Genomic DNA, 72,089 nt, shown 5'->3' with positions numbered 1-72,089 from the left:
AAAGCTGAAAGAACCAAAATACGAAAATTACGGAATTACGAATAAGCAAAATAACGATCAAGCGAAAATACGAACGTATGATTGGACAATCTTACTAAAATACGAAACATAGAAAAAGCAAACGAAAGAAAATGACATCTATAACGAACGGTTTGCCTTCCGTATTTTAAATCCTTTGTCTGTTCGTATTTTCATTTGTGTGTTTTGTAAATCTGTTTCTTTGTCTGTTCGTAAATTTGTGTACTTGTATCGTTCTTTCGAATGGGCATTGGGCAGTGTAGTTAGTGAGTGATGTATCTTACTTAATATCTTAGCCAATCAGCTTATCTATTTTGTGCTGAGTCACATTGTAAAGTGTAAAGCCTCGTACACACGATCGGACTTCAAACAAACTTTTCCGGGGATTTTTGTCTGAAGGGAGTTGGCCAGACTTTTGAAACTAAAAAAGTTTGTCCAATACAGTGTACACACGGTCAGATTTTTTTAGAAAATGCTCCTTTTGACATTTGTTGGCAAAAAGTCTGACTGTGTGTACGGGGCTTAAGAGAAAGTATATCTTAACCATTTAACCCCCGGACCATATTGCTGGTCAAAGACCAGAGCACTTTTTGCGATTCGGCACTGCATCGCTTTAACTGACAATTGCGTGGTCGTGCGATGTGGCTTCCAAACAAAATTGGTGTCCTTTTTTCCCCACAAATAGAGCTTTCTTTTGGTGGTATTTGATCACCTCTGCGGTTTTTAGTTTTTGCGCTATAAACAAAAATAGAGCGACAATTTTGAAAAAAAATAAAAGAATATTTTTTACTTTTTGCTATAATAAATATCCCCCAACAATATACCAAAAAAAAAATTTCCTCAGTTTAGGCCGATACGTATTCTTCTACATTTTTTTCGTAAAAAAAACACAATAAACGTTTATTGATTGGTTTGCGCAAAATGTATAGCATTTACAAAATTGGTGGGTAGTTTTATGGCATTTTTATTAATATTTTTTTTTATTAGTAATGGCGGCGATCAGCGATTGTTTTTCAGTACTGCGACATTATGGCGGACACTTCGGACATTTTTTGGACCATTGGCATTTTTATAGAGATCAGTGCTATAAAAATGCATTGGATTACTATAAAAATGCCCCTGGCAGGGAAGGGGTTAAAACTATGGGGCAGGGAAGGGGTTAAGTATGTTCCCTGGGTGTGTTCTAACTGTAGGGGGGGTGGACTCACTAGGGGAAATGACTGATCGCTGTTCATACATTGTATGAACTTAAGATCAGCATTTCTCCCCCTCACAGGACCGGGAGCTGTGTGTTTACACAGCTCCCGGGCCCTCGCTCTGTAACGAGCGATCGCGGGTTTCCGGCGGTGATTGCACCCGCTTTGCGAGGTGACGTATAGCTACGGGCTCTCACGCAGGGGAGCCGACCTGCCGCCGTATAACTGCGGCGGCTGGACGGCAAGTAGTTAATATGGATTAGCCGCGTATTGCTATGTATTTACGAAAGTACAAAATTACAAATCCATTAAACGGAAATTATTATCTAACAAAATTACGAATTTCGAATCAATGAAAATAAATTAGACAGAATTACGAATCATTCAGTATAAACGAAAATAAAACTGTTACGAAATACGAACGGGTCCGAATAGGAAAACTTGCGTCTTACGAAATACGAACGGGTCCGAATAGGAAAACTTGCGTCTTACGAAATACGAACGGGTCCGAATAGGAAAACTTGCATCTTACGAAATACGAACGGGTCCGAATAGGAAAACTTGCGTCTTACGAAATTACGAATCTTGAAAAAAATATGAAAATTTTTGTTGTGCACATGTCTACTATTCCTAGATAGGTACCCTGACTTATAGGATCTTTTGGAGCAGAATAGAAGAGTTCATAGCCAACTGATGCCATCCTGCATCCTTTGTGTCTGCCAGCAGAGTTACCCAGTGGGTAATGAATGAAATATAACATCTCTGCCATGACTTGCTGGACTATGTGTCTGTGGTCAGGTGGACCCTTCTGCTGACCCCATGGTGGAGTGACTTATTAATATTACTTCCACATGATGGTGGGGGCAGAGATGGTCTTACGGGAGAAGAATAGGGATGAGCCAACATTTTGGTCTGAACTTAGATTTGGACTGACCTGTGGCTGGTTGGGCAATTGTCCAAATATCTGAACCTTTTCCCATTCAGCCTCCTGTATGGTGAGAGCCGAGCATCACATATAGAAGTGGTACTTCTACCGCTGCTATACATTAATCCCGGAGTACGGCTTTAAGTTTGGCTACTTTTCTATCTACGGCTTGCCTACCAAATATAAACATTTTTGTAAGGCAATATCAGCAATAAAAGTATTTTTTTGCTCTAAAAGAAATTATATATGTATTACTTCGTTATATATTTTATTACTGCATCATTGAGTTGATAGAGAAATGTAAACTTTTCTCTGGTCCATATGTGGGGTACAGGTGTGAGAGAGGAAGTGGTTAAAAAAATCAAGAGGGGTGGTCATCAATCCATCCATATAAATTATATATATTTATTCATAAATAATAATAATAATAATAATAATAATAATAATAATAATAATAATAATAATAATAATAATAATAATAATAATAATAATAAGTGTTCTTGTTATTGCTATTATTATTATTATTATTATTATTATTATTATTATTATTATTATTATTATTATTGTTACTATTGTTATTATTATTATTATTATTATTATTATTATTATTATTATTATTATTATTATTATTATTTTTATTATTATTATTATTATTATTATTATTATTATTATTATTATTACTAGTAGTATTTATATTTTATTGAACAGTACATTTATCATTTAATTATAATATACATTTTCTTAATATTTTACATGCTAATAACAATTACATTATTTTGTAATCTTGCATCTATATTTTACATTTAATATATACTGAATATCCAGCAAAAGAAACAACTAAACTTTATAGCTTTTATTTCTGGGCATTGCTGATACTGGAAAGCAGTTCTTCAGTAAAGTATTATTAGAGATCTTCTTCAGGGAAGAGTCGGAGTTTCTTCTATTGGGTGAAAGTTTAGAGTCACATTTAGAATGATGTGACAATATCTCACACATGGCAGCAGATTGTAGAGAATAGTAAAGCCGGTGACTTCATTCTTCATTATTAGAGTGATTGTAAACCTTCTGTGTGCCGTTCTCCCGGGACTCCTGACACCTGAGCTGAGCGCCCCCTAGAGGCACCACAAGACCGGCACATGATTACAGTGGTGGGGCCGCTCCATTCACAATAGAACAAAAGTCACCAAAGAACAAACAAACCTGAGATTTTATTGGATGAAAGTTTCTGCCGCATTCCCCCAGGAAACAGACGCTGAAATTACTGATCACCATCTGCTTTCCAACACAAACTGTCATCATACAAGTCTTACTATGTCTCCTTCACTTTAACTATTCATTCACCCATTTAGATTAGGTGAATAGCAAATAAAATACAAATAAAATGTTAAATAATAATAATATTAAATAAATAATACATTACATAAATTACATTTAAATTAAAATAAATGTAATTAATTAAAGTTTAGTTAAATTCGTATAAATGACATTAAAAAAAAAAAATTAAGTACCAACATTATTATTACTATTATATGTATTTATTTTTTGTAACTATGCAAATAATTAATAAATTCTACAGGGGTGTTTAATGTGTACATTGCAGCTCTAGTTTGTTATTAATGTGGAAATTCCATTGATGGTTTTGGACATTTTCCCCCTATAAGATGCAGTACATAATACAGATCAATATATTACTTACAATTAATTCATCAATACATAAATGAATGAATGAATAAAATAATGTGAGTGGCTTCTTGTGTAGTTTATAGTGCCTGCAGTAAGCTAAATGATATATCAGAAACAATCCTGTACACTATGATGTCATAGAAACAAACCAAATGCATGCATGTTTATCACACATCATCTAGTATACAGCACACAGATACATGTATGAGAAGTACAACACACTTCATGTATGGGTTACTAGAGGCGTTTTCTGTTACATTTGTTTCCATTCTCCTTCAGTAATAGACAGGCTTCCATCTGAAAAACTTGTCTGGCAGAAATGACTTATTCTGAATGCACTTAAACCCGATATATAATATTTAATGGAAATTATAAATGATAAAGGACGGGGTCACATCGAGTAAACAGATACCAAACACGCCACGCCATAAAACTGACCACATCTGTGAAAATATGAAGGGCCGTGGTACCCCAAATTGTCCATGGGGGGCACTATAAAAGTGTTTACAGTTGTTTGTACTCTCATGTGTGCACAGAGAGACAGGGTCACTTTAATTATTTTACATTTATTTTATTATCTTTTACATTATTTAACATTGTTTTTTTATTTACCTTTATTGCTGCCACAAGGAGACTAACAATTCCAAGTGTGATAGTGTGAAGAGATGACGGGTTCTCTTTATGGAGACATCAGGGGACTATTAGACCTCTAATCTCTCCCCTCCCCCCACTGCAGCTAATAAAGCACAGAGCATGCTTGAGTAGCCACTTTACCAGCTATAGAATCCGGGGAATGACAGCTCCGCCCCCTGTGGTGATGAAATCCTCGTCTTTTCTGGGCTCACAAAGGAGATTTGGTACAACCTTCAGGAGATTTACCCCCCTTCATGACCAGGACATTTTTTGCGATACGGCACTGCGATACTTTAACTGACAATTGCGCGGTCGTGCGACACTGTACACAAATAAAATATTTGTCCTTTTTTTATTACAAATAGAGATTTATTTTGGTGGTATTTGATCACTTTTGTGAAATTTATTGTTTGTGCTATAAACGAAAAAAGTCGAAAATGTTTGAGAAAAGTTTACATTCTCCTATAAAACATCCAATAATTTTTTTAATCTAATTTATTCATGAATTTAGGCCAATTCTGCTACATTTCTTGGTAATAATACGTATTTATTGATTGGTTTGTGCAAAAGTTATAGTGAATACAAACTATGGGATTTGTACTGGAATTTTTATTAAATTTTTATCTTTTTACTAGTAATGGCGGCGATCAGAGACTTATAGCGGGACTGCGATATTACCTATTCTGGAAATCACCATCTCCATCTTATGAGAATTCATTCACTCAAGGTTCACCTCTAATGATTAGGACATCAAAAGAGATTTCATTCCATAAAATAGTACAGAATGAGATTCCTTGTGACGTCATCACCGCACACCACCTGACCATTTCCTGACCAATCACATCACACCTCCATAATATAGAAATACAACATTCATCCTACAAATGTGCGCCATTTCTTCTACAATATCACCTTCATCACTCTTACTGAAGATTAGTTACCCCCCTAAACATCCTATATTATGTGATAGCAGAGACCCTGGAGAATAAAATGTTGGTAGTTGTATGTCACTTTATGTTTTTAATAAAACGGTTTATCCAATACATATTATAAAAACACAGTTAATTCGATCTTAGTGCACACAGATGAAATACATTCCCCAATTGTTAATAAAATATAAAATATGAGATTGTGTTCAGTAAATACCCAACATGTCACTATATAACATTTTCTGTGTCTCTGAAATTAGACATGTGCACTGCTGAAAAAAATTGTAGTTTTCATTTCATTTGTTTTTCCGGAGATTCTAAAATTCCAAAAATTCCTAAATTAGAAAATTCGGAAATCAAGAAACATGGAAAATTTGAAAATTCATAAATTTGAAAATTTGGATATCGTAAATCCGTACATTTGGAAATTAGAAAATCCAGAATTAATGAAAAATGCGCTTTGAAAAAAAATTGAAAATTCATAAATTCAGAATTCGGAAATCCATAAATTTGAAAATTTGGAAATTTTAAATTTGTAAATTTGAAAATTTGGGGTTCGGACAATTGGTAAATTTTGTAAAACTTGAACATTCAGAATCCATAAATTGGTAAATGCAAAAATTTGTAGAAAATTTGTAAATTCGTAAATTCTAAAATTCGGAATTAGAAAATTAAAAAATTAGGAAAATTTAAAATCCGAAAATTTAAAAATAAGAATGAAAAATTAGAAAATTAGGAAGAACGAAAATCCAAAAACCTATAAATTTGAAATAATTAACTAACTAATAATAACTATTAAATTATAGGTATTGGAATTTCCTTTCAAATTTGGCTGTTAGCGAATATAACAAATACAAATTTATCCAAAGTTATTAATTAGCCGAGATAAAGAATGCTGTATCTAAACAAAATAATAAATAACAATAATAATAATACATTTATATTATTATTTATTATTATTAATTTGTTACTTTCCATTTGTTTAGATACGGCACTCATTATTACGGATAATTCGTAACTTCAGATACATTTGTATTTGTTAGATTCACTAACAACCACATTTTAAAAGAACATTTTGATACCTATAACTTAATAGTTAGTAATAGTTAAGTTATTATTACTAGGTTAGTTCTTTATATAATTATTTCAGATTTTCAAATTGTCAGGTTTTTGAATTTTCAGATTATCATTCTTATTTTTAAATTTCCGAATTTCTGAATTCCAGATTTTTTGATTTACGAATTTTTAATTCCCGAATTTTCGAATTTCAGAAATTAATATTACATCAATTTAAATCTGAATTTGACCTGTAAACATATTTGTGAAATAAAGACATAGGGGCAGATTCACGTAGAGCCACGTAAAATTGTGCGGGCGTAACGTATCTGATTTACGTTCCCCTCCACAACTTACATGGGCAAGTGCTGTATTCTCAAAGCACTTGCTCCGTAAGTTGCGGCGGCGTAGCGTAAATCGGCCGGCGTAAGCCCGCCTAATTCAAATTTGGATCAGGGGGGCGTGTTTTATGCAAAACTATTGTGACCCGACGTGATTGACATTTTTTCGGAACGGCGCATGTGCCGTCCGTGGAATTTCCCAGTGTGCGCCTGATTCTTTGAATCAGTTACGCATAGATTTCCCTTACATCCAACAGGCGTAAGTCTCTTACGCATTCGGATCCTAATTGCATTTTTCCGCTGACCGCTAGGGGCGTGTAAGCTGATTTATGCGTTGAAATATGTAAATCAGCTATATACGCCAATTTTCCGAACGTACGCCCGGCCGACGCAGTAAAGTTACGCCTTTTACGTTAGGCTTTTCCCGGCGTATAGTTGCCCCTGCTATATGGTGGCATAAGTGCGGCGTAACAATGTTAAGTATGGCCGTCGTTCCCGCGTCGAAATTTGAAAATTTTGCGTCGTTTGCGTAACTCGTCCGTGAATGGGGCTGGACGTAATTTATGTCCACGTCAAAACCAATACGTCCTTGCGGCGTATTAGGAGCAATGCACACTGGGAGATGTCCACGGACGGCGCATGCGCCGTTCGTGAAAAACGTCAATCACGTCGGGTCACAGTACATTTACATAAAACACACCCCCCTGATCCAAATTTGAATTAGGCGGGCTTACGCCGGCCGATTTACGCTACGCCGCCCCAACTTACCGAGCAAGTGCTTTGAGAATACAGCTCTTGCCCGTCTAAGTTGCGGCGGCGTAACGTAAATCGGATATGTTACGCCGCCGCAGAACTACGAGAATCTGACCCCTAGGAGCTACAATACATTGTATTTATGGATTATTTATAGAATTACAATTTAAAAAATAAAAAATGATAACAATGAAAAGAAATAAGATAAATATAAATAAATAACTAAAAATTAATTAATTGAAAGTAAATATATAATAAATATAAATGAAATGTGTATGATGTTACCCCTTGGTGGACTAATAATTACCTTGCCAATCAGTAATCATATCTAATTGATATATGTGTATTGTATTCACTGATCATCTCAGTGGGTGAATACACGGACCCCCCTGTTTTATTTTGGGTGGAAACTTCACAAATTTGTATGAAACTATGACCTTATCCAATAATAAAAATCATTTGTAAACCCCAAAAAATCTAAATACAATATTAGAAATTACACTTTAAAAATTAGATATAAAACAAGTATTGTCAGTGTTCAGGCCTGAAGTGTAATACAGAGTGCTGGGTTCAGGAGAGTGTAATACAGAGTGTTGGGTTCAGGAGAGTGTAATACAGAGTGCTGGGTTCAGGAGAGTGTAATACAGAGTGCTGGGTTCAGGAGAGTGTAATACAGAGTGCTGGGTTCAGGAGAGCGTAATACAGAGTGCTGGGTTCAAGAGAGTGTAATACAGAGTGCTGGGTTCAGGAGAGCATAATACATAGTGCTGTGTTCAGGAGAGCATAATACACAGGGTGCTGGGTTCAGGAGAGTGTTATACAGAGTACTGGGTTCAGGAGAGCATAATACAGAGTGCTGGGTTCAGGAAAGTGTAATACAGAGTGCTGGGTTCAAGAGTGCATAATACAGAGTGCTGGGTTCAGGAGAGTGTAATACAGAGTGCTGGGTTAAGGAGAGCATAATACAGAGTGCTGGGTTCAGGAGAGTGTAATACAAAGTGTTGGGTTCAGGAAACCGTAATACACAGAGTGCTGGGTTCAGGAGAGTGTAATACAGAGTGCTGGGTTCAGGAGAGTGTAATACAGAGTGCTGGGTTCAGGAGAGCCTAATACAGAGTGCTGGGTTCAGGAGAGTGTAATACATAGTGCTGTGTTCAGGAGAGCATAATACACAGGGTGCTGGGTTCAGGAGAGTGTAATACAGAGTGCTGGGTTCAGGAGACCGTAATACAGAGTGCTTGGTTCAGGAGAGCATAATACAGAGTGCTGGGTTCAGGAGAGTGTAATACAGAGTGCTGGGTTAAGGAGAGCATAATACAGAGTGCTGGGTTCAGGAGAGTGTAATACAGAGTGCTGGGTTCAGGAGAGTGTAATACAGAGTACTGGGTTCAGGAGAGCATAATACAGAGTGCTGGGTTCAGGAAAGTGTAATACAGAGTGCTGGGTTCAAGAGTGCATAATACAGAGTGCTGGGTTCAGGAGAGTGTACTACAGAGTGCTGGGTTCAGGAAACCGTAATACACAGAGTGCTGGGTTCAGGAGAGTGTAATACAGAGTGCTGGATTCAGGAGACCATAATATAGAGTGCTGGGTTCAGGAGAGTGTAATACAGAGTGCTGGGTTCAAGAGTGCATAATACAGAGTGCTGGGTTCAGGAGAGTGTACTACAGAGTGCTGGGTTCAGGAAACCATAATACACAGAGTGCTGGGTTCAGGAGAGTGTAATACAGAGTGCTGGATTCAGGAGACCATAATATAGAGTGCTGGGTTCAGGAGAGTGTAATACAGAGTGCTGGGTTCAGGAGAGTGTAATATACAGAGTGCTGGGTTCAGGAGAGTGTAATACACAGAGCGTATTGATGCGGCCCTGTCTCTGTGCTATCTGTACATTGGAGAGGGTGGGAGACATTAAATTGACTGAGGAGCCGAGTCTAAGTACCCCCCAGATCTTCACCAGAGACCCGTAAAAGGGAGAAACTTCACCTTTTATAGTAGTGAGAGACAAAACATCAGTCCAGACCCAGTCATTTCCCACCCGCCATCACTGTTTTGTGATGTATTTTTTTTTTTTTTTCCTTTCTTCAAGGCATACCATTGGATGGAGGTGACCAGTATGTGGTTGAGGTTCTAGACTGCCCCCTGCTGTACATGTCATGTGAGGGAAAATACCTCAATTTATAGAAGAACAGCAGATAATGTGATGACCATTGAGGAGTTCTCTATCAGTCGGTAGTTGAAGACAGATATTGGTCCTTACAATGATTATTGGGTGTAAAGATCTGAGCACACCGGCAGGACACATAAGAAAATGTTCCCCAGCACTGCAATCCAAAGATCTCAGTCATGTTGATGGAACCCGACCACTTCCATCCCATATAAACTTTACCATCATAACATTACCTGCAAAGGTTATTTTTATGTAATCACAAGTCTCCATGGAAATAGTATCTGGTGACACTGATATAAAGTCCTTGTTTGGACACTTTGAATTATGGGGGTGACAATGTTCTGCCCACAATTCCTGCCTGTGAATCCCCCGGTTACATGATTCCCCAAAGAGTCTTCACTGATGTACATTGTCCAGGAATCTTCCATTGTTGTCATTTCATGTGAATCTTCACCCCAAAGACAAATCACCTGAAAAGGAGGATTCAAAATAAATCATTTGCTGAAAAAAAGACAAATACTTACCTGAGCCCCGACTTCCAATGTTTCCAAGAGGAGGGGGGTGACATTACCGGGCCTCACTGCTGCCCCCTGGGGTATCTGGACCCCTGAAATCCGGTGAGAATATCCCCTACAAGGGTCCTCTTGTCCCCCCCATAATCCCCTATGATGTAATCTTGTACAGACAGAGCTCTCTCTATATTACATGTATATACTGTACAGGGGCGGAGCTACAGCTGTGCTCATAAGTCTACACACCCCCGGCAGAATTTGTAAGATGTGGAGGATTTTTTTAGGAAAACACATTTATTTTATTTGTAATGTGATTAGAATGAAACAATCAGACATCCCAGAATAGCACAACCCTCATCAGTACCGGGAATTGTCAGACAAAAGTCTTTATTATCATAATGCACTTCCTGACCTTTGAACTTACAAGGCCAATAAGGAAGGTTTTGGATGGCCCCTCCCCCTCTATAATAGGATGAGGTCACAGTGGCCATAGTGACATGTGATTTATCTGTGATAGGGAAGATATAAAGTGCACAGGGAGAGATTAGTGGAGGGATTGTAGGGATCGGCGGCTCTGATAAAGTAGATGGAATCCCTTCCTGAATGTCATAGAGGTAATGAGGAAGAATTTATGAAATGATAAGATAATTATTAATTGTATCTTTTCTTATTATAATATGTCTATGTAATGTAAGGCTGACGTGTCATTAGGAAAACCTTTTACCCAACTCCATGTCATTTCATGTCTTGTCTGATAAAGTTGTAATGGGATTGAACTTTGTAATATCAGGTGATGTTTGTCAGTGGAAAGTGTTATCCTTTGTCATGTGACCTTTGTCATGTGACCGTGTATTACCTATTCTGGAAATCACCATCTCCATCTTATGAGAATTCATTCACTCAAGGTTCACCTCTAATGATTAGGACATCAAAAGAGATTTCATTCCATAAAATAGTACAGAATGAGATTCCTTGTGACGTCATCACCGCACACCACCTGACCATTTCCTGACCAATCACATCACACCTCCATAATATAGAAATACAACATTCATCCTACAAATGTGCGCCATTTCTTCTACAATATCACCTTCATCACTTTTACTGAAGATTAGTTACCCCCCTAAACATTCTATATTATGTGATAGCAGAGACCCCGGAGAATAAAATGTTGGTAGTTGTATGTCACTTTATGTTTTTAATAAAACGGTTTATCCAATACATATTATAAAAACACAGTTAATTCGATCTTAGTGCACACAGATGAAATACATTCCCCAATTGTTAATAAAATATAAAATATGAGATTGTGTTCAGTAAATACCCAACATGTCACTATATAACATTTTCTGTGTCTCTGAAATTAGACATGTGCACTGCTGAAAAAAATTGTAGTTTTCATTTCATTTTTTTTTCCGGAGATTCTAAAATTCCAAAAATTCCTAAATTAGAAAATTCGGAAATCAAGAAACATGGAAAATTTGAAAATTCATAAATTTGAAAATTTGGATATCGTAAATCCGTACATTTGGAAATTAGAAAATCCAGAATTAATGAAAAAATGCGCTTTGAAAAAAAATTGAAAATTCATAAATTCAGAATTCGGAAATCCATAAATTTGAAAATTTGGAAATTTTAAATTTGTAAATTTGAAAATTTGGGGTTCGGACAATTGGTAAATTTTGTAAAACTTGAACATTCAGAATCCATAAATTGGTAAATGCAAAAATTTGTAGAAAATTTGTAAATTCGTAAATTCTAAAATTCGGAATTAGAAAATTAAAAAATTAGGAAAATTTAAAATCCGAAAATTTAAAAATAAGAATGAAAAATTAGAAAATTAGGAAGAACGAAAATCCAAAAACCTATAAATTTGAAATAATTAACTAACTAATAATAACTATTAAATTATAGGTATTGGAATTTCCTTTCAAATTTGGCTGTTAGCGAATGTAACAAATACAAATTTATCCAAAGTTATTAATTAGCCGAGATAAAGAATGCTGTATCTAAACAAAATAATAAATAACAATAATAATAATACATTTATATTATTATAAAAAGGATGATTGCTGCGCTGCTAATATGGTAGACATGTGTACATCATTACTGACATGATAAAGTGAACAATTATACACATCACAAGAAAAGTGCTTATGTGCTAATAAATACAAAAATAAATAGTGCACAGAAAAAAAGTCCATATAGCTATGGTTAGCTAGAGGTTGATTAGACGTGACAAATCTTCATATAAGCACCGAGTAGTGTTGGAAAGCAAATCCACAATAAGTGAAAAACAGCTGATTGGAGCACCTCCACCTTAGGTAAAATTTCCTGCTTACCGAACACCAATTAATAAATCGCATGTAGTACTGACAGGTAACCTCCGTTCCCCAACTAGGTTCTTCCACACCAGATGAAAACAATTGGTAGTCCTTAGCCAGAACGCACTCATGCGTTAAACCCAGGAGTAAAGACAAGAAGGGCAAACATAGAGTAGTACTGCTAACACAGCGATTTATTGATAAAAATAAAATTTATGCACTCACATATCCAAAATAGTAAGTTGGCGTGTATTTAAAATGTAAAGCCGGCCGGCTTGTATAATCCGCTCGTTCCTTCCGGATAGTCGCGGGCAAACAATGATGACGTCAGCACGCCGTTCCTCCCTACGTCGTTTCGTCAATAGAATGACATCCTCCAGGGGCACGAGCGGCGTGCTGACTCGCCACTATTTATGTGCATTCAATGTCGATCGGACCGCCCAGACTTGACTTCCGGGGATCGTGGACATAGATCCGCCATTTTTGATGAGGGATCCTATACTTGATAGTATATATCCCAACTACAAATGAGTGATGGTGCTGGCAATAGTTCCCAAAAACGAATTATATCAAACTATGTGGCAGCTAATCACTATGGCTAAAAATATACAAAGATGTATAATGTCTTACGGTCATTCACATTAATCAGATTGATCCGACATAAATTATGTGCCGCAAACATTTCAACATTAAAAAATACCTAAATTGAAAGGTATGACTTAATATGAGGACACATTCAATTTGAACTTGATACAGGTGCACGCACTTATTATGGTGCAGATCCCATATCTGTTGTTGGTTGACAATGTGACATCATGAATATAAAATATAAAATCGAAACATGAATCGAATCACGGGTATCTATATATAAAATAAAAAATCGAATCAGAGGAGGATCCATATTAGTGTATCCACCTATAGTCCGATTATGTACCCTTCAAAATTGTCCGGTCATATATGGCAGAAAAACGATCGGAACTGTGAAGGAAATTATCCAAAATTTAAAAAATTATTAAAAAAGTTGGCAAGTTAGCAGTATATCAAAATCGAGCCGTGCGGCACACATGTGGTGTACTGCTAGGAACAGAAAAAATAGAAAAAGAGAAAACAAAAAAAATTTATTTAAATGATATATTATAAAGGGAAAAAAGACTACAAATAGAGATGTATCCATAGGGGAGTCCTGATACCCCGGATGTCAAGTCAGGTTCACAGCATATATTTCAAAGATGGTATTATGCATTCCTATTCTGAAAATGGCCTAACTATTGTCAATAAAAGCGTTGACATCAACGTCTATATTTAATCCATATGGGGTATATGTGCGGACACGGTGTATCCAGGCCATTTCTAGCCTGGACAGTTCTCTTACTAGAGAACCACCTCTCCAATGGGCATCATATTTATCTATGCCCAGGAATAACGTTCCCTCAGGATTCCTATTGTGACACAAATCATAATGATGTGATACTGAGTGATTTGGGAACCCTGATCTTATATTGGTTACATGTTCTCCCAATCTAACCTGCATGGACCTCTTGGTTCGGCCTATATACTGCAGCCCACAAGGGCACTGCAGCAAATAGACCACACCCGTTGAGCTGCAGGTGATGAATGGTTCGATGGTATGCTCTCTCAACGTGCTAGTTGACACAAACTTTAAAGTTTTTTTAGATGCAACTTTGTTTAATGTGCAGATTTGACATCTGCGACATTGATGGTATCCAGAGAGACCCCTCTGAAAAAAAGAGACCTTTTTCGTAGGTGGATCAACAACATTTGGTGATATTTTGTCCCTTAATGAGGGGACACCTCTGAATACAATCTGGGGGTTAGCAGGGAGAAAAGTGCTGATTAACCTGTCATTATCCAGCAAGTGCCAGTGCTTTTTAATGATCTTCTTGATAAGATAATGCTGGGTAGAATAACTGGTAACAAATGGTATAGTGGGGCCCTCCCTGCGTGACCTAATAGAGGAATCTAAAAGTTTAGAGCGGTCAATGTCAGCAACCTCTTTCCTTACAGTATCTAAGTCACTAGATTCATAACCCTTCTCAACTAGTCTGGTTTTAAGGACTTCAGATTGGGTTTGGTAATCTTCAAGAGACGTGCAGTTCCTCCTCATTCTGATGAATTGGCTCTTGGGTACAGAGTTGAGCCAATTTCTATGGTGGCAACTCCCCACCGGAATGAAGGAGTTCCTGTCAGTCTTCTTGAAGTATGTTTGTGTTTGAAAGCTACCTCCCTTCTTATTGATGGTAAGGTCAAGAAAGTTGATTGTTTCTTTATCCATCTCGTGAACGAGATGGATCCCCCTATTGTTGTTATTTAAGGAACCTATAAACTCATCAAGTTGGGGCCCAGTGCCATTCCATAGGAGGAGGATGTCGTCGATATACCTTGCCCACAACAAAATGTGTGGGTTCCGGTCCTTATAGACGACATCCTCCTCCCATTTGGCCATGAATAAGTTGGCAAGACTCGGCGCATATTTTGCGCCCATGGCGACACCTCTAATTTGCTGATAGTAATTTTGATTGAACCAGAAATAATTGTGTCCGGCAGCGTATTCCAAAAGTTCAATCAAATAATCTCTCTGTACTAGAGGTACATCAGAGAGAGCATCTAGATAGTATTTGACAGCTGATATACCCAACTTGTGTGGAATAATGGTATATAATGAACTTACATCAGCCGTCACCAGCCAGGTATCATCACTAGGCTGAATCTGAGACAGCATATTGATAACCTGCTTGGTGTCTTTCAAATATGATGGCATCTGTTGGACCAAGGGTTGTAAGAAATGGTCGATATACTTGCCCACCCTGGACGTAACCGAGTCTATGCCACTGACTATCGGGCGTCCAGGGGGGCAAGTAAGACTTTTATGAATCTTTGGCAAGCAGTAGAGAATTGGGGTTCTAGGTGCCCTGGGAATAAGAAATTCACGTTCTTTCTCACTTAGTATACCTAGATCAAAGCCTTTCTTAATTAACACCTCCAATTCATTTTGGTATAGATTCACTGGGTTACCCCTAAGAAGTGAATAGGTATTTCGATCATCAACCAATTTCATGGTACCTTCGATATAGTTCGAACGGTCCATGACAACAATTCCTCCTCCCTTGTCCGCTGGGCGGATGACCAATTGGCTATTATTACATAGGGAGTCAAGACCCTTAATTAATTCCTGGTCCATTTTGTGATTGGTTACCTTGATGGTTTCCAAATCCCTGAGTGCAACATCCCTAAAGACCCTGAGGGATGGTGCCAACGTCCCTGGAGGGTTCCATGTGGATGCATTAGCCAACCCTGAATTTATTATTATTAATTTGTTACTTTCCATTTGTTTAGATACGGCACTCATTATTACGGATAATTCGTAACTTCAGATAAATTTGTTTTTGTTAGATTCACTAACAACCACATTTTAAAAGAACATTTTGATACCTATAACTTAATAGTTAGTAATAGTTAAGTTATTATTACTAGGTTAGTTCTTTATATAATTATTTCAGATTTTCAAATTGTCAGGTTTTTGAATTTTCAGATTATCATTCTTATTTTTAAATTTCCGAATTTCTGAATTCCAGATTTTTTGATTTACGAATTTTTAATTCCCGAATTTTCGAATTTCAGAAATTAATATTACATCAATTTAAATCTGAATTTGACCTGTAAACATATTTGTGAAATAAAGACATAGGGGCAGATTCACGTAGAGCCACGTAAAATTGTGCGGGCGTAACGTATCTGATTTACGTTCCCCTCCACAACTTACATGGGCAAGTGCTGTATTCTCAAAGCACTTGCTCCGTAAATTGCGGCGGCGTAGCGTAAATCGGCCGGCGTAAGCCCGCCTAATTCAAATTTGGATCAGGGGGGCGTGTTTTATGCAAAACTATTGTGACCCGACGTGATTGACATTTTTTCGGAACGGCGCATGTGCCGTCCGTGGAATTTCCCAGTGTGCATTGCTCCAAAGTACGCCGCAAGGACGTCATTGGTTTAGACGTGAACGTAAATGACGTCCAGCCCCATTCACGGACGACTTACGCAAACGACGTAACTTTTTCAAATTTCGACACGGGAACGACGGCCATACTTAACATTGGCTGCGCCTCATATAGCAGGGGCAACTTTACACCGGGACAAGCCTAACGTAAACGTCGTAACTTTACTGCGTCGGCCTCACGTCTGTTTGTGAATTTGCGTATCTAGCTAATTTGCATACTTGACGCAGAATTCAACGGAAGCGCCACCTAGCGGTCAAAAAAAAATGCAGTTAAGATCCGACGGCGTAAGAGACTTACGCCGGTCAGATACAATGGATATCTATGCGTAACTGATTCAAAGAATCAGGCGCATAGATACGACGGCCCAACTCAGAGATACGACGGCGTATCTGGGGATACGTCGTCGTATCTCGGTTGTGAATCTAGCCCTGTGTGTGTTATTACATTATTGATTTGACCAACTTAAAATTTGGCGTTTCAAATTGAAAACAAATCTGTAAATTTGAAGAAATTTGATAAAACACATAAAACAAATTCTGAATATGAATCCCAAATATGAATTTAACAAAACAAAATAACTAGATTAACAAATTGAAACAAAAGGAAATTAAACACAATTGTTATCATCTCTACCTGAAACAAGCACAAGATTTATTACTCATTGTCCATAATTTACACTTTACAAGTCTTTATTTCTCATCAGTTTAGTTACTTTTTTCTCTTTATTATTTGTTACTTTTTTTATTTATTTTATCACATGTATCTCTTGAATTCCACAGAAGAAAGCAATCAGCCCTGCAGAGTTTAACAGTTTAGCAATTTTAACGCTTTGTTTGGAGGGACGCTTGGGTATCGGTTTCTTATCCCTTGATTCGTCAAGCGAGAAATCGAAGGCGGTGTTAGAGCCTCCTTGAGATGCGCTAGCAATTTGTGTAGTTTATTGGGGGTGTAGTATGAGACAAAGGTGTACAGCTCTCCGTCAATGTGACCAGAAACCAGGATGTAGCGCCCTTGTGGGTCAACAACAGTCTCCGGTTGAGAGAGATTAATGTGTTTAGCAAAGCAGGTGGCCACCCCTTTTGTCTTGTTATCTACTGAAGCTAAGAAAAATTGAGGGTAACGCTGATGGAGAAATGCGGGTTTAAACATGGCTGGGAAGTGGGTTTCCTGTAACAGGAGAATGTCTGCATGCATGAAGTGGTATTGCTGGAAAAGTTTCCTGCGGGAGAGTTCCTGCGGGAGAGTTAAGACCCTGAGCATTATGGGAGATAATCTTGAGGGAGGGTGTAGAAGGATGTGCATTAGACATGGATCAGAGTGGGTAGGACTAGAACAAAAAATTGAGGCTCACCTTGATCTAGAGATCGGTACTCACCAGGATGCCTGAAGTGCGAAGATGGCGGATACCCAGGCCCTGGGATGTGAGGCCGGTGACAGCTGCGGAATCCGTGGAGACTCAGACAAACAGTCACAAGAAGAGGAAGGAGAAAAGGTGTGAAAAAAGAGAGGAAGAAAGAGAAGCTGGTTACATAATTGCAAACCAAAAATAATAACTTGACTATCAAAGTGAATACATAAGAACAATGAACCTGGGGGTCCCCTGACCCCCTCCCGGCCAGGGATCAGGATGGACTAGCCATCTCCTACCCTCCAACCTGAGAGGCCCGGAATTCCCTGGTTATAGGGAATCCGTGAAAGAACCTAGGAGCACAATAGGCGCTCTCCCGGTCCTAAAATGAGGTGCACTGGGTCCACCACAGCCCAACCACCCAAAAAAATTATTGAACTGAAGGCTCGAACTTGAGCCTACGATGAGCAAAAGAACAGAGCGCCCCAACAATTAACACAAAGTATTAAACTAAAGACACCAGACACACCCTCCGAATCCCACCCCCCGACCAGCCCCCACTCAAAGCGCCATGGACCGCGTGGGGAGAGCAGGAAACGAATGGAGAGCAAACCCTTACAGTCAGCCCAGTATGGGGGACACCACCGGGGCATCTTATAAACCATCCTCTGACAAACGGGAGGTGTCACCTCAGTCGGTTGTTCAGAGGATCCTGTCAGTAAAACACTTTCAACATCAGAACAGTTACCTTAATACGAGAGAAAAAATTGTCAATGCAAAACAATTGAGAACAGAGAGATTCCACACAGGGAACCTACAGAACGCCAAAGGGGAAAGACCACAATAGGCGGTCCGGCACACGTGCAAGTTCCCTGAGCATAGAATGGGCAAAAACCACCCACCTCTACCCCAGTCCAGGAGAGAAGGCACGGCAGAGCAACCTGCAAAATGAAAGTGGTTAAATAAAACATTAGTCGAGTCACTGTAGGCAGGATTTCAGCTCCAACGGGGACCCTCAAAAGGGGAAGGAGCGGAGAAGTCACACCAAAATGTAGACAGAGTGGAAACGTCACAGATCAGATCCCTGATCTGATAAAGGGGAAAAGACCATCAAGGCGGGAGATTTTCCTTGGAGTGTTTGGAGCCTTGTTTCAGTCAGGTGTGCTGGCGGGGGTCTCTTTGTAGAGGCTGGATTGCTTCTGCCGGTCTGCATGGGTGGGGGGTCCTGGGATAGAATCCCTAGATGTATCAGAAGGCGCTCACCCTCAGCCAGAGAAGAGAAGCCAAAGCTTTTGTTCTTGTAGGAAATGTTCAGGCGGAGGGGGAAAGACCATCTATAAGTGATTTCCTTCTCCATCAGAAGCTGCAGTAACGGTTTAAGTGATCACCTTTTCTGCACCGTGTATAGGGAAATATCGGCAAAAATCTGAATTTTGTGTCCATGCAGAGTTAGGTTATCCGACTTCCTAGATTTCCTCATCACTTCCTCATTTACTGAATAATAGTGAAGTTTCACTATGATGTCTCTGGGGAGGCCATCTGAGCGGGGGGGTTGCAGGGCTCTGTGAGCTATGTCTAGCTCCAGACAGTGTTCAGCAATATCTGGGATAAGGCTTTTTTTTAAAGATTTCACAGCTGCCTGCACCTCCTTCTCCGATTCGGGGAGCCCCCTGATCCTAAAGTTATAGCATCTTGATCGGTTCTCGAGGTCATCGATCTTTGCAAAGGCAGTTTCTAATTTATCCTGAACAACTTGCAGCCTGGCTGTGTTTTGATTAATTTGAGCCACTGATTGATCAGCCTTTTTCTCATCTCAATTTGCCGCAGATTCAGATGGATGGATGAAGTAATCTGGGCGGCATTAAGGGCTAGGGCTTTGGAGAGCATTTGCGCAAAAGCTTCCATCATGGATGGAAAGTCAGTGGGGATAGGAGTAGATTCAGCAGCATCACTGACCTCCAGCAGTAGGCCTGTATGTGGATCCAGCATGGGGGTAGAGGGGGGGCCAGAGCCCAGTCTTCACAGCAGGGATTCCGTGGACGCTGATGATGTGGCCTGGGGCAGGGAGGGTAATCAGTACCTGGGGATGGCGGAGGAACCAGGTCCTGGTCAGCGATGGAATCCTCTGTGTCTTCTGCCGAATGCAGGCCTTGCTGCACCGCCGTCATTCTGGCATAGCTGAGGGGGCTGGGAGATGCCGCCATCTGACGCGACAAGTCCCTCCGGGCCGGCGGCGTTGACATCCGCACATTCCCGGGGGCTTCCCCCACTGAATTATCCCGGTGAGGGTGCTGGGGCACCCTGAGAGCTCCGGTGGATGTTACAGGGCCGTGGTGGAGTGGAGCTCTAGAAGCCGTTGGCCATCTTGGGAGCTGCCGTGCATGCGCCTCCCGGATGCCTCTAATTTTGAGGTTGTTACTGCAAGAGCGATCATCTAAATCTGCCTTTTTTGTAGTTATGTGTTGTAGCTCTTCAGCTTGATGTTGGTGAGTATCAACCAATTCATTGTATGCGGTGGCATATTTACTCAATTGGTGTTCGAGGGTATCTGTGCATTCCCCTAGTCCATCAATTTGAGAGATGGATTTATTGATATATTTTCTAAGATCTTTTCTGAGATCTTTTTGTATGGAGAGGAGCATATGTTTTAGCATGTTTTCAGAAACAGGGTTATTAGTGGTTGGCAAGGCAGAAAGGGTGGCTGTTTGATCTTGGCCACAGTCAGGGTCCTCATCATCATCTGATGCCTGCTGAAAAGTGAGGTCTTTTTTGATTATTGGGCCCTGGTGAGATGGTGAGGAGTGTGGAGAAGATGCTACACTCTTGGTTCTTTCTCTGGGTCTGTTTTTCTTTGGAGTGGAGCAGTCCATATCCTCTGTTGCTGCTCTATGAGAGATGCACTGTTAGGCTCCAGGCGCCGCTCTGTGAGGTGAGCCTGGCACTATTTTGCCTGTCTGTGCACCCGGAGCTGTTAGAGAATTCAGTGAGCTTGCAAGGCTTTGGCTGGTGAATTTTCTTCCCTGTCATGTCCTGCATTGTCTCCGGGAGCTTGGCTGCCATTCTTTGTCCGTAAATTGCGGCCATGGTGGGTGTACTGGGTGAATTATTCCCCATGCTGGCAGAGAGGAAGATCTATGCAGCCATTGCAGTGTGCCTCTGTAGGGAGAGCTTTTTTATTTTGTGATTGGTACATCCTTTGACCTCTGCCACAGAAAATTTCAGCTTGTAGACCTTGCCTCTTCCCACTACACAATGTGATATCAAATAAAAAAAAAACAGGTCTACAATACCATGTGCTGGATCACAGATGTGTTGTCAAAGTAGAAGGCACACAAGTCAGACATCAATATAGAGACCTTGGCTCGCCTTACATGGAAAGTTTTCTATACTGATTTCAAATTCTCATTAGGAATTAGGATACTAAGCAGCACACAGCAATGTAGAATTGTTCAGCAGGAGGATCATATTAATCGGGGATAATAACGGATGTATGCCTAACTTTTATCTTATCAGTTGGGATAGGGGGTTTGGTGAATGATGGGCGGTGGTTTAGGTGCACACTGTTCTTGCTCTTAGTCATTCAAATGATCCAGTGGCAGTCTTCAAACAAAAAGCAGCTTAAAGAGCAGGTTGGCAGTAACACCCTAATGTTCTGAAATATTCACTGCCATCGGGAACATGTACAGATGAAAAATAAAAAATAATAATAATAATAATCTCTCTCTACAAAGAAGTGTCAGCTGTCCCTAACAACACTGATAATAAAGCTGCTGTGACCCCACCCACCCATCGATAGGTCATCCATTCCTTGTGCACCGCATTAGAGGTTGTTCTGTATTTTGGTGGTGAACCTGCAAACTTTTCAGCCAAAAGTCACAAACTTTACAAATCCCAGAGATTCACCCCAAATCTATGGTAACTGCTGAACCTTTTCCCTGCACCTGTATTTATACCGTGTGATGATAATAATAATAATAATAATAATAATAATAATAATAATAATAATAATAATAATAATAATAAACATGACAGTCTTGGCCATCAAACTTCAAATTTTTACTGTTTTATGTACAATATGTGATAATGGTATTTTTATAACCTTCACTTTCTACAGTGCTGACAAAGATGGATTCTGTGTATTTTATGTTTGGCCTTTTTTTTCCTACTCTATAAGCAGATTCATATTCCAGTCTATCAGTAATAAATAACAGAAATTTTCTTTATAAACCTGACACTCTCACAGCCTTCAGCTGAGCCATGAAGTCAGTGTCAGGATCCTGGGCTGCTGTCAGTGATGATGAGGTCGGGAGAAGAGGAAGAACTCATTGGAGTCTATCAGAGACTCGGCCATGTTGTCTTCAGATATCCACTTAGAATATTGTGCTTGTTGTCTTTGTGTGTGACCCCCTGCACATCTGACACCCAGAACTCTGCTCACCGCTGTGATATGACTATGAGGAATTATACATTTGAGTACAAGTATTCTCAGGATGGAGACATCATTATAGGAGGGATATTCTCTGTACATTCTGCAGTGTCAGAGTGGAGTGAGGAAGGAAGTCTTATTGAAAATCTCATGTGTTCAGCGTAAGTGAAATATGAAGTGTAAATCTTCCAATCTGATCTACAGAGCTGTGTCTTTAGGGGAGATGTGTGATAATGTGCAGGACTCATTCAATCTGTTACACGGCATTTATATAAAATCAATGTATATCCTTCAATGTGTTAGCTTCACATTTAGGTGTTCCATTGTCGGGTGTTAATAGTCACATTCATTCATTATGAATAGCTGCCAATGTACCACAATGGATGAAAAAACACACAATACCTTTTTTTTAAATAAGGAAGCACATCGCAGAGCATTGTATGTGTATTATGGAGCCTAGAGGTGTGTTGTGTGTTGGGATCTACTGTACAATGCATTGGGGGGCAATTCACAATGAATGACACCGCATTGCACTGCCCATAGAGAAGGGGCTTTGCCATGCATTGTTATGTGTTACCACAATACACAAGTGTGAATGGGACCTTCAATGAGTTTGGCCCTTAATGACTCCATATCTTTAGTCAGGTTTTTACTGGTATCTGGGGCTCCAAAAACAGATTTCCCCTCACTTCCTGTCCTGCAGATAACATTCAACCATAGAAAGTGAGGGAATCTCTCCAATAGCAGCACAGAAATAAACACAATTTTTAGTAAAGTCCTTGAAGTCTGGAATCCCTGTCAGTCTTGTATTTCTGTCCCTATTGCAGATTTTTCCTCTCTTCCTGTCCGGTAGAATGTTATCTGCAGGACAGGAAGTGAGGGGAAATCTCTCTAATGAGCCCTGGACAGTGTCTGTCCAAAGAAAAATAAAAGGTTTTGGTAGGACATGAATTTTAAGGCACCACAATAACATTATATAGTATTTCTGTTTCCGGAATTGCATTTCCCTTTTCACCGGCATGAACAATTTTAAGGCTTTACATGTTGGGTTTCTATTTACTCGGAACAACTTCATATTTTATATTTTACCAAAAAGTTGGGTAATGCATTTTATTTGTGTGCAGTAACATTACTTTTATTGTATTTTTTTTCAGAAAATATGTATTTGATAAACAGCTCCTCTCATATCATAACAATTGTAAACTACCACCATTGTATTCTGCAGGGTCTTTGCTTTCAGAAAATATATAATGTTTGGGGGATTTAACTAATCATCAGACATTTTAATATTTCACACAAAAGCTGCTCTGGCAGTGAAAGGGTTAAAGACAACGCAGTCACAGAACAATTCCCATCGATCTGTTCTTGTTGTGGACTGACAATACCGTTCTATTTGTTAAATGAAATAACAAGGAATGGTGTCAGCCCTGCCAAGTTTCTTTCGTTAAACTAAAGAATAACAGTATGTGTTATCCCGCGCGGTCTCCTTCAATGTCAAAATATATTTGTGTGACAGCCAAACAACCAAAATATTGTGTCCCCACCACTGAAAAGTGTTGGCTGCGCTTATCAAAATAGAAACCCAATCCTGCATTAGTAAAATATAAGAAAAAAGTGATAAGCACAATAAATACAACAAGTGCTAAATATGATGCGGATCATATAGTGCGGATAATATATACTATATGGCTATAAAAACTAAAGTAATCTAAAGTCCCATAAATCAAGTGATAAAGGCAATCTTCATGAATACAGACAGGTTCTTCCAAAAATCTTCTGAACAGTTCTTCAAGGAATGATCTCACAGAGCGCTTACCTTCTTGTAAAGAAAATGACTCCTTGAATGTGCAGCTCTCTGTTTACAATGACGGGGGATGGATGGATGTCTCCCACATGCCAAACCGAGTCTCCTCCTGATGTCCAGTTATAAAGGCCAAATCTTCAGTGTGTTCCTCGATCATTAGTAGAATAAATGAAAGAAGCTTCTCATGGTGAAGTACGTTTTTTTTTTTTTTAATAAAGAATAAAAAATCTGCTTACAAGCGGTGAAATGAATATGTACGGTTCTCACAATACTTCCGGGTGCTGTTCCTGATACTTCCCTCCCTTACATGTTACGCCCATCACGTGGTTTCATCAGAGGTGATGGATTTGTTCATTTATACATACAAAACGGAAGTGTGTCAGCGGCCATCTTGCCGGAGTATATGTCTCCATGCAGGCTGCGCCCCATATGTATTATTTAATTTGTTTTATTAACTTTTGAGGTTATTTATGTATTTAATTATAGACAGTTATCGAGCGCCCATCATATGTTATTATCACCAGCAGCACTACTAGGGTTAACTAGAAACTAGTGGTACATATGGGCGCAGCCTGTCTATTCACTAAATAGGATTTATATCAGTGCTACCCACCCACAATATGGCAGCACCCTGGACGGAGACATTTACTCCAGCAAGATGGCCGCCGGGAGCCTGTGATATTATAACAGAGTAGTCCACACCAATATCATGAGAAATAGGATATTGTCACCAACCTACAAAATGGCCGCCGCCTGCACGGAGACATATACAGGCTTTCAACCAATCCTTCACCTCTGATGAAGCCACGTGATTGGCGTAACATGTAAGGGACGGAAGTATCAGGAACAGCACCCGGAAGTATTGTGAGAACCGTACATATTCATTTCACCGTTTGTAAGCAGATTTTTTATTTTTATTAAAAAATTTAGAAACGTACTTCACCATGAGAAGCTTCTTTCATTTATTCTACTAATGATCGAGGAACACACTGAAGATTTGGCCTTTATAACTGGACATCAGGAGGAGACTCGGTTTGGCATGTGGGAGACATCCATCCATCCCCCGTCATTGTAAACAGAGAGCTGCACATTCAAGGAGCCATTTTCTTTACAAGAAGGTAGGCGCTCTGTGAGCTCGGTGTATCTAGCTCATTTACATATTATACGCGTAAATCTACGGAAGCACTCCTAGCGGCCAGTGTAATATGCACCCTAGATACGACGGCGTACTAAGACTTACGTCGGTTGGATGAAGCAGAAATTCAGGCGTATCTAGTTCCCTGAATTGCGCGCATAGATACGACGGCGCATTTTTCAACTTACGCGGCGTATCAATAGATACGCCAATGTAAAGTGTTTGTGAATCTAGCTCAATGTTTGTAACACATTTTCTTGCACACGGTGCTCCTTAAATATGATCCTCTGTAACCTTCACCCTACGTGGGTTCAATACGGCATACATGTGCATCAATCCCCGGCACCGATTCACCACTGCGATCACCTCAATAATAGATCTGTGTAGGTCCGATCTCATCTTCCCCAACTTGGGTATGTGTGTCCTTCTCCTCCTTTCCCCTCTCCAAGTTATGCTAGAGGCTTTATGTGAGCCGTGTGGAGTAACTTATTTTTTTATCCGTTTCCCCTCAATCAAAGCAAACAAGCCCCCAATGTGAAGTGTTTAAAAACACACGGAATTTATTGAACATATACACTCACATCTAAGATAAAAACTGTGCATTCCATCTCTATCTCCAGCGGGGTCGTGGCTCCCGTGTGCTGCCTGTGCTATGTCACCCGACTCTGCCCAACGCATATCGCCATTACCATGTGATTTCTTCTGGGGTCAAAGATCAGGTGACCACGCATATGGGTTTTAAAAAGCTGACACTCAACATCTGACCTTTGACCCCTGAGGAAGTCACCTATTGGGTCTTTACATGGGATCATGTTGGTAATTTTTGCTTTTTCATAGAACATGTTATGTATCCGCTCCTGAAGAAGTGGAGTTGATCCACAAAACACACCAACCTTATGGGATGCGGTCATGTCCCTAACATCCAGTTTAATTTTCACCTTCATACAGCAATTTTGTTTTTCCAATTGATCGTATGATATCCGGTACTTATGGTTTACACTAGCTGAATACCCGGCGTTGCCCGGTCTTCCTATCTTAACCTTTTGGGGAGGAAAATCATAGTAATATAAATATACCCATCTTTTATATAAGGGTGTAGGTAAGGGTTAATGTAACTGTCATATATTTGTATTTGGCATATAAGTAATATGTGTAGCAGGTATTATTGAAATATCTCCAGGCGTACAGAAGTTATGTGGGAACATACATTTCCCATTGATTTGCATGGGACTTTAAACAAAAACCCCGACCCTCACAAATGGGGGTAGTTAAGGGATAAATTAACTATCCAATAGTTTAAGTGGACATATAAGTAAGATGTGACCAAGTGTTATCGAAATATGTACAGCCGTTTGGAAGTTATGAAGTAACATGTATTTCCCATAGAGTTGAATGGGACTTTAAAGGAAAACCCCGACCATGGCAAATGGGGGTGGGTAAGGGTTAAACCACCTATACTATGTTTGTTGCTGACATATAAGTAACATGTGTGCCAAGTTTCATGTTAATATCTTTAGCCGTTTGGACGTGATGCTGGAACATACATACATACATACACACACACACACGTTGAGTTTTATATATATAGATTACCGGTACTGCAATATGTCACCACATGATCTATGCCCATATATGATTACACTAGAACTACATTTATGTGCCACTATATGACCCGTGTGTACATATATGAATTGTTATGTCATTGTGTGATGTGTATATATATATATATGAATGTTTTACTATCTAGTTATGTATCAATTGCTACGTGCCATGTCATGTTCTGATGATAATAATCATGTTTACATTTTTTCAAGTTGCTGGTCCTATGGAGCAATACACACGGCCACCAATCCCACCATAGATCTGCAGTTGAAATGTGTTCTACATTTTGTCATAAATAGTTTCTGCTTGAACCCTTGTCCTGTAGACCAATGAAAAACTCTCCATTTTCTGCAGGGTTTACCGGAGAGAATACAGACATCTCCTGGCTTTTATATTTGCTATTGATGAGATAAATCGCAGTCCAGATATTCTTCCCAACATAACTCTGGGATATCATGTGTATGATTCTTGTGGACATGTGAATAAAGCTATAAAAGACGTTCTACAGATATTGTCTGGACATACAAAGGAAGCTCCAAATTATTCCTGTATGGAGCGGGGTGCCCTGGCTGGTTTCATTGGAGATCTCCATTCTGACACCACTCTCCAAATGGCCCAGCTGCTGAGTCTATATGGTTACACCCAGGTAAGAAAAGAAGAATTTCCTATATTATGTAACGTCAGGACAGCGAGTCGTCTTTTGGTGAGGTGGGTCAAAAGGGTACAAATAATCCTTGTGGCAAAGCATCGCAAAGTATAACATTGTTCTAAAAAAAGAAGGCAGTGTTGTGTAGGGATGGGCCAATGGTTCAGTCCAATATTTGGCTGTTATGGCATTTGGACAAATGCCTGAACTTTTGCCCATTCAGTCCTCTGATGATTATACCCTATGGGCCAGATCCACAAAAGGGATACGCAGGCGTATCTACTGATACGCAGTCGTATCCCTGTTTCTATCTATGCGGCTGGTTCATAGAATTAGTTATGCATAGATATTCCTAAGATCCGGCAGGTGTAATAGTTTTACACTGTCGGATCTTAGGATGCAGTACCGCGGCCGCCGGCTGGGGGCATTTGTCGTCGAAATTCCGCGTCGGGTATGCAAATTAGCACTTACGGAGATCCACAAAGCCTTTTCCCTTCGTTTTTTTCCGTAAGTGTTAGTTTGCCGTCGCAAAATTAGGGCTACTTTTACAAAGTGTAAACTTAGTACACCATGTAAAAGTAGACCCTTCTTTCCCGCGTCGCTGTCAAATTTTTTTAAAAAAAAATTTTTTCCCGCCTCAACTCTTTTTTTTTCTTTTACGCCCGTCGCGATTCTCAAAACTCGGCGCAATGTAACTTCGCGCAAAGCAAAATTGGGAAAATCGCATCAGGAGCATGCGCAGTACGTCCGGCACGGGAGCGCGCCTAATTTAAATGGGACTCGCCCCATTAGATTGGGCACGCCTTGCGCCGGATGGATTTAAGTTACACCGCTGCAAATTTCTAGGTAAGTGCTTTGTGGATCGAGCACTTAGGTAGAGATTTTGCGGCGGTGTAACTTAAATCCCAATATTTAAGTTGCGCCCGCTGTACGTGGATCTGGCCCTATATTACCAAAAGTATTGGGACACCTGCCTTTACACACGCATCAAGTTTCATGTCATCCCAGTCTTAGTCCGTAGGGTTCAATATTGAGTTGGCCCACCCTTTGCAGCTATTACAGCTTGAACTCTTCTGGGAAGGCTGTCCACAAGGTTTAGGAGGGTGTCTATGGGAATGTTTGACCATTCTTTAGGAAGCACATTTGTGAGGTCAGGCACAGATGTTGGACTAGAAGTCCTGGCTCACAGTCTGCACTCTAATTCTTCCCAAAGGTGTTCTATCGGGTTTAGGTCAAGACTTTGTGCAGGTTAGCCAAGTTTCCCCACCCCAAATTTGCATATCCATGTATTTATGAACCTTGCTTTGCACACTGGTGCACAGTCGTGTTGAAACAGGAATGGGCCGTCCCCAAACTGTTCCCACAAAGTTGGGAGAATTGAATTGTCCAAAATGTCTTGGTATGCTGACATCTTAAGAGTTCCCTTCACTGAAACTAAGGCCCAACCCCTGAAACACCACCCTGCACCATAATCGTCCTCCACCAAATGATTTTGACCAGTGCACAAAGCAAGGTCCATAAAGACATGGATGAGGGTGTTTGGGGTGGAGGAACTTGACTGACCTCAACCCGAAAGAACACCTTTTGGATAAATTAGAGCTGAGACTGTGAGCCAGGCCTTTTCATCCAAAACCGGTGCCTGACGTCTCAAATGGGCTTCCGGAAGAATTGTCAAACATTCTCCTTGGACACACTCCTAAATCTTGATGACAGCCTTCCCAGAAGAGTTGAAGCTGTTAAGTTTTTCTTCTTTCCATTTGGATATTAAGAGTTCCACATTATTTATATAGACTGTTTTCTTTCTTTCTAGATTAGTTATGGAGCCAGAGATACTTTGCTGAGTGATAGAAAGATGTATCCAAACTTTTTCCGGACAGTTCCGGATGATGAGATGCAATATGTGGCCATAGCAAAGTTACTGGAAAGGTTGAAGTGGAACTGGGTCGGGATCCTTACATCTGATGATGAATACGGAGAGAGGGAGATCCGACATCTCAGCAAACATTTATCTGATCATGGAATTTGTATTGAATTCAAGATTCTGGTGTCTGTAAAGAATTATAATAAAATTCCTCCAGAGCTGCGGAGCTCAACCACGGAAGTTCTTATTATCTGTGGCTCAGTTAGTCTGACTTATTACAAGTTTTTGTATTATAATGTCCCTTATTACACGGAGAAAACTTTTATTATACCAGATTCTTGGTCAATGGGTGAAGTGTTTTTTGGTCTCAGTAACTGCAGCTTGGCGTTTACATTCCCCCATCTCTACATAAAGGAAATGCTGGAATATTTTTATAATATTTATTCATCCAGCCGCCCAAATGACCCCCTGATGGAGGATATTCTCATAACTGAATATAAATGCTTTTCAAAAAACCAAATGAAAAATTTCCTCATTCCACTCACATTTAGACGTCCTCTTAGGGACTGCGGTGTGATGACACTTCCACTTGGTTTATCTTTTCCTGATGAGAAAACATCCTATAGAGTGTATATCTCAGTCTACATTTTGGCTCAAGCATTACATGACATGGATTTCTCTTTAAAAATAAATAACAAACAATCTGAAATAAATCCACACACACTAAAGTATAAGGTGAGAGCGTCCAATGAAAGTTTACTCGTATCTTTTTATACTCGGTCAGTTCAGTACTGGAACACAATGCGCCCAGACAAAGATTACACCCAGCTTAGGTTCATGTTCGGTGCTGGTGCAAGGATTTTTGACACCCTAGGCAAATCTTCATTTTGCTACCCCCCCACCTTGGCCCCACCCCTGACTCCACCCCCTTTGGCCTGCCCATGTATACAGTGACATCACGCAGCACATGTTAACGCGCAAAATAAAGCCTATCAACGCGGATAGGTTACAGCAGTTCACAGCGTGAAGAGAAGAGCTCCCAGGACTACAAATCCCAGCATGCCTGGGCTGCTATGACATTGTCAGTCATGGTCACCCCAGGATGGTGCTGGAAATGAATAGAAGGAAAGTTGTAATATATTACCCACTTATTTGGTAAAATATAAAAGATGAGGTGGCACTGAATAAATAGATAGCCGGTATGTCAAGCCAAACAATGACCGGGACCTCTGAAATGGTGACAAACTTTAGTACCTTCACTTTTCCATAGGTAATGCTTTTAAAGCTAAGTTCACTTTTTGGAACAGGTTACATGGCACATCAGTATTTAGGGTGTAACATGTACCAGCACATGTTCCCTTACCCCCCAAACCCCACATGCCAGTGGGTAGGGGTTCCTCTCCCCCAAAACCGCAGCCACATTTAAAACCAGCATGGCTCCGCCCACATGACTTTGTTACAAGAATCTGTGAATGAATAAACTACAAGTCATGTCTGCCATTGTGGCAGACAGAATTGTAGTATCAATGGACAATGGTTGTGCCGACCAGTGCACTCATAGTTACATTAAAGGGTCACTAAAGGATTTTTTTTTTAGCTAAATAGCTTCCTTTCCCTTACTCATTTACATATACTTTTTTGAATTGTTATTATCATTTTTTTTTTTGGTTCACGACAGTCTGAGATATATCCCGGCGGATGCTACAGCTAGGAGGACATAGCGCAACTCACTCCTCGACCCCGCTGAACTTGTGAGGGGTTGAGAGCGGCTCTTGCACAGGACCCCCCTTTGCAGCCGGCGAGCTGTTTTTTGGTTTTGGGATGGAAACCTGCCTCAGTTTTAAGGGGTTGGGTGGGGTGGGGGAGGGGAGGGTTCCCGTGTTGGGGATGGTTTATGGTTTGTGTTTTATTTTAGTTTTTTCCACAAAAGTGTCTTGCAAGTAGGTTCTGAATATGCATTACGTAAGTCAGTGTCAGGTATAGGTTTTGGCTGACCCTTCCGAGTCAAGAGAGCGGTCTCAGGGGCTGGGCACCCTTTTCATCCTGAGATAATTCCCCCCAGTTGCAGGTATGTCAGCTCTTAACATACTGTCATGGAACACTAGGGGTCTAAATTCTCCAATGAAGAGGTCGCTGGTATTTCAATTCATTAGGGCCCACAGCCCACATATTTGTATCCTCCAGGAGACCCACTTGGTGGGTAGTAGAACGCTGGCCCTGAAAAAAACCCTGGATAGGACATCACTATCACTCCACCTATTCAAACTTTGCCAGGGGAGTTAGCATCCTGGTGCACAAGTCCCTTCCCTTTAGGCTGCTCAACTTGACACTTGACTCGGATGGCAGGTATGTCATAATTCATGCACAGATCAGGTCCATGAGGTTGGTTATAGCAGGGGTCTATCTGCCCCCTCCTGCATCGATCTCTCTTCTACACCGGGTCACCTCGGAAATTGCTGATTTTGCTAGCGATAACTTGGTCATAATGGGAGACTTTAACATGGTCCTGGACCAGAGCTTGGACAGGATGTCCCAGAGTGGACCTTTCCACTCTGGTCTGGTGGAGTGGGCGGAACTGTATGGATTGACGGACGTGTGGTGCTGGAGGAATCCTCACTCCAGAGCTTACACCTGTCACTCTGCATCTCATAGGTCCTTCTCTAGAATAGACCTTGCGTACCTGGCATTGCCTAAGGTTCAGGACATTAGGATTCTCCCTAGGGGCATTTCAGACCATGCACCGCTTCTCCTGACGGTGGAGCTCTCCTTGACCCCGGGCACAGTTTTATGGAGGCTGTCCAGGTTTTGGGTGTCAGACGAGGCAGTGGATGGTCACTTTAGGGAAGCGCTACAGGATTACTGGGCGGTCAATCCCGGCTCGGCCGGAGCATTGTCGGTATGGGATGCCTTTAAATCGTACACGCGGGGTCGGTATCAATCAATAATAGCTAGGGTCCGGAGGGAGAGGAGGGCTGACTTGGTGGGAGCAGAGGGGAGGGCAGATCTGCAGGAAGCGCAATATGTCCGTTCCAGGGATCCCTGTGACTATGATGCACTTCAGTCCCTGATGGGGGAGGTGGTGTGAATTCGCACCTCTCTCACCCAGAAACGTTTACTCACCCAATCGCACCGTATATTCGAGCAGGGGGAGAGATCCGGGAAGCTACTGGCCTGGTTGTCACGGGAACAATCCAGGGGGATGTGCGTGCCCTGCATACGGGGACCGGGGGGAGACCTACTGTATGCCCCTGACGAGATAAACGACTGCTTCGTCTCCTTCTATAAAAACCTCTACAGCTCCAGGGCTGGGTACTCTAGTGATGACCTGGCCTCCTATCTAGATCCCATTGACATCCCGGTTCTGACCACTAAATACTGCAAGCTGCTCGATGCCCCCATAACTGCTGACAAACTCTTAAAAGCTCTTAAGACCCTCCAATCGGGTAAGTCGCCGGGCCCCGACGGTATACCGGTTGAATTTTACAAACAATACTCTGAGGACTTGACGGACAAAATGCTCGGTATGTTAACAGAGGCGCAGAGGGTGCGGGAGCTCCCGCATTCCCTGAGTGAGGCAGTGGTGGTGGTGATCCCTAAACCAGGTAAGGACCCGACCTTGTGCTCCTCATATCGCCCCATCTCACTGATAAATGTTGATGCGAAACTCCTGGCCAAAGTCTTGGCCAGGAGACTAAACACAGTCATAACTGCTTTGGTACATCCAGACCAAACGGGGTTCATGCCGGGGAGGGAAACGGACATTAACATTAGAAGGCTTTTCACGCATATGGACAGGGCGCGGCCGGAGTCGGCGGGGGTAATGGCGTCCTTAGACGCCGAAAAAGCCTTTGACTCAGTGGAGTGGGATTTCCTGTGGGGTGTCCTTGGGTGGTTCGGCTTCGGGCCAAATTTTCTGGCATGGTTGGGGATGCTTTACGCTGATCCCAGGGCTAGGGTCCGCACGAATGGCCTCCTCTCGGATACTTTCCTCTTGGGCCGGGGCACACGTCAGGGCTGTCCGCTATCGCCGGGACTTTTCGCTCTGGCGGTCGAGCGCCTCGCCATTGCCCTGAGCGCTGAGGCCGGGGTCAAGGGCATAGCGGTGGGGGATATAGAGGAGAAGGGTTCCCAATGGTTCCCTTTATGCGGACGACACTCTACTTTATCTGGCAGATGCCTCTCAGTCGCTACGGAGAGCACTTGACCCATTTGAGGAATTCGGACGGTTCTCAGGAATCCGCATAAATTTGGGTAAGTCTGTTTTCTTCCCATTGCACCCCTCGCTTCCAAGAGTAGATACTGGAACCCCCCTCCAGTGGGTGGGCACCTTCACATATCTAGGCATTCGGATTAGTAACACCACACAGGAATATATCGAGGGGAACATACAGCCTCTCCTTTCTCATCTCGCTGACAAATGCACGGCCTGGCGCACCCTCCCACTGACCCCAGTTGGCAGGGTGAACCTGCTCAAAATGGTGTTCCTCCCTAAGTTCTTATATTTCTTTCGCAATACCCCTTCCCACATTCCCAGATCCTTCTTTAGACGACTGGAGGGGGTGCTGACTTCTTTCATTTGGGCCGGGAGGCCACCCAGGCGCCGTCCTATCTTAGGTTGCAATATTTAGGCTTAAAGTATGGCCGCCGTTCCCGCTTCGAAATTCGAAAATTTTACGTCGTTTGCGTAAGTCGTCTGTGAATAGGGATTTACGTTGTTTACGTCCACGTCGAAATCAATAGGCCCGTGCGGCGGACGTAGCGGCAATGAACACTGGGAAATGTAGGCGCACGGCGCATGCGCAGAAAAAAAAAACGTCAATCACGTCGGGTCAAGCCTCATTATCATAAAACATGCCCCCTCAGACAAATTTGAATTAGCCGCCCTTACGCCCGCCCGCTTTAGGCTACGCCGCCGTAACTTAGCAGGCAAGTACATTGTGAATCATGTACTTGCCTCGCTAACTTACGGCAGTGTAGCTTAAATGCCATAAGCTACGCCGCCTTAAAGTTGCAGCCATCTGTGTGAATCTAGCTATGTTAGCTGGATTCAGGTAGAGTTAGGTCGGCGTATCAGTAGATACGCCGACCTAACTCGGAATTTGCGCCCACCTAAGTTTAAGTGTATTCTCAAACAGAGATACACTTAAACCTATCTAAGATACGACGGCTTCCGCCGTCCTATCTTAGGGTGCAATGTTTAGGCTGGCCGCTAGGTGGCGCTTCCATTGCGGTCGGCGTAGAATATGTAAAACACTAGATACGCCGATTCACGAACGTACGCCCGCCCGACGCAGTACAGATACGCCGTTTACATAACGCTTTATCAGGCCTAAAGTTATTCCATCAACGAGTTGGAATAGTAATGTTAAAGTATGGCCGCCGTTCCCGCTTCGAAATTCGAAAATGTTACGTCATTTGCGTTAGTCGTCCGTGAATAGGGATTTACGTCGTTTACGTCCACATCGAAACCAATAGGCCCGTGTGGCGGACTTAGCCGCAATGCACACTGGGAAATGTAGGTGCCCGGCGCATGTGCAGTTAAAAAAAAACGTCAATCACGTAGGGTCAAGCCTCATTATCATAAAACACACCCCCTCAGACAAATTTGAATTAGGCACCCTTACGCCCGCCCGCTTTAGGCTACGCCGCCGTAACTTAGCAGGCAAGTACTTTGAGAATCAAGTACTTGCCTCGCTAACTTACGGCGGCGTAGCCTAAACACGCTAAGCTACGCCGCCGCAAAGTTGCGGCCATCTCTCTGAATACAGCTATGTAACTTTTGAGCAAACGGATCAATAAACACTTATTATTTTACCAAAAAAATGTAGAAGAATACATATCGGCCTAAACTGAGGAACAAAATGTTTTTTTTATATATTTTTTGTGGATATTTATTATAGCAAAAAGTAAAAAATATAGATTTTTTTTTAAAAATTGTCGCTTTATTTTTGTTTAAAGCTCAAAAAATAAAAACCTCAGAGGTGATCAAATACCACCAAAAGAAAGCTCTATTTGTGGGGCAAAAAGGACGTCAATTTTGTTTGGGAGCCACGTTGCACGACCGCGCAATTGTCAGTTAAAGGAACACAGTGCCAAATCGCCAAAATGGCTCTGGTCTTTGGCCAGCGAAATGGTCCGGGCCTAAGTGCACATCTAAGAGTCTTTTAAAAATATACATCCGCCACACTGACACCACCAATTGTGGAAGAGAGTTCCACATCCTTATTGCTCTGACAGTGAAAATACCCCCTGGGGAGTTTAACGTTAAACCACTTCTCCACCAATCTCATTGTGTGGCCCTGTGTTCTCTTACACTGCATGATACTGAAGAGTTTTTTTCCTATGCTGGGATCACCATTGAGGTATTTATAAATTGCTATCATATCTCCTCTCCAGCGAGAATAAATGTAGTGCTTGTAGGTGTTTCTTATATTTGAGGGCATCCAGTCACCTTATTAGTTGTGTTGCCTTTCTTTGAACTCTCTCCAGTTCCAGCACATTCCTTCTGAGGACTGGTGACCAGAACTGGACAGAATACTCCAGATGTGGTCTAACCAAAGATTTATAAAGTGGTAGGATTATAGTTTTATCTCTGGAGTATATCCCTTTTTATGCATGTTAATATCCTGCCGACTTTGGTAGCTGCAGCTTGACATTGCAGGCTATTGCTCTTTGATTCCCCCAGAGGTTCTCCCCCTAGTGAGTAGTTTAAAAAGGTTAAAAAATGTCAATATTCTGATGTGAAGTTATTGCCCTGCTTATTTTTGTGTTGTCCGCAAAAACTGAGATTGAGCTATTTTTATCCCATCCTCTATATCAATTATGAATAAATTGAATAGAATTGGTCCCAAGACAGAACCTTGGGGTACTCCACTTACCACTCTGAATACACATTATTTATCACCACCTTTTGGACACGCCCCTGTAACCATTTTTTTACCCAAGAACAAACCTTATGTTCCATGCCTACAGACCTCAGCTTGTAGATTAAGCACTTATGGGGGACTGTATCAAATGCTTCACAGTCCTTCCTCTGTCTAGATGGCAGCTCACTTCCTTATAGAATGGTAGCAGATTGGTCTGGCAGGAATGACCTTTCGTAAACCCATGCTGATTACTACTAATGATATTTTTTCTCCAGTACATTTATAGATACAGTCCCTTATCATCTCCTCCAATAATTTACCTACTATCGATGTTAGGCTGACTGGCCTGTAGTTTACAGGGATTTGTCTCTGCCCTTTTTTTGAATATTGGTACCATATTGGCTTTTCTCCAATCAGTTGGGACAATTCCTGTCAGTAAAGATTAGGAGCAATGGTCTGGCTATAACCTGACTGAGTTCTCTAAGGACTCTCTGGTGCAAGCCATCTGGCTGGTCCTGGGGATTTATTTGTATTAAGTATATTAAGTCTTCCCTTCACTCCGGCCTCTGTTAGCCACTAGGGTGTGTCCTGCGATGTGTTACTAACAGCAATATCACGATATACCTCTTCTTTTCCTGCATAAAAGCTGAGGAGAAGAAGGAATTTTGTACAGTTGCCTTCTCTGTGTCATCCGTAACCATCCTCCGTCATCACCATCATCGTCTTTTATGTGGTCAATGTGCTCTGATCTCACTTTTTTACTGTTAATATATATATATATATATATATATATATATATATATATATATATATATATATATATATATATATATATATATATTTATAATATATATAAGTTTTTTTACTCTGCTCTACTAAGTTTCTCTAGTGGTCTTTTTTTTAACCACCCTAATTGCGTTCTTACAAGTTTTATTGCATTCCTTGTAGTGTGGGCACCTCTCCCACAACCGATAAAAGTGATCTCATGGCGAATCTTTATCTTAAAAAGAAGTGCACAGCATCCCCAAAAATACCAGGGTTATGGCAGCTAGCTGTTGGCATAACCCCGGTATTTAGCATCAAAATACCAACGTACGGGTACATTGTTTTGTTTGAAATGGTTAATATGCTCCTGAAGCATTGCCATTTTTCGTCAGTGCTCAATGTTTCTAGGATTTGATCCTAATTTATGTCATGTAGTAATGACCGCAGTTCAGAAAAATTGCCTCGTGGGCGGTAACGCGCTTCAGAGCATGCATGGCTCCTTTGTCAGACCTGCATCCATGCTTGCCTGGTGGGCGTATGAGAGGGGATGGGGGAGGAGATGGGAGGAGCTGGTGTCTGCTGATAGGCTGGGGGAAAGAGAGGAGGAGTGTAGACCTGTGGATTGGATGGACCTGGAGCCAGGGATATGTAGCTGAAACTCGATCGGGATGTAGTCTGTCAAGGGCATATACATAGAGATCACATTGTGTAAATGAGAGAGATTGGTGATACAAGTCTGGGTGCAGCTCCGGGGCATTGGAAGGTGGTGAAGAATATATATGATCCAGTGTTCATGGGATATAGTATTAATCATAAACTGCAGCATGCTGAACATGCAAGGGTTATGTTTAAATTGATGGATGTTGGTTCCATACAGGAACATAGTCATGTGACTGGACATGTGACATATTAAGCACATTAGATTTAGTGTGTGTCTGGTCTTAAAGGGGTTGTAAAGGTTCATGTTGTTTTCACCTTAATGCATCCTATGCATTAAGGTGAAAAAACACCTGACAATCACGGGCCCCCCAGCCCCCACATTTTACTTACCTGGGCCAGTTCACCTGCTCTGCACGTCCCCGGCATCCTCTTCTTCATGGAGTCTCGGCGTTGATTAGATAGATTGATAGCAGCGACACCATTGGCTCCTGAACGGCGAGTGTATGACACGGGAGCACGCCCGCAAGGTAATTCCCCTCGGGGGAGAGCTTCCCAGAGGGGGTCAGCTATTGCGGAGAGGAGCCGCGAGAGACGCCGTGGGACCCCAGAACAGGAGGATCGGGGGGCACTCTGTGCAAAACAAACTTCACAGTGGAGGTAAGTATGACATGTTTGTTATAAAAAAAACTTTAAAACTTTAACTTTAACTTTAAAAAAACAACCACTTTAATGGTCCCGGAAGGGACAGACAGGGTTAGAGCATGATTGGTACAATGTAACAGCATAATGAGATCGAGGCGTGTGCATATGTATATATATTGTGACAGTAGGCAGGTAAAATCACCTGGTTGCATCCAGGGTGGAATATATATATATATATATATATATATATATATATATATATATATATATATATATATATATATATCTCAGATTCAGGCTTTATGCCAATTTATACCACTAGGGGGAGTGCTGTGAGTCCTCCAGGGGAAGAGTTAATGAGCCCAGCTGAAGTAAGTGGGCACATTAAGACCTCTACAAAAACTCCCAGCATGCTAAGGGAGAGGCTCCAACCTGGAACCAGTTCTGTGTTGTGTAGACTGGGGAGTGTGCGTTCTGTGGATCGCAATGGATTTGGTAGGTCCGATAATGAAGTCTTCTAGGGGGCATCAGTACATTTTGATTATACTGGACTATGCCACCCGCTATCCAGAAGCGATTCCTCTGCAAAATATAATTTGTAAGGAACTGCTTACGGATCAAGGTACACCCCTTATGTCCCGGGTTATGAAAGAGCTGTGCAAGTTGTTCAAAGTGACACAATTGTGTACATCTGTGTATCACCCCCAAATAGATGGGTTGGTTGAAAGATTCAATAAAACCCTAAAACAAATGTTAAAGAAGGTGGTGGATAGAGATAGAAAGGATTAGGACTGTCTAATACCCTATTTGATGTCTGCCATTAGGGAGGTATCTCAATCCTCAATGGGTTTCTCACCCTTCGAGTTACTCTATGGGAGACACTCAAGAGGGCTGTTGGATATCGCCAAGGAAACTTAGGAAAGTGAGAGATCTCCCCACAGGATTGTGATTGAGCATGTCGCCCTGATGCAAGATAGAATTGCACAGGTAATGCCAATCGTAAAGGAACATTTGGCCCAAGCGCAGTTAGCACAACAGAGAATGTATAACCATGGTGCCAAGACCCGTACCTTATTCCCTGGGGATAGGGCATTGGTACTAATCCCTGCGGTTGAAAGCAAATTCCTCGCCAAATGGCAAGGCCCCTACGAGATAATGGAAAAAGTGAGCAAAGTGAATTACAATGTCAGACAACCAGAAAGGGAAAAGCCCAAACAGATTTGTCACCAGCTCAGTCTGATTGCATGATTCCTGAGGTTGGAATAGCAGTTCAACGCCCCAACAACAGAAGGTTAAGGAGTTTGTGCTTCGCAACAAAGAGGTTTTCTCTGAGCTGCCAGGACAAACGTTTGGGGTAGAGCATGATATTATCACCCCGCCCGGGGAAAGGGTGAAGCTAAAACCCTATTGAATCCCAGAGGCCCAACAGGAGGCAATACGTGAGGAAGTACAGAGAATGCTTAAGTTGGGGGTGATAGAGGAATCCCAAAGTGATTGGTCCAGTCCCATAGTCTTAGTGCCTAAACCGGATGGGAGCTGGCGATTTTGTAACGATTTTCGACAGCTGAACAAAGTTACAAAATTTGACACCTACCCCATGCCACATATAGATGAGTTGATCGACCGGCAGGGAACAGCCCGATACATGACAACTCTCGATCTCACCAAAGGGTATTGCCAAATTCCCCTTGTCGAATCGGCCAAGGAGGAGACCACGTTTGTAACCTCAGATGGGGTGTTCCAATATAAAAGAATGCCGTTTGGGTTACAAAATGCACCAGCAACATTCCAGCGGAAAATGGACCAGATTCTGAGGCCCCATCAGAAGTATGCTGCAGCTTTCCTGGATGATGTAATTATCCATAGCACAGATTGGGTCTCACATCTGCCAAAAGTGCAATAAGTCTAAGGCCCCGTACACACGACAGAGTTTCTCGGCAGAATTCAGCGAGAAACTCGGTCAGAGCCGGATTCTGCCGAGAAACTCTGTCGTGTGTACACTTTCGGCCCGATGGAGCCGCCGAGGAACTCGTCGAGAAAATAGAGAACATGTTCTCTATTTTCTCGTTGTTCTGTGGGAGAACTCGGCCCGCCGAGCTCCTCGGCGGCTTCAGGGCTGAGCTCGCCGAGGAACTCGATGTGTTTGGCACGTCGAGTTCCTCGGCCGTGTGTACGGGGCCTCAGACTCTATCCGGGAAGCTGGGTTTACGGCCAACCCAAAGAAGTGCACCAATGGACAGGAGGGGGCCAAATATCTTGGGTACACCATTGGAAGGGGAGTGAAAAAAACCCAAGTCAATAAAGTTGAGGCCATACAGAGTTGGCCATGTCCCAACAGCAAGAAGCAGATGCAAACCTTTCTGGGAATCGCTGGCTATTATCGGCGAATCATTCCCTACTTTGCTTCTCAGGCTGTGCCCCTAACCAACCTGACAAAAGGGAAAGAGTCTGTCATGGTTAAATGGACCCCAGAGGCTGAAACAGCATTCCAGTCCCTAACCACTTAAGACCCGGACCAAAATGCAGGTAAAGGACCAGGCCCCTTTTTGCGATTCAGCACTGCGTCTATTTAACTGACAATTGCGCGGTCTTGCGATGTGGCTCCCAAACAAAATTGGCGTCTGTAACAGACCTATGAACTATTCTGCCTACAGAGGACTGCATGACTGGTTACTGAGCTCAAAGGGTTAATTGTAGAGGGACTTTTTCACTGCTAAATGCTAATTGACGCTCTGTTGTGTATTACCAGTTAACAGCCTCTTGCCAGGTGTATGCTAACGTGATGATCTGTGAGTGTATATTGTTCTAAAGGTTAATTGAATTCTATTGAGAAAGGAATGTGCCCGGCCAGGTCATGTTAAGTAGATCTCGGTGCCGGAACATCTAGAGACTGATTGATTCAAGTAGATCATTGTGTTTGAGTTCTGGTAATGAAGACATTTTTATAATTAGCTCAAAGAAGGTGATTGAAGCTTCCCCACGGTGTGATGTGTGGGTGGGGACAGTTTGATTGTTCATGTGCCTTGAATACTGTATAAAATCTCAGGCCTTGTACTCACGGCAGGACATGTCCGATGAAAACGGTCTGCAGACCGTTTCCATCGGACATGTCTGGCCGGGGACTGCCCGGGGACTTCTGTTCGATGGCTATACACACCATCGAACAGAAGCCCGCGCGTAAACATTACGCGGGGCGTGTCCGCGGTGTCGCCGCGTCGATGACGCGGTGTCGCCGCGACAATGACGCGGCGACGTGGGCGGGCCGCCTTAAATATGCTTCCACGCATGCGTCGAAGTCATTCGACGCATGCGAGGGATGCGGGCGGCAGGACATGTACGGTAGGTCTGTACAGACGACCGTACATGTCCGGGCGGACAGGTTTCCAGCGGACTGTTTTAAAACAAGTCCGGGAAACAGTTGTCCGCTGGAAACCTGTCCGATCCGTCCCAAAATGGTCCGCTCGGGCCAACACACGGCCAAACATGTCTGCTGAAACTGGTCTGCGGACCAGTTTCAGCAGACATGTTTGGTCGTGAGTACGGGGCCTCAGAGTGAACCATTAAAAATCAGTCCTGCTTGACTCTGCAAACGTAGCCCGTCTCGTTTCTTGGAAGGGCATTCGATGGGATATACCGGCGGTACCTGCATATCGCAGCTTGCCAGGAAAAGGGACTTCTCCAACGGCTGAGACCCTCTCACTACATGGGTAGCCGTTATAGCGTTCTTTTTTCCCCACAAATATAGCTTTCTTTTGGTGGTATTTGATCACCTCTGCGGTTTTTATTTTTTGCGCTATAAACAAAAATAGAGAGACAATTTTGAAAAAAATTCAATATTTTTTACTTTTTGCTATAATAAATATCCCCCAAAATGGGGACCCGATGGCAAAAGGGTAAAGTGGCTCTTCTCCAGAGTGAATACCTGTAATCTATCAGTCCTCATAGCTGAGATCCTCTGTCCTCCGTTTTAATTGTTTTGCCCTTTTACGGAACTCTTTCTAATTCATCAACATCTTTCCTGAGGATTGGTGACCAAAACTGAACTGTACATTCAAGATGAGGCTGAGCCATTGTATTGTAACGGGTAAGAATTATTGATTAATCTCTGGAGCGTTCTCATTCACAAATCAAATTGTTTATAAATAGTCCCAATACAATGTATCTGATTATAAATTTTCAGCAAACAGGTCATCTGATCCCGATGACATTCTCTGATTGAGATTGGGGATGAGCAAGTTCGCTCCAGAACATGCGAACAGGCATAAAATGTTTGTTCTAACACATGAACATCATTAAATTATATGGAACATGAAAAATCAAAAGTGCTAATTTAAAAAAAAAGTTTTAAAAACAGCTTTTTTTTTTGGGAGCAGTGAAAAGTGAAATCTTCCTTTAAATTTCATACCTGTATTGCTGGGACCGACACTTTATTTATAGCCGCAAGTAGTTTTAAATGACTTTTTTCCTTTAGAAATGTAATTTTGTGCAGGGACAGTTCTAAACATAGGAAACATGCGCTACTTTACAGGCATAATATACACCCCCCCCCCCTGTTACAAAATTTAAAGGAATATTTCACTTTTATTGTTTCACTTTAAGCATTATTAAAATCACTGCTCTCGAAAAAACTGCAGTTTTTAGAACTTTTGTTGCAGTGACCCAGGTCCCCAAACACTTTTTAGGACAATAACTTGCATATTAACCGTTGAAATTAACACTTTTGATTTCTCCCATAGACTTTTAAATGGTGTTCTGCGGCTTTTCGAATTTGCAGCGAACACCCCAAATTGTTTGCTGTTCGCCGAACAGGTGAACAGCCAACGTTCGAGTTGAACTCATGTTTGACTCAAACATAAAACTCCTCCCTAATTGAGATGTAACTAGATAAAAAATCTATAGTCAAAAAATGATTAAACGTTCTGTATACTTGTTACTTATAATAATTTCTGTCATTATTTAAGCTGTCCCGCTATGTAAAAGAAGTCCAGTACAAGGATCCGAATGGCGAGGTCATGATTTTTAATGATAAAGGAGAACTGCCCAGACCATTGGACATTGTAAATTGGATTACAAGAATTAAAGGTAGAAATATCACTGATTGGATGCATGTGGGTCACTTTGATGGGTCCCTTTCAGAGGGTCAGCAACTTACACTAGAACCAGAGCTAATATCATGGAAAGGAGACAAGGTGAGTTACAGTGGGGAAGCTGATCCACAACTTATACAAGAAACATTCTAGTTTTGTCCCTAAACCCATCTCCAGATAAATCCTAACCCCCTCCCCCATCCTGTTCACAGACCACCAACATCTTCCCTGACTCATTCCATGGTGATTAGATGAAGGTGTCAGGTCTAGATGTGTGGATATAAATGCCGGGATATGTTCCCATCACTCATTATACCTGAAGAAGTGGATGAACTACAAAACATCTTCTAGACTTTGTAGTGCAATGACCACCAGTATTATCCATGGCCAGATTCTACCCAGACCTTCTGAATTCATTAGGCTGTAAACAGAAAAAAAAACAGTTCAGAGTAGTAATTCCCCCAATCAGAAATTTGCAGTTACTGTATATACATTAAAAAAAAAAAAAAAACATGGAGCTACGTGGATTTCTGTACGAGTGACTCCTAAAATGCGGTCAAATGCGGTTGATTTTCTCTTTGGATTCTTAAAGCAGTATTTATACTTGGGACAAATTATTAGAGGTTACGTGAAATCACTGAGAAAACAACGTTAAAGGGCAATTGGATAACAAACTTCATGTGGTGGAAACAATAGTGTCAACATCAAAATTCTCAATGTGAACTCAAATCTAAAAGTCCAAAATAAATACAAATCGCGTTCCCATCCAAGAATTGCGACTGTGAGGCTTTGATTGCATGCAACCCTCGGTGATCACCGGCCGTCGGGCACATTTCTTCCCACAGGTAAAAAACAAGGTAAACAGGATATGGATCCCGACTCACCAGACGGTGTTGATCCTTTTTATCACATGACAGGGGGAGTCAAATGAGACTTGTGTGGTCACCATGACCAAATGACACGTCTACAACCAAGCTTCCCATCCACTCCATCCGATCGTACTAGGTATCCTAGACTCGGGTCCTCACAGACACCTTCTCTGATCCAACCTGTGTGGTCACAGCGAGTGGATGTGTTGGATGTCTCCTATGCGGGTTCTCACAGACGTTCGCTCCGATCCCGCCTGTGTAATCACAGCGAGCAGTTGTGAAGTGTTTTGCAGTTCAGTCTTAGACCCCATACACACCATTAAGCCCCATAGACACCATTAGATTTTCTGCAGATTTGTGTCTTCAGATTTACCAAAACCATGTAGTGCATCATACATTTTTTGAGTGTTTATGTTTGTACTGATAGTTTTGTTGCTGTAACCTTTCTAATGAAAGGATTCTGCTAGTACTCCTAGATGTCTATTTCTGTCTTCTGGATCAGAATATATTCTGTGGTATCCAGACTAATGAAGGGCCACCTTCTGGAATGGTCCATGTGTTTCCACCAAGGTGTACTGTACATGCTGCATCATTGTAAACATCAGAAGCTCGGCTTCCCTACACTATTATATCTGTACTTTTACTCTTGAATAGATCATATAGCTCTATATTATCTCAGGTCCCAAGAGGTCAATGCTCCGAGGAATGTCTTCCGGGGTTCAGAAAATCTGTAAGAGAAGGATATCACCCATGTTGTTATAATTGTGCTCCGTGTTCAGAAGGAGAAATATCAAACCAATCTGGTAAGATTTATGTTTCTATAAGTATAAATTCTGATATTGAATTAGAAAATTAAACATTTAAAGTCCTTTAAAGTGATTCTGTACACACTTTACACTTTGCAGGCCGAACATCTCCCTAAATTGTATGAAATTAATGATTACTGATGAGGCCTTTCTGCACTTTTCTTCTACCTCTGACCTTAGTAAAAACAACACACACAGGGCCAGATCCACAAAAGAGATACGCCGACTTAACTCGATTTTTCTAAATTTACACGGCGTGTATCTTTGCGCCCGATCCTCAAAACGAGAAGCGCCTGAAATTCCGGCTTTTCCATCCTACCTAAAAATATTACGCCGGCGCATTCTCGTGCGCAAATTACGCTAGGCACGCCGCTTTATTTGATAGGCAAAGATGCAAATGAGGGAGATAGGGCGATCCACAGAATTAAGTGTGTGCGCCGTAGATTACGCCCTGTGCGCACCTGTTAGTTTTCTGGTGGGAATTTACACTTTATAAAAGCAGCCCTAATTTTACACATGCCGTCTGAATGTCTGCTGAAGCAACACCATTGCTGAAGAGCTCAGCACACACACGTTCAGGACTGAAATCTCTCTGCCAAAATGCCAGGACCATCAATGATACTAGCTGCATTAGTCTCTATAGAGGCACAAAGAAGGAGGAGGGCACAGAGGAGGAGGAGGAGGGCACAGGAGAGGGTCTACCGCCCACGGCAAGATTTGTTTGGCATGCCTGCTTCTGAAGTTTACCGCAACTACAAATTTACCCGTGAGGCCATCCTGGAATTAACAACAATACTTCAGGATGATCTTACCAGCCCAACCCAACGCTCCCATGCACTGCAGCCAATCACCAAAGTACTGGCCACTTTGCATTTTCTGGCCACTGGCTCATTCCAACGCACAAGTGGAGGCGTGGCTGGGATGGCACAATCCTCCATCAGCAGGTGTGTGCACCAAGTGGTCCCTGCAATCCTGCGGCGCATGGGAAATCAGTTTCAAAAACCCACCCAGGAGGATCAGCGTTTAAAGACCATGACCGACTTTTATCACATTGCCAGATTTCCACGCACCATCGGGGCCATTGATTGTACCCATGTGGCACTACAACCACCCCATGATACTGAGCACATGTTCCGGAATCGTAAAGGCTGGCATTCCATCAATGTGCAAGTCATCGTAGATGCCCATGGCCTCATCTGGCACGTCTGTGCTAAATTTCCTGGATCCTGCCATGATAGTTATATTTACCGGCAGACCCAGATCTCAAGAGATTTTGACCAGAACATGTATGGAGACAGCTGGCTGATTGGTGAGTGACATGTGTGTCAGGTATGTCCCCCCCATGATGCTCACATCACAAGGGGCACATGCATGACTAATATCCTCCTGTCTTTTCCCTTACAGGTGACTCAGGATATGCCTTGGGACCTCATCTAATGACCCCATTCAGGAACCCCCAAACCCCAGGAGAGCAACGCTACAACCAGGCGCACATACGAACCCGGGGAGTGGTTGAACGGACCTTTGGGCTTATGAAGTCCCGCTTCAGATGCCTGGATAAGTCTGGGGGTACCCTGCTGTATTCCCCTGACTTTGTGTGCCAAATAATTGGGGCATGTTGTATACTCCACAACTTTGCCCTCAGAAGGGGACTGCATATTGACTTATGTGATGACCTGACCCCTGACCCAGGCAATACTCCCCCAACCAACTCTACCCGGTCTGCTGAGGGCACAGCAGCCAGGAGAGGCCTTGCCGAAGGCATTTTTTCCCAGTAAATGTACATGATTAATGTCACAATAAGAATGTATCTTTTCCCTGTAAATGCACATCAATAAAGTCACAATGATAATGCATGAATGCACACCACTGTGGTTCCTTGCACAGACATATCACATGCACATCGAATTGGATTAGATCCAAGTCCCCCCCCCCTTTGGGACTTGGGAGCAGTAACGCCACGCCACGGCTCCAATTATGTCACTGTGCATTCATACACCATTCAGGAACCTGGGATTGCACTTCTCCCTGGTCCTGGGGATCCCTTCTCCACCAAAACTGAGGGTGACACCCTTAATTAGGAATGCCACCCCCCCACATTCACACATCATTCACACACATAAATCAAATCATAAGTACAGAAGACCAAATTCAAAAAAAAAAAAAAAAAAAATGCATAAACAAAAAAACAAAAGTATCCCAGCAAATTAATTAGCGCCGGCGATTGCTACGCCTTGGCTGGGCAGGGGCACGGGCAGGGGCACGGCCACGGCCACGGCCACGCCGTCGCGGAGGATGTCCATTGGAGGGGGGGTGAGCTGGGGAAGGAGGAGCCTCCTGGGGGGGTAGAGCTGGGGAAGGAGGAGCCTCCTGGGGGGGTAGAGCTGGGGAAGGAGGAGCCTCCTGGGGGTGTTGAGCTGGGGAAGGAGGAGCCTCCTGGGGGTTTTGAGCTGGGGAAGGAGGAGCCGCCCCTGCTGGCCTGCCCTCCATGGCCCCTGCAATGCGAGTGAGACAGGCAGTGAGGGCAGCCGCATTGGCCTGGCCAGACCTTGTATTGTCCTGCACAGCCTGGGTCAGGGCACTCAGCTCATGGGCCACGCGCGTTGTGGCGGTCTGTATGTCGTTCAAACATGTAATGACCGCCGTTGAGTTGGTGGCCACATCACCGAGTGCCTCCATCATTTCACCCTGGCTGTGCTCCATCTGCGTAAGTTTTTCCAGGATTTTTCCAAGAGTGCGGGTCTGCCGGGCATTGTCCTTCACCACACTGGCCGACAGACGCTCGCCCACAGCCACGGTCTCCTGGGTTGGCCCCCTGGCTGCCGCTGAGTCTTGCGGGCCTGGAGGAGGGGAGAGAGTGACCCTGGTGACTGGAGGCCTGTTGGGGGAGAAGTGGGAGGGGCTACCCCTGATGGTGGCCTGACTGGTGCCAGCCTCAGGGGTAGTCTCAGGGGAAGACTCAAAGGTCATCATATCAGTGGCCAGGAGGACTTCCCGGCCAATCTGCATATTTTCCTCCTCCTCCCCCTCATCATCCTCCTCCCACTCAACCTCCTCCCCTTCAACCTCCTCATGAGTGGAGGTTTGGCCAATCCCCTCCCCTGGGGAATCCTGCCCTTCTTGGGACTCATCATCAGCCTGTCTTGGGGGTGGTGCTGCAGCCTGGCCCGATGGGCCTGCAACCTCCTGGCCTCCAACCTCCTGGCCTCCAACCTCCTGGCGTGTAACCTCCTGGCCATCTGTGGAGGACAGAAAACAATCACATGTTTGAGGAACCACACACTTGGCACATCTTCCCTTCCCCCACCCACACATGCTAATCAACAGAGAATAAACAACAAAACCTACCTGTCCTCCTAGGAACATCTGACGTATAGCCAGGCAGGCCCACCACCTGCTGTGGGTGGAAACACTGGGCCACTGCCCATTCCTCCTCCGTCAGTCTGACTGGGCAGGGTCCCCCTCCTCCAGTGCCCCTGGTATGGGCGTCGATCCTTGCCATCTTATTCCGGACGACGCTTCTCAGATCATTTATTTTTTTCTGTATGCCAGCGGGGGTCCTAGTCTCCCCCCCCCCGCCGCATTGATCTGGTCGGTGATTTTTTTAAGAAGCTGCCTCCTCCTGGCCGGGGTGGTGTTCTGGCTCTCAGGGCCATGCAGAAATCGCCCATATTTCACAATGCCCCGAGCAAGAATTTGCTTCTCTCCCAGGGTGAAATTAAGCTTCCTGCGTTTGGGGGGCATCACATACACCACCCAGCAACAACAAACACACCCGACAATCAATCTACAATACACACCCAAAAACCAGACAAAATTATATACCACAAAAAACTAACCAAAATCTAAACACACAAGGACACAGCTAATAGTAATTCAAAAACAAACACGCACCAACAAACAACCAAAAAACAAACACCAAAAAACAATCACCCAAAAACAAACACCAAAAAACAATCAGCTAAAACAATAACAAACAAATTAAATAAAGACACTTCTCAAAAACAAACAACAACTAGACTCTCCAACTCCTCAAACACTTTTCTCACAAACACAACTTACCAACACACAAACAAACAGAGCAGAAGCAAATTGCTCATGGAAGGGGAACAATGGGATATACTTTTGCAAGGGAAGTGTGTGTGTGTGGTGCTTTTTACACACAGGGCGATCCTCAAACTAAGTACACTTGGCCTTTTACCTATCTCACTGATTGCGCCGAGACCAGTTCTGCACATGCCCAGTGAGGTCCCGATTCGTGCGCGCATGCGCAGTACGGCCGGCGCCTCATTTGCATGGGGTCACGGCTCATTACAATGAAGCACGCCCACTTCCTTCCCACTTGCAAAAACCCCGCCTTACGCCTCTGAATTTAAGTTACGCTGGCACACATTTAGACGCAAATGCGCTGTGGATACGGCACTTACGACACCAACTTAGGGCAACGTAACTTAAATGACATAAGTTAGGACAAACTAAATTTGCACCGCTGGCTGAGGATCTGGCCCACAGTACACAAAAACACTGGCTAGGCACACAGATAACCCTTTTATCTCCCCTGATGTTTAACCCCTTCCCAGCCAGTGTCATTATTACAGTGACAGTGCATATTTTTAGCACAAATTACTGTATTAGTGTCACTGGTTCCCACAAAGTCTCCAAAGTGTCAGTTAGTGTCAGATTGTCACCCAGACTTGTGTCACCAATCTCTCTCATTTCCACAATGTGTTCTCTATGTATATTCCCTTGACATACTACAACCCGATCAAGTCTCAGCTACATATCCCTGGATCCAGATCCATTCAATCCACAGGTCTACACTCCACCTCTCTATCACCCAGCCTATCAGCAGACACCAACAATATCACAGTCCCTCTATAAGTCGCTGATCACTGCCATTACTAGTATAAACAAATGTCATAAATATATACCACAGTTCACATAAACCAATCAATATTCTCTTATTGGGATATATATTTTTTACCAAAGACATGTAGCAGAATACAATTTATGAAGGAATGCAATTTTTTTTATTGAATGTGTTTTATAGCAGAAAGTTCATTATTATTTTATATTTTCAAGATTGTTGGTCTTTTTGTTGATAGCACACAAAACGCAGAGGTGAACAAAAATGGCCTGGTCACGAAGGGGGGTAAATCTTTTGAAGGTGAAGTGGTTGAGGAAAAATACAGAAAAAACATATTAATACTGTCAAATAGCTACCGTGCCTAATGTTATTTCCACTTGTTTTTACTCTACAGACAGTGAACTCTGCAAGAAGTGTCCTGAAAATGAATGGCCTAACAAAGCTAAAACTATTTGTAGTGACAAGGTCATAGAGTATTTATCATACGAGGAGGACATTCTAGTTTTATTTTTTTCTATAACTTCAGTCATATTTGCTACAACATCTCTCCTTCTACTTGGACTATTTGTTTGGTTTCGGAGCACTCCCATAGTCAGAGCCAATAACCGGAACCTCAGCTTCATTCTGCTCCTCTCCCTCATACTGAGCTTCCTTTCTGTATTCCTGTTCCTTGGCCGTCCTGTGGATATTACCTGTATGCTGCAACAAGTCACTTTTGGAGTTCCCTTCACCATCTCAGCATCTTCTATCCTCGCCAAAACCATCATGGTCTTCATTGCTTTTAAAGCCACCAGACCTGGAAGCTCTTGTAGAAAATGGGTGGGAGTCAAACTTCCCAATACAGTCATGTTATTCTGCTCATCCATTCAGGTTATGAATTGCATTCTCTGGTTGTCCATCTCTCCACCATTTCAGGAGTATGACATGGACTCCTATCCTGGGAAGATCATCATTCAGTGTAATGAAGGGTCAGTTATCGGCTTCTACTCTATGTTGGGTTATATGGGGTTTCTGGCAGCTGTGAGTTTTCTTCTGGCTTTCATGGTGAGGACATTACCGGACAGTTTTAATGAGGCCAAGTACATCACCTTCAGCATGCTGGTGTTCTGCAGTGTCTGGATTGCCATGATCCCGGCCTATCTGAGCACCAGAGGGAAATACATGGTGGCTGTGGAGATATTCGCCATACTGACCTCCAGTGCTGGAATATTATTGTGTATGTTTTCTCCAAAACTCTACATTTTACTTTTCAAACCTGAACTGAACACAAGAGGGACAATGCTGGGGAAGAGAATGATGGAAATGTAACACATTGAGTCAATGTATAATGCTGTAGATCAGATTAAACAAATTCAGTCATATTGTTTCCATCATCATCAGGGCAGGACTTAGGGTGGTGGGGGCCCCTGGGCTTGAGTGTTGAAGGGGCCCCCTGGAGCCGAGAATTGGGGGGGATCGAAGTTGTTGAGCGGGGGGGGGGCGAATTGAAGTTGTTGAGCGGGGGGGAGCGCATTAAAGTTGTTGAGCGGGGGGGGATTTTGCAGTTGTTGAGGGGGGGGGGGGATTTTGCAGTTGTTGAGGGGGGGAGTGCCTCTCACCTGTGCCAACAGCCGGGGCCACAGACTGTCATTAGCCCGGCTCTCGGCTATCTTCCCTTCAGCAGCCACAGTCCTCCACACACCTCTCTGTTTCCTCCTGCTTCCGTGCTGCCTCCTCTTGCAGTGCGGGAAAATTAACCCTTTTGCGGGACTGCGGGAAGAAGCTGTCTGTGCGGGAAAGTCCCACAGAATCCGTGCGTGTTGGGAGGTATGCGCAGGGCCGCCATCAGGAATTTTGGGGCCCCTTGCACAGCTTAAGGCATGGGCCCCCTGAAGCAGAGAACCTAGGGGGGGTGGGGGTGCTGCCGCCTGAAATTGAGAAGCGTGGGGGCTGCCGCAAATTGAGAAGCGGGGGGGGCCTTTACAAAAAAAAGAAGAAATAAAGAAGAAAACAAATATATATAAATATATGTAGCCATCCGGGGCCCTGGGGACCTCTGGGCCTTTTAATAAAAAGAAAAAATAAACCTCTGGGCCCTTTAATAATAATAAAAAAAAACATTTATAAAAAATACATAAAAAAAGGGAGGTTGCCAAACCCGGGGGCCCTGGGGACCTCTGGGCCCCTGGGAACCTCTGGGCCTTTTAATAAAAAATAAAAAAATAAACAAAAATAAAAAAATAAACATTTATAAAAAAAATAAAAAAGGGGGGGTTTCCACATGGGGCCCTGGGGACCTCTGAGCCCTTTAATAAAAAAATATATATATATATATATATAAAAAAAAAATTTAATTTTTTTTATAAAAAAATAAAAAAGGTGGGTTGCCATCCGGGGGCCCTGGAGACCCTTGGGCCCTTTAATAATAATAATAAAATATATATATATATACATATATATATATTATATATATATAAAAATAAAAAATATATAAAAAAAACATTTTTTTACAAAAAATAAATAAAAAAAAGGGGGGTTGCCATCCGGGGCCCTGGAGACCCCTGGGCCCTTTAACCACTTGGGATCCGCCTGCCGTCAATTGACGGCTACAGTGCGGATCCCAATCGCCAAACTGCCGTCAATTGACGTCCGCCCCTTAGGGCGGTCCCCGCGCGCGCTCCAGAGCGCACTGCGGGGAAAATCTGTGTTGGCCGTGTCCCTCGGACACAGCCAATTACAGATCGCCGCGAACGGCCAATCAGAGTGGCCGTTCGCGAGGCGATCTGTGCGGCCAATGAGAGAGGATCTCATATGTAAACATATGAGATCATCTCTCATTGCCGTTTTACACAGAGACAGCGGTGCTGTCTCTGGAGAGGAGACCGATCTGTGTCTCTTGTACATAGAGACACAGATCGGTCACCCCCCCAGTCACCCCCCTTCCACCTACAGTTAGAACACTAAGCAGGGATACATTTAACCCCTTCCTCACCCCCTAGTGTTAACCCCTTCAATGCCAGTCACATTTATACTGTAATTAGTGCATATTTATAGCACTGATCGCAGTATAAATGTGAATGGCGCCAAAAATGTGTCCGATGTGTCCGCCATAACGTCGCAGTCCCATTAAAAATCGCAGATCGCCGCCATTTCTAGTAAAAAAAAAAAATTAAAAAAAAATAATTCTGTCCCCTATTTTGTAAGCGCTATAACTTTTGCGCAAACCAGTCGCTTATTGCGATTTTTTTTTTTTTTTTTACCAAAAATATGTAGAAGAATACGTATCGGCCTAAACTGAGAAAAAAAAATGTTTTTTTTTTTTTAAATTGGGATATTTATTATAGCAAGAAGTAAAAAATATTGTATTTTTTTCAAAATTGTCTCACTATTTTGTTTATAGCGCAAAAAATAAAAACCGCACAGGCGATCAAATACCACCAAAAGAAAGCTCTACTTGTGGGGAAAAAAGGACGTCAATTTTGTTTGGGAGCCACGTCGCACGACCGCGCAATTGTTAGTTAAAGCGATGCAGTGCCGAAAGCTGAAATTTCACCTGGGCAGGAGGGGGGTATATGTGCCCAGTAAGCAAGTGGTTAATAATAATAATAAAATATATATATATATATATAATATTATATATATAAAAATAAAAAATATATAAAAAAAAACATTTTTTTACAAAAAATAAATAAAAAAAAGGGGGGTTGCCGTCCGGGGCCCTGGGGGCCTCCGGGCCCCTGGGGACCTCCGGACCCCTAAAAAAAAAAAAAAAAATTTTTTTTTTAAAGGGGGCCCCCTATTGGGTGGGGCCCCTGGGCTTGAGCCCAGTCAAGGCCAATGGTAAGTCCTGCCCTGATCATCATCATTATGAATGACATCATCATCAGAATTATGATTTTTGGGGACATTGACTGCCTTCTGTCTGCCTATTGTACATAAGTGGATGGAATGTGGATGTCACAGGATTGGATGATATTTTAGAGCTTCATTTTTTTCTTGCTCTTACACGCCCCCCAGCATGCACAAGCAAAGTACTGTCACTGCATTGTCCATTGGACGGTGCTGATCACAAATAAAATGCTGTGACCAATCAAAGCCTCACACAATGTAACCAACACCTGAAGATATCAGCTTGCCCCCACTTTGCCCTCACACACTGATTGGAGAGTGATAGAAAAGAAAGATTCCAGATCACCAGCCAGTACAAGTGCAATCCAGTACCAGCAGTACCAGAAACAGCTTCAGTCTTCCTTCTATTATCAATCATCCCTCTACAGCACAGATATCAAACACAAGGCCCACGGGCTGAATACGGCTCACCAGGCCCTGACATGTGACCCTCCAACCCAGTTTTACAGCCGGAATGTGGAACTCCATTCTAGTTCTCACCCTCCGCTCCTTACTGTCACTTGTAAACACAGAAGCCTTCTATGTTTACAAGAGACATCTTTGCTCTCAGTGGTTCCTGGAAATAACAGATCCCTGTACACACTCACAGTGGGGCCCAGCGGGGACAGATCTCCAGAATCTGAGAGAGAAAACGATCTCCCTGCAGGGTGAGGCAGAGCCACCTACACAGGGAGGTACTAGAGTCAGGCCAGGTAGGAGAGAGAGATGTGAGGAAGCTTTGGAGAGGGGGTGAGGTTGCACACTGTGCATAGTGTTCCCCTGAACCCTGCGCTCTGTACATAGTGCACTCCTGAATTCTACACTCTGTACATAGTGTAATCCTGAATTCTACACTCTGTACATAGTGTAATCCTGAACTCTGCATTCTCTATGTAACACATTCTTTACCCCTGAAATCTGTACATATCACACCCCAGATACAACTGGACCTCTAAAGGCAACCATACTGCTGATGTGGCCCACAATAAAATTGAGTTTGATATCCCTGCTCTACAGTATATGTAGGTGATTGTTTTCTTTCAAACTTTTCTCTTCCAGCATGACTGTCCCCCTGAAAACCAATCAATCCAGCTCCATAAAGACATGAATTGATACGTTTGGTGTGGAGGAACTCAAATGTCATGAACACTGTCCTGACCTCAGCCTGATTGTGAGTCAGGTCTTCTTATCCAACATCAGTACCTGACCACACTATGGTTCTCTTGGTTGAATGGCCAAAAATCCCCACAGATGCATTCCGAAATCCTGTGAACAATCTTCCCAGAGAAGTGGAGACAGTTATAGGCACAGAGGTGGGGGGGGGGGGGGACTCCATATTAATGACCACCATTTTGAAATGGGATGTCCAATCAGCCCATATAGGTGTGAAGGTCAGGTGACTACACATATTTGGCCATTAACCCCTTCAACTGCAAAAGATTCACCCCCCTTCCTGACCAGACCATTTTTTGCAATACTGCACTGTGTGCTTTAGGTGACATTTGCGCGGTCGTGCGACACTGTACCCAAATAACATTATTTTCCCTTCCCCCCCACAATTAAAGCTTTCTTTTGGTGATATTCGATCATCTCTCTAGTTTTTTTGCGCAAAAAAAAATCATAATTTTTAAAAATATATATATTTTTACATTCTTCTATAAAACACATCCAATAAAAAATAAATTATAAAATCAAATTTCTTCATCAATTTAGGCCAACATGTATTCTGTTTTTGGTAAAAAATCCCAATAACCATATATTGATTGGTTTGCACAATCTTTATAGCGTCTACAAACTATGGGATAGATTTATGCAATCTTTTTTTTCTTTTCACTAGTAATGGTGGCAATCAGCGATTATTAGCGGGACTGTGACATTGCGGCAGAAAAAATCTGACATTAATTGACACTTTTTGGAGACCAGTGACACCAGTACAGTGATCAGGGCTAAAAAAATGCACTGTCACTGTACTAATAACACTGGCAGGGAAGGAGTTAACATCAGGGGCGATCAAAGGGTTAAATGTGTTCCCTGGGAGTGTTTTTTTACTGTGTGGGGGATGGTTTGACTGTACAAAGACAGAGATCTGTGTCTCTCACAAATTCTATGTCTTACTAGCAGAACAACAGTCTCCCCTGTTTACATAGGCAGACTGCTGTTCTGCCTCTCTTGGAATTAATGCCGGACCCGCTGATTGGCTCCCGCTGTGCCCAATCACAAGGAGAGCAGGTCTCTGGCGGCGTGTGTGCATCCAAGACCTGAAGAGAAAAATCTTGTACAGTTTTGTGGTTTTGCATTTAAGGGCCGCCCTGCCGCAGTATATGTATGAGGGGCGGTCCTTAGGCAGTTACACATATCTGCTGAATGTAATTTCCTGATGAATTTGCATTTCTGAATATTATTTCTGTGAACATTTCTACTTATATCTCATTGTGCTGCTGGATTCCTTCCTTGTCTCTTTCACAAAGTTAGATTCATACTTTTTCAGTGTTGATCAGTATGTCGGGTGGCCCATACCCACTTAATTCTAGTGAATGGGCTCAGGATGTTCAGATAAGCTCCTAGTCACCTCTGTAGGTGCAGACACTGTGGAGTAATTAATCATCAATGTTTCCAGTAGAAGTAGTTTTATTCTGACTCACCTTCCATGCTTGACAGCCTGCCAGACTTCTAATCTCTAATGTAAACACAGATCAGGTACACAGGAGGAGTAGAGAGCAGAGTGCTGAGCCCTGATTAATGGCTACATTGCTTCTATTAGGAAATTAAAGATGAATTGCTCCATGATGTTAGATTATACCCCAAAGCATCCCCCCCATATTGAGGGCATGTAGTCTGGTATGGTTCAGGAGGTGTGGCACTTGCTCTTTCTTGACCTGCTGGGCTGCATGCTCGGATAAGGGCCTGGTATGTTTTTTGGGGACCCCAAGCCATTTATTTTAAAACGTTTTTTTTTTTCCGGCATTTTGTTGTTTACATTTCAGCTGTCAGTGGGGAAGCCCGTGGAATTTATTACAAAATGAATACGTGAAATTACATTTTGTGAATTTCAACTAAATGTGTTACTATTTGTCACAATTTTATTCAGAGATTCAGATACAACCGCATCTCTGAATAACCAAAAATCTCACATGTGTAATGAGCACGGCTTGGTTTCCTCCAGACATAACATTTAGAATTGAGGCCAAACATTTCCATTTGGGTTTCATCAGATGAGAGAATCTCGGTCCTCACAGTCTGAGATTTCTTCAGGGGATTGCTTTGTGATCTCCAAGAGAACCTTTATGTGTTTTGCACTGAGGAGAGTCTTCCATGTAGACACTAGACATGTGCAATTCATTTATTTACACATCAAAATTCAGACAACATTTTCATTAATTGGAGATTCGGATGTCTCTGAATTTCCAAATCACAATTATATCAAATGTCAGCTAATAAATTATAACAAAACAAATTTGAATTTGAAATAGAAACATATTACAATAACACTGGACTACAAAGAGTAGAAAGGAAATGAAATGAAAGTAGCAAAATGTTACCAGAATTGTGTCACTAATAAAGGAAAACGAAGTCCTGAGTATTCATTGGCTCCAGTTTCCAAGATACAACTTCAGGTCAAAATTGCATCAAAATAATTCAAAATTATGAGGGGGATGTGCGATTATACACCATGGGGTAAAAGACGCAGGGCCAGATTCACAGAACACTTATGCCGGCGTATCTCGAGATGCGCGGCGTAAGTGTAAATATGCCCTGTCGTATCTATGTGCCGTATCCCCAAAACCAGATACGCCTGAAAACCAGCTTTCTCCGACTGACGTAAAAAGATTACACCGGCGCATCGTGGGCGCAAAAATACGCTAGATGCACTATTGTTTTGCTAGTCAAATATGCAAATGAGGGAGATACGGCGATCCACAAAAGTACATTTGTGTGGCGCAGGCTACGCCCTGTGCGCATCAGCTGTACGTCTAAAGTTACCCCTTATAAAAGCAGGTTTAACTTTGCACCAGACACGTGCAGGTCAGCTGAAGCAACACCGTTAGGGACGAGTTAAGCACACACACTTGCAGGACAACAATCTGTATGCCAACATGCCAGGGGCATCCATGGTCATAGCTATACTAGTGGCTTTAGATGCGCGCAGAAGGAGGAGGGAACGGGGGAAGAGGAGGAGGGCACGGGAGAGGATATACCGACCGCGCATAGACGTCTTTGGCATGGCTGATTCTGAGGTGGTTCGCATCTTCAGATTCAACCCTGATGCCATCATGGAATTAACCACAACCCTGAAAGATGACATCACCAGCCCAACACACCGCTCACATGCAGTGCAGCCACTGGTCAAGGTACTGGCAACACTACATTTCCTCGCCAGTGGATCTTTTCAGCATACAAGTGGAGTTGTGGCTGGGATGTCACAATCCTCCATGAGCAAATGTGTGCACCAGGTTGTCCCCGCAATCCTGAGACGCATGGCCAACCAAATCATCAAACCCACCCAGGAGGACCTGCGGATGAAGGCAATGGGTGATTTCTACAGAATTGCAGAATTCCCACGCACCATGGGGGCCATTGATTGCACACATGTGGCACTACAGCCCCCCGTGAGACAGAGCACATGTACTGCAATCGGAAGCATTGGCATTCCATTAACGTACAGATGATAGTCGATGCCCAATGCCTCATATGGCACGTCCGTGCCAAACACACAGGATCCAGCCACGACAGCTACATATATCGTCAGAGCAGCATCCCAAGAGAATTTGAACAGAACGTGTATGGGGACATCTGGCTGGTTGGTGAGTGACATGGGTGTCAGACATGACTGTCCGCCCCCATGATGCAGACATCACGATGGGCACATGCATGACTAACATCCTCCTGGCTTTTCCCTTCCAGGTGACTCTGCATATGCTCTTGGACCCCATCTCATGACTCCATTCCGGAACCCCCAAACCCCAGGAGAGGAAAGATACAATGAAGCACACGCACGTACCTGTGGAGTGGTGGAACGCACCTTTGGCCTCCTGAAGTCCCGTTTCCGATGCCTGGATAAGTCTGGGGGTACCCTGTTGTATTCCCCAAACTTTGTGTGCCAGATCATCGGTGCATGTTGCATGCTGCACAACTTCACTATGAGAAAGGGCCTGGAGATTGACCTACGTGATGACCTGACCCCTGAACCAGACAATCCCCCCTGACCGAGGGTACCCCGTCTTCTGAGGGAGCAGCAGTCAGGAGACGCCTTGCAGTAGGCATCTTTGCACGTTAAACACACACATTAATCATGGCACAATGAGAATGCATGCATGCACACCACTGTGGTCCCTAGCACACACATATCACATCCTCATCAAATTGGATTAGACCAAAGTACACTGCACGGTACTAGGGAGCAGCAACGCCACGCCAAGGCTCCAATTATGTCATTGTACATTCATACACCATTCACACGGACCTGGGGATCACTTCTCCCTGGTCCTGGGGATCCCTTCTCCACCACAAATGAGGGTGACACCCCTTTTCCGGCAGGAATGTCACCCCCACATTCATACATCATTCACAAACATAAAACAAATCATAATCAAAGTAAAAATAAATAAAAATAAAACACTGAAAACAAAAATACACAAAAAATTAACGTTGTTGGCGTGACCCACGCCTGGGCCAGCCATTGCCATGGCCACGGCCCCTCAGGGGAGACTCATGGGGGGGGAATCAGGGGAAGGAGGAGCCTCCCCTGGTCTCTGCCCACCTGCCGGCCTGCCCTCCAAGGCCACAGCAATTCTGTTGAGGCCCACATTGAGGGCTGCCGTATTGGCCTGGACTGCCTGGGTCAGGGCACACACCTCCTGACCCAAGCCTGCTGTGGTGGTCTGCATTTCATTAAAGCAGTTTATGGGAGCCAGGGAGTTATAGCTCATGTCCTGAATTGAGTCCTTTATGGAGGCCAGGCTCTCCTCCATCCGGGCCAACGTCTGGGTGACCTGACCCAGATGGCGCCTATCCTCATGGCCTCCTCGGAGTCAAAGCCAGGCAGGCCCACCACTTGCTGCCTGTGGAAGCACTGGGCCACTGCACGCTCCTCAGCAGTCAGTCTAATATTGCAATTTGGTCCCCCTCCAGTGCCCCTGGCATGTGCTGTTAGCTTGGCCATCTTCCCACGGACCACGTGCCTCAGATCGTTGATCTTTTTTTATCCCACTGAGGCTCCTCGTCTCCCCCCCCCCCCAACGCATTGATATCATCTACAATGTCCTGCAGGATCTGCTTCCTCCTGGCCGAGGTGGTGTCCCGGCTCTCAGGGCCATGCAAATACCGGCCATGTAGGGTGATGGCCCTGGTAAGAATCTCCTTCTCCCGCAGAGAGAAGATCAACTTCCTCTTCCTTGTTGCCATCTCTGCAACAAACAGACAGAAAAAACAGACAGCACAAACAGACAGCAAAAACAGACAGCAAAAACAGACAGAAAAAACAGACAGCAAAAACAGACACCAAAAACAAACAGCAAATACAATCTCCAATAACACTCTCCAATAAGACTTTCCAATAACACTCCGACACAAACCAACAAACACCAACGGACAACAGAACAAAAGCACCTTGCTTCAGGAAGGGAAACACATGGATGTACTTTTGCAATGGAAGGGCGTATGTCTGGGCCTATTTATGCCCTGGGCCTATCTCACTGATTGCGCCGGACCGAGTTATGAGCATGCGCAGTGAGGCGCAGAACATAGTCAGCGTCATGCGCGCATGCGCAGTCCGGCCGGCCCTTCATTTGCATGGGGTCATGGCTCATTTCAATGGAGCAAGCCCACTTTCAATTACCCCGCCTTACACCTCGTAATTTACGTTACGCTGGCGCATATTTGGACGCAAATACTCAGTGGATACCGTATTGCGTCTCTAAGTTGAGCCGGCGTAACAGAAATGAGATGCACTACGCCAGTCTATATATGCGCCGCTCTACATGAATCTGGCCCGCAGTGCAGAGGGAATGTTTGGATATTCTTTTTTAGATCCCTTTTACAATTGGGGGGACCATGAAAAAATATCAGTCACTACTGAATGAATGAATGACTTGTATAGCGCTACACATGCAAACTGAATCGCTTCTAGGCGCTTTTTGCAGCCAGTGTCTTCCTGGCTGGTGCGGTCATTTTACCCCGTAGGTTCTTGACACGCTTGGGACACACAGTCGTACACACATATATACTGGGCCAATTTGGCCTGGATCCAATTAACCTTCCAGCATGTCTTTGGAGTGTGGGAGGAAACCGGAGTACCCGGAGGAAACCCTCGCAGACACAGGGAGAACATGCAAACTTCAAGCAGATGGTGTCATGGTTGGGATTCGAACCAGCGACCCTTTTGCTGCTAGGTGAAAGTGATAACCACTACACCACTCTGCTGCCCTACCACTACTATGATTGGTGGGTTCCTCCACACCATTAGGACCGGGAAAGACATGGAATTGTTTTCTTTTTTTCTTTTAGCCAATGACTCAGATAAGTTGCACATGTAATGCAACAACAATGAGGGGCCCGACTCTTGTCCTGATCCCCTATTTTGCATCCAAAATATAAGTGTTATGTCTTTTATCACTGCTGTCACTTTTGGGGTGCAAATGTAACATTATCACAAATGTATCAGAAGTTATCTGTGTTGTTTACACAGTTTGGAGGCGTCTTGTCTAGACATTCTGCACTCCCGAAAAAAAAAAAAATATTTTCATTTTATAAATTTTTATTTCTGGGTCAATCGTTATGATCGCAATTTTTAAATTTGAAAATTCATACATTAAAAAATGTGATAATCTGAAAATAAGAAAGGAAATCCAAAAATTTGAAAGAATAACTATCTAACTAACTAATAATATCTAAGGGCCAGATCCAAATTTCCCAAGTTAGTGCCCAATCCACAAAGCACTTACCTGGAAATTTGCAGCGGTGTAACTTAAATCCATCCAGCGCAAGGCGTGCCCAATCTAATGGGGCGAGTCCCATTTCAATTAGGCGCGCTCCCGCGCCGGACGTACTGCGCATGCTCCGACGTGCATTGCGCTAACTGACATCGCACCGACGTCATTTGCTTAGATGTTAACGTAAATGGCGTCCAGCGCCATTCACGGACGTCTTACGCAAACAACATTGAGGTTTAAATTTCGACGCGGGAACGACAGCCATACTTACCATGGCTTAGTCAAATAGGACTCAGCCCTAGTTTTACGCAACGTAACTCAACGGAAACGACGTAGATTTAGATCGACGGGCCGTTCGGGACGTTCGGGGATCGCCGTAAGTCTTCATTTGCATATTCTACGCCGGCCACAATGGCCTCGTCACCTAGCGGCCGGCCTAGAATTGCATCCTTAAGATCCGACAGTGTAATTCAATTACACCTATCGGATCTTAGGGCTAGCTATGCGTAACTGATTCTATGAATCAGCCGCATAGTTAGAAACAGGGATACGACTGCATATCAGTAGATACGCCGTCGTATCTCGTTTGAGGATCTGGCCCTTAATAACTAATAGGGCCAGATCCACAGACGAAGTACGCCGGCATATCTACTGATACGCCGGCGTACTTTTAAATTTCCCGCGTCGTATCGTTGTTTTGAATCCTCAAAACAAGATACGACGACTTCTGGGTTAGATCTGACAGGTGTACGTCTTCGTACGCCTTCGGATCCAAGATGCAATACTTAGGCGTCCGCTGGGTGGCGTTTTCCGTGTCGGCTATGCAAATTAGCGATTTACGACGAACCACGATCGTACGCGCGGCCGTCGCATTTTCTAACGTCGTCTGTAGTCGGCTTTTTCCGGCGTATATTTAAAGCTGGTATTTTTCGGCGTATACATAGAATTGCCATGTTAAGTATGGGCGTCGTTCCCGCGTCAAATTTTTTTTTCTTTTTTCTTTTGCGTAAGTCGTCCGTGAATTGGGTTGGACGTAACTCACGTCTAAGTTAAAAAAATGACATCATTGCGACGTCATTTAGCGCAATGCACGGTGGGAAATTTAGGAACGACGCATGCGCATTTCATTCGGCGCGGGGACGCGCTTCATTTAAATGGAACCCGCCCCCAACCCACCCAATTTGAAATAATAATAACCGCCAGAAATACACTACACCGCCGTAACTTACGGCGCAAACTCGCTGAGGATTCGAAAATGTGCCAGGTAATGTACGGCGGCGTAGCGTATCTCTGATACGCTGCGCCAATGTATTTCTTTCTGGATCTGGCCCATAATATCTAACTATTAAATTATAGGTATTGGAATTTCCTTTCAGATTTCTCTGTTAGTGAACGGGGCGAATCCGAATTTATCCGAAGTTATGAATTAACCAACCGAAATCTAAACAAATGGAACGCAACAAATAATTCATAAATAATAATTATATTATTATCATTGTTATTTATTATTATTAATTTGTCACGTTACTTTTGTTGTAGATGCGGCATTCATTGTTTCGGATAATTTGTAACTTTGGATACATTTTTATTTGTTACGTTCACTAACAGACAAATGTGAAAGGAAATTCCAATACCTATAATTTAATAGTTAGTAATATATAGAAAAAATTGCGCCAAATACAAGAAAATAACAATAGCTGCTAAACACCACAATCTTAATGTCAGAATTTGCATTTTGAATACAAAAGAATGGAATAGAATATAATAGAAAGCCATCTTTTGAAATGTAATCATCACATTTTGAATATAATAAAACAAAGTTAAATATATAGAATATAGCTGTCTTCAGAAATTAAAATTTTGAAAGAAATACAGCCATTTTTTAATTTTTTTAATTTGGGATAGAAAATAATAGAATAGAATAAAAAAAAGACTGTAGCAACCATTTGAAATTAAAATGTTGAAAATTGATTTTCAAATTTTGAATACAATAGAATAAAAACTATACAGTCATCTTCTAAAATCCATAATTTCAAACAGAATAGAATAGAATAGAAAAAAAGATAAAGCCAACTTCCAAAATTCAAATTTCAAAACTTAAATTTTTTATTTTGCATAAAAAAGATTAAAAAATAATAAAATAGAAATTTCTAATTTGAATAAAATTGACTAAAAAGAAAGCATATATCTGTCCTTCAAAATTAAAATTAAAAGTTAGAAATTTTAATTTTAAATTCAAAACGTAAGAGAATGGAATAGAATAGAAAGAATATAGACATCTTCCGAAATTCAGATTTCAAGCAGAATAGAATAAAACAGAAAACATATACAGCTGACTTCCAAAATGTAATTTTGAAATAAGAATTTTGAATTTTATTATACAGGGTAATAGAATAGAATAAAAGAGAACAAATAGAGCAGTTTTCCAAAATTATAATTTCACATGAATAGAATAGAAAAAACATATAGACAACTTTCGAAAATTTTATTTTGAAATTTAAATGTCAAGTTAGAATAGAATGGAATAAAATAGAAAGAATATAGCTGGCGTCTGAAATTAAAACGTTGACATTTTATTCTTTTTTTTTTTCTTATAACCACCTCAGCTTTTACCAAATCCTAGAGACCAGCTCATGGTTTGATGCTTCTTACGTCTCGATTTGTGGTTTGCATCATATGTGGTATATGAACTATGCTCCTTAAGTTTTTTTTTTTTTTTTTTTTAAGTATAGGCCAACACTAATACAAATGCGAGAATAGCTTATTACTATAGCTTGCCGTTATGGCTCTAAATTTTTAACACCCCCCCCCCCCCTCTTGGCTCCCAGGAATCTCCTAACTTTTCCCTCTCAAACCAAAACCGTCTCAGACGTTCATCGATCATTAATAGTATGTAACTCGCTCTAGGAAATGACCATATCCAGGTAAGCTATAATTTCCATGTTGCTGACATTTGGCTTGTTAATAGCGTATCCTAACTCTTTCTGCATAACTCCATGTTTTTTTGTAATCCCTCCATTTTTCCCATTTCTCCCTATGTCCTCCGATCGTCTCTAGATGACAAACCTTTAACTCTTCCAACCTGTACGTTTCCTCCACTTCGTCTATCCAGTTCCAAACGTGTGGACTTTCCGTCTCCTGCCACTTTTTGGGTATAAGTTTCTTAGCGGCATTTAGAAGATGAGGAAGTAAAGACTGCTTATATATTTTTTTTCCCTCTTGGCTGCAATGAAAGAGCACGACCCAGGGGTCTTTCTTTAAATCTTCTCCCGTAATTACTTTAATTTGACTCAGAATTATGTCCCAGTAAGTTTGTATTTTTGGGCATGACCACCAAAGGTGGGCCATCGTGCCTCTTTCTGAGCAGCCCCGCCAACACTCTGCAGTCTGATCCGCTTTATATTTGTTAGCTTTATCCGGGGTAATATACCACCCTGAGATACACTTATAATTTGTTTCGGCAGTTCGTACATCGATTGCGGATGAATGGGTAAGGTGCATAATCCTCTTGAAACTGTTTGTCCCTCTTGTGGTTCCTAACTCTCTTTCCCATTTACCTATAAAGGGTGCTTCACTCCGTGAACCTATCTTTACCAATAATCCATATAATTTAGTGATAGTGCCCTTTGTATTCTTAGATTTGCAAATCTTCTCGAGTGGGGTTAGCTCCGCCTCCGTCCGTAATGGGCGGGGGAGGTGCCGCACAAAGTGATGCAACTGGGAGTAATGCCACCAATCCAGATTCCAAAAATCCGTTTTGGATCTCAAATCTTCATAGGTCATTATCTCTCCCTCTTTAATAATATCCCCTAAGTGAACAGTGTCTGCCTTGATCCAATTCCCTCCAATTTTATTTTCCCCTGGTGCAAAATAAGGATTTTCTTTTAGGTTCATTAATGGGGAATTAAATTTCCCCTCTAATTGTGTCAGGGTCCTGTCCCACATTCTTAAAGTGTCCCGTGTTAAATCATGTGTATAGTGGTCTAGTACTCTGTATTGTGCGGGGATCCAAATAATATTATTCAAATATTTACTTGTTAGTGCTTTCTCAATTTGCACCCACCTTTTGTCCATCCTATCCCGTGCCCATTCTACCGCACGTGCTAAGACCGCCGCCTTGTAATAACTTTTGATATCCGGAACTGCCAGACCGCCGAGTGACTTTCCCTGTTTTAGGGTGGAGAGGGATATTCTATGCTTCTTATTTTTCCAGACATAGTTTAGTAACAAGGAATTAAGAATTCTCAAAAATTGTTGAGGGAGGGATATGGGGAGTAGTAAAAATTTATAAAGAATTTTTGGGACTACAACCATCTTCAGCATATTAATGCGTCCGATCCATGATATGGGTTTATTAACCGTTCTTTTTAATTCGCTCTTGATCTCATTTAGTAAGGGAACATAATTGATTTTATACATCTTCTGGGCTGTGTTGGCCAGTTTGACTCCTAAATACTTTAATTCTTTGGTCCAGGGGAACACACAGATCTCCTTGACCCGACCCGCCTCCCTTTTGTTTAAATTAATATTCAGAATTTCCGATTTAGTTTCGTTAATTTTAAAGTTTGAAATGGCACCGTATTGCTGCAACACTTTGGAGAGCTTTGGGATAGATTTGGCCGGGTTGGTTAGGAAAAACAAAATATCATCGGCAAAAGCCGATAGTTTGTGTTCCTCCCCTTCTACTCTGACTCCCTTAATGTCGGGGTCATTACGTATGGTAGACAGCAGAGGCTCTAAAGAAAGAATGAAAAGAAGGGGGGACAGGGGACATCCCTGCCTTGTCCCATTTTTCATCTCGAAGGGGTCCGATAGTGTTCCATTGATTTTTATTTTTGCTGTAGGGTGGTGGTAGAGTGTTTTAATCCAGCGGGACATCCTATTTCCTACTCCCATGGCATTAAGAGTCTCCATCATGAGCCCCCAGTCTACCCTGTCAAAAGCTTTTTCAGCATCAACTGACAGGAAAAGACCTGGGGGCTCGTTCTGCCTTATGGTCTGTAACAGGAGGATTGCCCTTATACTATTATCTTTGCCCTCTCTGTTGGGCACAAAGCCTACCTGGTCGGGGTGGATCAAGACGTGCATAACCCCTTTGAGTCTCCCCGCAAGAATTTTAGCAAAAAGCTTAGTATCTGTATTTAACAGGGAAATAGGTCTGTATGCCGAACAGAGAGAACTATCTTTCCCTTCCTTCAGAATTATTGCGACCACAGCCGCTGTGGCTTCCCTGCTAATTTCAAATTCAGACCCTAGCCCATTGAAATATTTACACATCCTTGGAATCAAAATGTTGCTAAATCTCTTATAATACAGGGAGGAAAACCCATCCGGCCCCGGGCTTTTACCGCCCGTGGTGGTATTTAAAGCTACTTTTATTTCTTCTTCAGTTATGGGGCGGTCCATATTTAAACTTTCCATCTCCCCTAAACTAGGAAGTCCTGCCCTGTCTAGGAAATCTCGGATCTTCCCCTCCCTTTCCCCTGCCTGCCACCCTGGATTTTTTAATGTATAGAGTTCCTCGTAATAATTTTTAAATGTATCCGCGATTTCTCTATTTGCATACACCATGTTCCCGTCTTTCCTTTTAATTTTTTCGATGTAGTTTCTAGCTTTCTTTTTTTGAGCCATTTTAGCTAGTAGCTTACTTGGTTTGTTGCCCCATAAGTATCTCTCTTTGGAGATACAGTTAAGTTTATTCCTCACTTCCTGTTCCATGATCTCCTTGAGTGCGTCTCTCTTTATAGTTAAATTCAGGTATGTTTCTTTTAATCCCTGCGCTTTATGTTCGCGTTCTAGGGTCTCTATCTCTTTAATCAGGGTGTTTGCTTTACTTTTCATCTCTTTTTTTTTTTTAACGCCCTCCGCTATTAGAATTCCTCTGATGTAGGCTTTGTGTGTCTCCCAAAGGGTTGCGCTAGTTATCCCTTCTGTGTCGTTGATGTGGAAAAATTGTTTTAATTCCTCCTCCACCCTACTTGCCCCTCCTTCATCGCGTATCAGACTATCATCCAGGCGCCACACCGGCCTCTGTCTCTTTTGTGTAGACAGTTTAATTTTCATAGAAATTGGTGCGTGGTCTGACACCGTCATAATTCCTATGTCCGTTTCCGTTATAGAGTCCAAAAGCCTGTGGTCCGCCAAGATGTAGTCGATTCTGGAGTATGTTCCGTGGGGGGGGGAGTAAAACGTGTAGTCATGTTCCTTGGGATGGAAAATCCGCCAGGCATCGACTAGTTGGTGGTCGTGAATCTTTTGTTTAATTCTTTGTAAAAGCCCATTTTTTGTCTCCCTCCCACGGAACGTACTATCTTCTTTCGGATCCAGGACGAAATTTAAGTCACCCATCAGGATTGTATATCCCTCGGCGAAATCTTTTAACTTTCCCAGGATTTTCCCCAAATATTGGGTTTGATGGACATTTGGGGCGTAAATATTTGCTAAGGTATAGACAATGTTGTCAATCCTTACCCTAAGGAATATAAATCTCCCTTCTGGGTCTGTCATCCTTGCCTCTAGGGTGAATCCAAACCCCCTTGTGAACCCAATTGCCACGCCCCTAGCGCGTTTCGAGATAGAGTCCCCATAATACCAAGTAGGATATGCTGGGGAAAAAAGCTTGATGTTCGCATCTATGGTTAAGTGGGATTCCTGAATAAACACGACATCCGCTCTAAGTTGTTCAATCTCAGCTAGGACCTTGAGTCTTTTAACAGCTGAATTCAAACCCTTCACATTGTAAGATAAAAATTTTACTTCAGTCATTGTTCTATAACTAGATCATTTCATAATGAACTGTCCATGAGATTCCTTGGGAGCCAAGTTCCCTTTTCCCTTCCCCTTCCACCCCCCCCCACCCTCTTCTCCCCCTCTCCCTCCCCCCCTGCCCAGGCCAAATCATCGCCTCTGAACCGTAGGGATCCTTGGTACCCCCTACCCGTCGGTTCTTATGGCTGAGGTGGAGCTCCTCCACGCCCCTCCCACCCTTTTTTCCCCCAGAAGTTCCGGGTCTTGATCTTAAATGGGTGGGGTAACAGATCTGCCCTCCCCCCTCCTCCCTCCAATCCTCCCCCCCTCCCTCGCCCCATCCCCCCGATACCGGATCATCTCCCCCGGGTCCTATCCCCCGGGACCCCCCTAGGGGTCATGCACCTTTCCGTTGACTATTCCACCCATCCGGGTAAGTCCACCTCAGGCATATCGAATTTACGGCAAAACCCCGCCAGGTCCTCGGGAAATATTAATTTTGCTGACACCCCTTCCTTGTGGCCTATCAAACAGGCCGGGAATCCCCACTGGTAATTTATATTAAATAAACGCATCTGTTCCAATAAGGGTTTTTGGTGTCTTCTTCTGGCCAGGGTTTCCCAGGCCAGATCCGTGAAGATCTGGATCTCTGTCCCAGCATAGGATAGCGGCGGCTTTTTTCTCAGCTTTCGCCAGATCACCTCTTTATGTTCGAAGTGTCTGAACCTTGCAATAATATCCCTGTGCCAATTGCCGCCTCCCTCTCTGATCTTCCAAATGCGCATTTTGAGGATGACGTGGTGCACGTGAAGCACGCACGTCGGAGGGAGGAGCTGCAAGCGCTACGGATCTGACCCAGGAAAGGCTGCGAGGGATGGAGGGACCTAGACCCGGAGGTGTTCCAGCGATGAGGTGTTATCTCTTCTCAATATCTTCACTAAGATTTTAAACATTGATGGTCTACAATCACAGCTCTGTTTGATACGGACTTTAATATGGACACTTAGTGGATAAATATCAGACACCTTGGAGTCACCGTACCTACCTCTGGAAAAAAAAAAAAAAAAAGGGGAAAAAATACATAGGCAAAGTAAGGAGGGGGGTTCTGTATTGGAAATAGCAGGTAAACATCAGAGGCATACACTAAATACACTAAATATGCACTACTCTATTGATTAAGTTTGGCTGTCTACCCAAAACAACAGAATAAGGAAAAGTAAATTTGCCATACTCAAGAAATACAAGTATGTATGGCCTATAGGTTTTTATACCACACGCACTTTAAGAACCACCACTGAGGTACAGCTGGCAAGTACCAGTCACCTAAGAGTCACTTTACTTGCCTCCGCAGAGCTTAGTGGAATTGCCGGGGGACCTGATCGGAATAATTGAGACAACGTCAGAGAATTTTTTACCCCCCCACCGGGCCTGGCCCGCAGGGTTGGATGGACGTGTTATAAAGCCTTTGGGGTATTTAGAATCCCAGTAGCAGAGGTAAACAACAGGGCGCAACAGCCCAATTGGTTTCGAGGTCGCTGGCTATCACAGAGGGGGAAGGGGCGTATAAGAGAGGAAAGAAGAGGAAAGAAAAAAAAGGAAATAAGCGGCATATAAGGGGGAGGTGGAGATACAGCCCCCCTACTCGGCCCGGAGTGGCTGGGAGATTGCTGGTCCCCCATTGCGGACACCCCCCTAAGAAGGCGGGTTTAAACGGGTTTAAACGGGGGTTGGTTTCATCTTAGAGGTAAAGCGTACGCAACCCTTCTCCTACGAGCTTACCCTAACGCATGGGGTTATTTATAGAAATATCCAACTTTCAAGGTGGACCGGAAAATACCCGGTGCAAAACATCCTTTCTTTTCTTCCTTTTTTTTTTTTTTTTTCTTCTTTTTCAAACTGGGGAAACGCATCAGACAGACCAAAAAATATAATATGAACAGGTCAACTAGGGGGGCGGCCCCGAAAATCCCTAAAGAGACTTCCTCTACAAGCACGATTAGACACTATATGACCCCAGACGGGAGTACCAAGAGCCCAGGTCAGATAAAAAAAGTGGAAAAAACGGGGACAATGAAAAAGGGAGCGGGGGGGGTGGCCACCCCAATTGCTGACATTTCAATTGAATCCGAACCCGCAGCCAGTCAAATACACGACATTAGCCGGGAGTCCCACGTTCCCACCATGGGAGAAATGGAGGCCATGTTAAAGAGGTTGGAGAATGTAATAAGAGAGGAAATCGGCACATTAAGAACGGACCTACACCACGTGTTAGAACGAGTAGAGGAAGCTGAGAAAATGATTGAAAAGCAGGACCTTGATCTCATTGAAATAAAAAACCAAAATCGGTTGTTGAAACAAAACCAGAGGTGGTTGCAATATCGATTAGAAGATCAAGAGAACCGTAACAGAAGGCAAAACTTAAGAATACGTTCTATTAAGGAGGAGAAGGGTGAAGATTTGAGAAAAATTCTCAATGACCTGTTCCTCCCCCTCCTCGAAAAAGCTTCGGAAGGACCCCTCAAATTTGAACGGGTCCATAGGGTGGGACATTTTATTCTTGAATAGAATAGAATACAATAGAAAGGCTCTAACATCTCTTAAAGTTTAAAATTCAAAATTAAAATAAAATAGAATGATTATTACCATCTTTCAAACATCATTTTATTTCTATTTTATTTTATTCTATTTCATTTGATTTGAAATTTGACTTTTGGTTTGATTATTCTATTTTATTCTAAGTTCAAATTTTAAACTTTGAATTTCTATTGTATTCTGTTCTATTCAAAATTAAAATTTCAACATTTGAATTTCCGACGACAGCTAAATTATTTTATTTTTTATTACATTCTATTCTAGAGTTGAAATTTAAATTTCAAAATTCAATTTTCGAAAGTTGTCTATATGTTTTTTCTATTCTATTCTATATGAAATTAGATTTTTGGAAACATCTATATGTTTTCTATTTTATACTATTCTATTATATTACTATTCTATATTCTAATTTCAATATTACATTTTGGAAGTCAGCTATATATGATTTCTATTTTATTAAATTCCACTTGACTTCTGAATTTCAAAAGATGTCTATATTCTTCATATTCTATTCTATTATGTTTTGAATTTAAAATTTAAATTAATTATTTTTATTTAAATTTTACAGGATGGATATATGCTTTTTTTTTATTAAAGATTCAAATTTGGATGACAGTTATGTTGTTTTTATTTTATTCCTGTTTACTCTATTTTATGCAAAATTTGAAATTAGAATTTTGAAATTAGAATTTTGGAAGTTGGCTTTTTCTATTCTATTCTATTCTGTGTTGTTTGAAATGATGGATTTTAGAAGATTACTGTATAGTTTTTATCCTATTGTATTCAAAATTTTAAACTCATATTTCAACATTTAAATTTCAGAAGGTTGCTATAGTCTTTATATTTTATTCTATTCTATGCTATTGTTTTCTATTCCAAATTTGAACTTTGAAAGATGGCTGTATTTTGAATCAAAATTCAAATTTAAAAATGTTATTTTGTGAAGACAGCTTTATTCTTTCTATTTAACTTTGTTTTATTATATTCAAATTTTGAAGATTACATTTCAAAAGATGGC

At 42.4% G+C, this 72,089-nt stretch overlaps 1 protein-coding gene across 1 annotated transcript; it reads left to right on the top strand.

The window, feature by feature from the left end:
* The first annotated feature begins 26,927 nt into the window (after positions 1-26,927).
* On the top strand, positions 26,928-51,245 carry LOC120925113 (vomeronasal type-2 receptor 26-like). The gene is made up of 5 exons (XM_040335987.1): positions 26,928-27,514; positions 29,325-30,110; positions 43,270-43,497; positions 44,944-45,067; positions 50,332-51,245. The coding sequence occupies exons 1-5, from the start codon at positions 27,419-27,421 to the stop codon at positions 51,243-51,245; spliced, it is 2,148 nt and encodes a 715-aa protein (XP_040191921.1). The 5' UTR covers positions 26,928-27,418.
* The last annotated feature ends 20,844 nt before the right edge of the window (positions 51,246-72,089 follow it).

Source organism: Rana temporaria, chromosome 1 (genome assembly GCF_905171775.1).
Source record: "Rana temporaria chromosome 1, aRanTem1.1, whole genome shotgun sequence".
Lineage (NCBI taxonomy): Eukaryota > Metazoa > Chordata > Amphibia > Anura > Ranidae > Rana > Rana temporaria.
This window is presented reverse-complemented; position numbering and strand designations above follow the sequence as displayed.

Coding starts and splice junctions, on each gene's coding strand:
- LOC120925113 (XM_040335987.1), top strand. CDS start 27,419: ATGGAGCGGGGTGCCCTGGCTGGTTTCATTGGAGATCTCCATTCTGAC. Junction 30,111..43,269: donor CACACACACTAAAGTATAAG/GTGAGAGCGTCC, acceptor TCATTATTTAAG/CTGTCCCGCTATGTAAAAGA. Junction 45,068..50,331: donor AGAAATATCAAACCAATCTG/GTAAGATTTATG, acceptor TTTACTCTACAG/ACAGTGAACTCTGCAAGAAG.